The sequence below is a fragment of the Aedes albopictus genome, chromosome 3, assembly GCF_035046485.1.
Source record: "Aedes albopictus strain Foshan chromosome 3, AalbF5, whole genome shotgun sequence".
NCBI lineage: Eukaryota > Metazoa > Arthropoda > Insecta > Diptera > Culicidae > Aedes > Aedes albopictus.
Window position 1 is genome coordinate 243,329,443 of NC_085138.1, and position 72,089 is coordinate 243,401,531.

Below are 72,089 nucleotides of genomic sequence, written 5' to 3' on the forward strand. Positions count from 1 at the left end.
AAACACGTAAATGCTAGCAGAAGCTCAACGCATCCCGCAAAGGCTACGTGCCACAAGCCGAAATCTGCATGGATAAGGACGGGAGCCTCCTGACGGACAAACGTGAGGTGATCGAAAGGTGGAAGCAGTACTTCGACGAGCACCTGAATGGCAAATAGAATGTAAGCACGAGGGATCAAGGCAGTGGAGGAAATGACTATGCTGGTGCAGCAGAGGACGGGAACGCCGTGAATACAAGGTCCCATCGTACCACCTGTTCATTGGCTTCAAGCCGGCATACGACAGTATCGATTGCACAGAGCTATGGAAATTCATGGACGATAACAGCTTTCCCGGGAAGCTTGCCAGACTGATAAGAGCAACGATGGACGGTGTGCAGAACAGCGTAAGGATTTCGGGTGAACTATCCAGTTCATTCGAATCTCGACGGGGACTACGACAACGTGATGGACTTTCCTGCCTACTATTCAACATCGCCCTGGAAGGTGCTATGTGACGAGCCGGGTTCAACAGCCGGGGTACGATCTTCATGAAATCCGGCCAATTTGTCTTTTTTGCGGATGATATGGAAATTATTGCTAAAATATTTGGAACGGTGGCAGAACTGTACACCGTATCTATTCTTATCCGTAGCACATTGGCGTGGGGTCTCCAGTTAGCCTAGTGGTTAAGGCTATGGATCGCCAATCCGGAGACGGCGGGTTCGATTCCTGTTCCGGTCGGGAAAATTTTCTCGATTCCCTGGGCATAGTGTATCATTGTACTTGCCTCACAATATACAAATTCATGCAATGGCAGGCAAAGAAAGCCCTTTAATTAATAACTGTGGAAGGGCTCAAAGAACACTAAGTTGAAGCGAGGCAGGCCAAGTCCCAGTGGGGACGTCGTGCCATAAAGAAGAAGAAGAAGAAGAAGCACATTGGCGTGGCTAGGGGGGGGTTCCAGGGGTGCCTGGCACCCCCTAGAACAAATTTGGCACCCCCTAGAATTTTTCCTTGACAGTCACCTAAAATTTAAAACTTAATACTATATTATTAAATGGCACATTTGAACAATCCTTAAGCACACTTTGGCGTTTTGAATACATATTGGTAAAAACAATCAACAGACTTCTCCATGGATTCCTTCAGAAATACCTCTATCTATTCATACAGTGATTTCTCTAAGCTTGCTATATGGATTCCTCTCGATATTTCTTCAATAAACTTCCCTTAGGATTCTCCAGGCAGTCCAGATGGGGTTGCATAAACTAAAAATTGCTGCAAAGATTGGTCTAGCGATTTATCATAGGATTTGTTTGAAAATCCTTACTTTGATACTTGGGATTCCTTCAGGAAATACTGGTGGTATTATCCAGAAATTTCTCAAAGAATCCCTCCAGGAGCTTATATTGGCCTTTCTCCGGGAATTGTTGCTAGGATTCCTCAAGCAATTCCTGCTGTGATTCTTCCAGCAATTTCTTTTAGAACTCCTCCAACAATGCTCACTGTGGTACCTTCAGGTATTCTACTAGGGAAGTTCTTCCGGAAAATCTCCCCGGGATTTTTCCAAAAATCCCATCGGTGATTCCAGAGATTTCTTCAAGGATTTATCCAGGACTTCCTCCAAAGATTATTCCAAAAAATCCACAGGGGATTTCTCCAAAAACATCCATTGACCTTCCTCCATGAATTCCAGCTGGAATTCTTCAAGCAATTCTCACTAGGACTCCTTCAGAAATACTTCTAGGGATTTCTCCTGGCATACTTACTTACTGCAATACTTTCGAGAAATCTTCCTGAGATTTCTCCAAAAATCCCTCCTGCGATTCCATCAGGGATTCCTCCAGTATACTTCTACCGACTCTTTCAAGGAGAGCTGTACATATTACCCCGGCAATCCTGATTTTAGGATTCCTCTAGAAACAACTCCTCCTCCCGGAATTCTAGGAATTCCTCGAGATATTCCAGCTGGGATTCCCCAAGCAATTCCTGCGTTTATTCCAGTTATTCTTCTTCCACAAATTCAAACTTGGTACCTACTTCAAAAAATATGCAACGGATTCTTCTAGAGCTTTCTCCTGGCTTTTTGCTGCGATCTTTCTAGGCAAACATCCTAGAATTCTTGCAGAAATTCCTTTGATTGTTCTACCACGGATTTCTCCAAACACTCATCCAGGAATTCCTTTAGAGATTTTATCCAAAGATTCCTCCAGAAATTCCTTTTGGCTTTCCTCCATGAATACCTCAAACACCTTCTCCTGCGGTTCTTCCAGCAATTCCTACAGAAATTCTTACTATGATACGTACAGAAATTCTTCTAGTGATTCCTATACGAATTTATTCTACCATTGTGGCTGGAAGTCAACTGGAAGTCTTCCGGGAAATCTTCCTGAGGTTCCTTCAGAAATTCCTCCTGCGATTCCTTCAGGGCCTTCGCTATAGATGCTTCCGGAACACCTCTACCGGTTCTTGCAGGAACTTCTCTGGGTATTCCAAGGATTTTTTCTTTGGATTCTCCCAGGCATTCCTGATGGGGTTTCCCTAGAAATTCTTCTATAGTTTCCTCCAGCAATTCCTTCTAGGATTTCTGCTGAGATTTCTACAATGATACATCCCAGAATCCTTCTAATAATACCTTCTGATATTTTTCCAGTGATTTCTTCAGAAGCTCTCCGGTGGTTCCTCCAGGAATTTTTATAAAAAAATTTCTCATGGGAATCCTCCATGAATTTCTCGTGGTCTTTCTCCAGGAATTTCAACTGGATTTCTCAAGCTATTCCTGCCGTGGTTCTTCCAGCAATTTCTCCTAGGACTCCTTCGGAAATTTTTACTGTAATACCTCCCGAAATTCTTCTAGATACCTATTCTTCTAAGAATTTACTGGGATTATTCAGGACAATCTTCCTAGGAACCTTGCCTTCGATGTAGCCTCCTGGAAATCCTAAAGGATCCTGGGATTTCTCCAAATATTTATCATTGGATTCTTCCAGGAACTCCTCTTGGCTTCCATCCCGGAACTCCTCTTGGGATTCCATAAGCGGCTCCTGCTGCTTGTAATGCTTCAGCGATGCCTCCTGGGTCTCCACCTGAAATTCTTACTATGATACCTGCAGGAATACCTCTACAGTTTTTTCCTGCTATTCTAGCTGGGATTCTTCTAGGCATTTTTCCTAGGATATTTCCAGGAATGCTGTTGATTCTTCCAGAGATTTTTCTAAAGAATCATTCAGGAATTCCTCTAGAGTTTTTATTCATGGATTATTCTAGAAATTAATCATGGTATTACTCCCGAAACTCCTCTTGGCCTTCTTTAAGGAATTCCAGCTGTAGAAATCCCAACAGAAATCTCTGGAGGAATCCCTAAACGAGTTCCGGGAATAGTAGGAAATTCCAGAGAAATGCTAGGAGGTATTACTAGGGAAATCTCTAGTTAAATCGTATAGGAATATACGAAAAAAAACTTGTAATTAATTAGAAGGTGCACAATATTGTTAATTAACAAATTGGGAGATGAATTTAAAAAAAAATCGCGTTTTGGTGGTATTTGTACCCACGACTTCGTATTCGCTAGACCGCAGTATGGTCATTTATTTGAGGGTTCCTTTGGCATGGTTTTTATTTTAATTTCTGTGGTAGTTTTATTAGAATTTAATCATCAATTTCGATAATTTCAATGGCTATTCCTCTGAAATTATTTCAACAATTTCTTTTTCAGTTATTTTGCTAAATTCTCAGGCAATTTTATCGTGATTACTTTTGTATTTCTTTATGATTTAATTGTATTTATATTTATTGCTTACGAAAATAGCTTAATTAGAAATCCAGAAATTCTTAACTGGGCTTACTCGAAAAAAGTTCTGGAATTCCTGACAAATTCCCATAGAATTGTACGATAATTTTCCAATAAATTTACCCTAGAACATTCAAAGCAGTTGTTAAAAGAATTCACATAAGAATTATCAGTGGAATTCCTGAAGAAAATATTAAGGCTTTTTAAAGAAATTGGTCAAATCCATTCTAAAATAAATTGCCAAAATATCTTGTACCGATTTTTTCGAACCCTCTAAGCAGAATACCCTCTTCGAATGAGTGTAATCAGTTTCGTGCCTTTTAATTCCGCCCTAATTGTTTATCCTTTGACAGATACGCGTATTTCGACTACCACTTGTAATCTTCCTCAGTGTCAGTTATCCACTGGATAATACGCGTATCTGTCAAAGGATAAACAATTAGGGCGGAATTAAAAGGTACGAAACTGATAACACTCATTCGAAGATGCCAAAATATATTCTATAGAAATTTCCATAAACATTCACAAAACAAATTTCTAAGAAATTTCAAAGAATTTTCCGAAATCATCAAAAGATTTTCTGAATAAAATTTAGAAAGAATTTCAAAAGTAATTGGCGTGGTATCACAGTAACAGAAATTTTAAAGAACCACCGAAGATTTTTTTCTCAAATAAATTCTCGATGGAAATCTTTAAGAATTTTGCTGAAAAAAATTCCAAAGGAATTACCGAAGAAGTTCCCAAGGTAATAATCGAAGTTTCCAAAATTTGCAAAGGAATTGCTGATGAAATTCCAAAATGAATTTTCAATGCAAGTAACATCGGAATTTCCAAAAGTTATTCCTATAGGTATTGCTGCAGGAATTCCTTACATAATTACTCAAGAAATCTAGAAGAAATTGTCTAAATCATTTTCATTAAAATTATAAAAGCGCATTATAAAAGAATTACCGAAGGAGTTTTCGAAGGAATTCGTGAAAAAATAGCGAATAGCATAGATAATGAAAGTCCAAAAAATCGACAAAAATCCCAAAAAAAAAGTAGAATAAATTACCGAAGACATTTCCAAAAAAAATTGTGAAGAAATTCCCAGCGTCATTGTCGAATGAATTACTAAAGGCTTTATTAAAAATATTCGCAAAAGAATCGCCTGACGAGTAATTGTAGAATTTTCAAAAGCAAATATCAACAGAATTGCTGACATTAACAAAACAATGCTTAAAATACTACTAAAAATTGGCAAAGGAACTCCCGAGAAAACAGTAAAAAAGCCAAATAAACTCCTAAAGGGTCTCCAGTTAGCCTAGTGGTTAAGGCTATGGATCGCCAATCCGGAGACGGCGGGTTCGATTCCCGTTCCGGTCGGGAAAATTTTCTCGACTCCCTGGGCATAGTGTATCATTTTACTTGCCTCACAATATACAAATTCAAGTAATGGTAGGCAAAGAAAGCCCTTCAATTAATAACTGTGGAACACTAAGTTGAAGCGAAGCAGGCAAAGTCCCAGTGGGGACGTAGAGCCACAAAGAAGAAGAAGAAACTCCTTAAGGAATTGTCGAACAAATCTTCAAAGGGGTGTTTAGTATCAAATTCCAAACGTACATACATACATAAATTCTTAGAGAAACTGCCGAAGGGGATGCAAATAAATATATTACCGAAGATATTGCCAAATACAAATGAATTGCTGATAGATTTGCAAAAGAAGACATAAATGAAAGCTGTTGAACTCAGAGTTGGCCTCAAATCCTTCCCAACCTAGCTGAATTCTACGACCAAGTTTCAGGAAATTTTGCCAACAAAAACCTTATATGACGAAGAGAACAAACCTGCGGATAATACCTATTGTCACCCTACATATATCATACATGAAAGATATTAAGGGTGAATCGGTATTTCCTTTTACAAAAAAAGCAAAACAACCTGAAAGCCACTGAAACTGGCACCCCCAAGGCACCCCCTAGGAAAAAATCCTAGATACGCGAATGCCGTAGCATGTACTATTTTTTGTTCCTGACAACAATCCATCGCTGATTGACGTACATAATGCTGTACCTACACTGGCAAGAAGCAGCCGAGGCGTGAAAACGATCAATTAGTCAATTTACAAAGGGCAATATGCGTGCAATGTGCAATGAGTGGCCGCACCTCTTTCTCTTTCTCTCTCTCTCTCTCTCTCTCTCTCTCTCTCTCTCTCTCTCTCTCTCTCTCTCTCTCTCTCTCTCTCTCCATCTCCAAGGGAAATGTTGACGGACATGCTGTACCTTTCGCTGAATGCCGCCCTGTACACCATGTACACTGGCACAGGTTGCAAATTTGATCGCAAAGTGCATGCCGAACCCCCCTTTGGCAGCGCGCAGCGGCAGACGCATTTGCGCATCGCTTCGGTGCGATGATTTATGCCTTGGCAATGCGCCTCGCCCTAGAGACTATAAAGAGAAGTGATGCCCCTCACCCGCTGGCGTTGGCTGGTTACCTTCCTCGACGACTTACTATTTGCACATTCATTCATGGGCACCGTCAAAGCCGTGTAGTTAGTAGGTCACTACATGGCGACCACACCGGTAGGGGGAATCAGGGATAAAATTGTTTATGAAGTTATGTTATCTATATCTTCTGCTCATTTTCTTCTCCATTATTGCATAACGTCTCAACTGGGACAAAGCTTGTTTCTCTGATCAGTGTTCTATGAGGGATATTATTTCAGAACTTTTTCTGCCAACGACCATTTTGAATTTGTATATCGTATGGTAAACAAGAAGATACTCTGTACCCAACGAATGTAAAGAAATTTCCATCACGAAAAGTTCCTAGACCGATCGGGAATCGAACCCGTCACTCTCAACATGTTCGTACTGAATACCATAGAGTTTACCGCCACGACTATATGTATGAGTTTTGGCCGTTACGCTAATAAAACTTCAATAAAACTAAACAGCAATTGCATTGCCCGTTTGATGAGCACAAGCATTGAAGTTTTATCGTTCTAACAAATGTCTCCCTTTACTTTTATTTTGCAGAAGAGAAGTGTTTTGGTTTGACTTGTACTTAATAGCTCAAAGTGTGAACCAAGTAGTTCATACAAAATGCTAACCCCAATCTCCCCACGCAAATGAATAGCTTGAGGGACGATGTGCGTGCATTACCTGTGCAGGTGCTTCAAGGGGAGATATGAATTGACATTACGTAAAGAAAGTGAAATTTTAAATGATATGCATTGCGAATGTCAAGTAGGAGCATTTCCATCAATCTCCTCGTCGTCGTCGTCGCATTATTGGGGAGGGACATCGCGATGGCCGAGGGCCGAGGGCTGTTCGGTTGAAATAACTGTCGCACGCGTGCTGATGTCTGGCATACCACACCGCCGTGCCGGTATCATCATCATTATTATTATTGTTATTATTATTCGGAGCGTTATTTATCGATCCTCTGCCATTGCATAATTATCACTTTGCCAATGGACGAACGATGAATGGATAACATTTTTCTTTCTTTCCACTAGCTGTTTGCACTATGTATAACGCAATTTGGTTCGTTGCTGTTGTTAGCTGTTGTCGTAGGTGTAGAAATATGGGTTTTGCTGTGAAGGGCATCGGAAGTTGACGTAAGGCGGATCCCAGTTCAACCGTTTCTTGCCGGGTGGCTCGAGCATGTTGTTCCACAGCGCGGCGGCTGCCCGACTGGAAAGAGAGAAGAGTGGTTTCATATCAATGGTTATTAAGTTTCAAATGCAACACTTAATCTTGTTGCATTTATTAGTCTAAATAGATTAGTATAAAATCGATACAAATTGTAGCAAACAGCAGAATAAACTCCTGCGCCGCATTATATTGAAGATATGAGAAGAGGAAGAACCGCCTGCTAGTTGATTGGATGATGTTATTAATAACTTCGAAGATTCCAGCAGAAATTTCTTCGGGGATTTTTTGAGAAATTCCTTCTGGAATTCCAGCAATTCTCTCGTGGATTTCGTTAAGAACAACTTTGAGAATTTCGTCGAAGATTCCTCCAGAAATTTCGTCAAAGATTCTTCCAGAAATTTCGTCGTGGATTTCTCCAACATTTTTTTGGGGATTCTTCGGAATTCCTTCGCAGATTCTTTAAGCATTTCTTCCGGGAATTGCTTCTGTGATGCCTCCAGGAATTTCTTTTATCTGCGAATTTCTTCGAAGATTCTTCGCAGCAATACCATTGACAAATTTTGAGGATTCCACCAGGAATTCTTTCAGGGATTCCTCCAGAAATTCCTTCGCAGATTCCCCCGGAAATTCCAAGAACTCCTTCGGGAACTTCTTCCAAGAACTCCTTCGGGGGATTTCCCCGGGAATTACTTCGGCGATTCCCCCGGGAATTCATTCGGGGATTCCTTCAGAAATTCATGGGGAGATTCCTTAGGGAATTCCTCCAGGAAGTTCTTTTGCGGATTCCTCCAGGAATGGCTTTGGGGATACTTCCAGAAAATGTTTTGAGGATTCCTCCAGGAATTTCTTCGGAGATACTTCCAGGGAATCCTTCGAGAATTTCAGGAGAAAAAATATGGATTTGCGATTCCTTTGGAGGTACCTCCAGAAATTCGTTTCAGAACTCTTCCTAGAATTCTTTTGAGGATTCCTCCAGAAATTCTTTGAACGATTCTATCAAGAATTGAGAATTCCTCCAGGAATTCCGTTAGGGATTCCTCCAGGAATTCCTCAAAGTCTCCTTCAGGAGCTATACTTAAGGGGTTTTTTTTTTGAGATATTCCTAGGAATTCTCTGGGTTAATTTCTCTCAAAAATCACCGTTTAAATTCATGAATTAACCACTGCGTAAATTTCTTGAGAAGTCCATGAAGGAAATCCTTGTAAATGCTATGAGTGATTTCTTGAGGAAGCCCTGAAGAAATTTCTTGAGTAATCCTTGGGATTTTTTTTTTTCAAGCAATCCGTGTCAAAATTTCTTAATTAATCCCTGAGGAAATTCTTTGAGAATGCTCTGAGGTTATTTCTTAAGGAATCCTCGAGCAGATTTCTTGAGGATCCTTACTGAAATTTCATAAGTAATTCCATAGAGAATTCCTTAGTGAATTCTCGGAGGAAACTCCTTGAGGAATCCCTGAGCTATTTTTTGAGCAATCTCTGTGTATATTCCTTGAGCATTTTCTTGGGAAGTTTCTTGAGAGATTCCTAAAGTAATTTCTTGAGGATTCTGTGTGGAATTGGTGTGCGTCATCCCTGAGGGAAATTATTGATGATTCCCTGAGGGAGTTCCTTGAGGTTTCTCTGATGAAGTTTCTTTGGGAACATATTGGGGAGTTCTCGGAGTAATATATGGATGAATACTCGAAAGAATTTCCGTAGGAATTTTTGGACAAATTCCAGATGAAATTTCTGAGGAAATTTCTGGAGGAATTTCCATATGAATTCCCAGAGGAATTTCTAAAGGGATGTGTGAATAAGTGGCAGAAAAAATTTTGGATGAATTCCTTAATGAATTTCTTGAGGAATTCGCGGGAGAATTTTTGGAGGTGTTCCCGGAGAAATTCTGAGTGAATTCCAAAAGGAATTTCTAGAGAAACTCCCAGAGGAATTTTTAGAGGTTGTTTTGGGAAATTCCGGACGAATTTCTGGAATTTCTCAAAGAAGTTTCTGGAGGAATGCGCGAACAAATTTCTAAAGGAATTTACGGAGAAATTTTGGAAGAGTTTCTGGAGGAATCCCCAAAGGAATTTCTGGAGAGCTTTCTGGAGGAACTTCTGCAGCAATTCCTAGTAATTTTTAGAAGAGTAAAATGGGAAAATTTCTAGAGAAATTCCCGTAGGAATTGGTGGAGATTTTTCTGGTGTAATTCTTGGAGCAATTTCTGTAGTAATTCTTGGAGGAATTTCTAGAGGAATTCACGGAAAAATATCCAGAGGAATTTTCAAGGGATATTTTAATGAATTTTCGAAAAAAAAATCCCTGAATAAATTTTGAAGGAATTCCTGGAGCGATTCCTGTAGTAGTTTCTGGAAGAATTTCAGGGAAAATTTCTAAAAGAATTCACTGAGGAATTTCTGGGGGAGTTACCGGAGAAAATACTGGATGAGTTTCCGGATGAATTTCCGGAGTATCTTTTTTGAGAAGTTCTCGAAGGAGTTTATTGAGAAATTCCTATTGCAATATGCGGAAGAATTTCTGAAGGAATTCCTAGAAGAACTTCTGAAGAAGTTCCTGGAGTAATTTCTGGAAAAATTCTCGGCGGAGTTCTGGAGAAATTCCCGGAAAAAAAAATCTAGAGTAAGTTTCTATTGGAGGTACTGGGGGACCTCGCAGAGGGTTTTTTTGAGGGATTCCTGTCGGAACTTCTGGAGAATTACTCGGAGTAATTTCTTGATGAATTTCCAAGAGATAAATTCGCAAATGAATCTCTAGACAAATTTCCAGAGAAATTTCTGGAGGCTTTCCCGGAGGAATTTTTGGAGAGATTTCATGAAATGAATTTCCGAATGAATTCCCCACGGAATTTCTAGTTAAAATTCCAGTGGATTTTCTGAAGATCTCCCTGGAGTAATTTTCTAAGAATTTTCTGGAGGATTTCCCAGCGGTATTTCTGGTGGAAATTTTAGAATTTTCTGGAGGTATTCCCAGAGAAATTTCTGAAGAAATGCTCGGAATAATTTCTTCAGAATTTCCCGGAGAAATTTCTGGATAAATTCCTGGAAGAATTTCTGGAGGGAGCCCTCGAGCATTTTTCCTAGAGGACTTTCTAAAGGTATTGCCTGAGGAAATTCTGGAGAATTATTTCAGAAGAGAGAAATCTCCACAGCAATCAAATCTCCCCAGTCTCTCCTACACAGAGCATTCATAAAATAATGAACGTTATATGTGAATTGGAATAAACGATGATTTTAAAAACAAGTTGTTCAACCAATATTTTAATATTTGTTTGTATAATTTTGAATACTAGTGTTATTTTGGAACATCAAAACCATGTTTGCTACTTTTTGAACGACAATGTATTTTTTCCAAAGCGTTCGATAATCAAGCTTCTATTCAGTGAAAAAGAAAATACTTACGCATGGCCTTTCTGGCTCATATGGAAGCAATCGTAGGAGAGCAGCGTAAAATCCACTCCTTTATCATCGTTTAGCTGGAACGAAACAAATGATCCTCCATTCAGTAAATTTAATCGAAAACCCGATACAATCAATGGCGCAATCGTCTTACGGAAAGCCTCTTTGTCCACGGCTGGTGAACCACGGCAAATTCATCGAGTCCACGAAACTCGTCCATTTGAGGCACTTCTTCCTCAACCTTTTTGTACTGTTTCTGTATGCGAGCCCATCTGAGAAACAACCAATCAATTATAATTCGCTCATTACCCCCTTTCCTCTCCTATACCTTGATCTAGAAGAATCCGTTGAGTTGTGAATGGGCCCTACCCAGCAGGGACACTCGCCGTGGTGCAGAATCCAACAGATGGCAGGTTTGCCGGCGACCGACGCAACCTTTTCCACGTCCGGCATGGAAACGATATTGACGAACGTCCGCGGCAAGTTGTCCCTCAGGTAGCGCAGCGTCGTCAGCAGATTCCGGCGATGCTTCAGCGGCAGCGACTCCGGATTCTTCATCGTGCACACGTACGCGCAGATGTCGTTTCCTCCGATGGTCAAGGTGAGGATTTTCCAATCTTTTTTGAAGTTCACTCGCCGGTCGGACTTGATGCGCGTCACCATCTGGCGCGCCATGTGGGGAAGCTCTTTCGAGATGGCACCGATTTCTGCATTGTTGAACTGCGAGTCCCAGTGGAAACTGTACGAGTCGCGGTACGAATAACCTACTAACTGGAGGTGGATGTAAATTAATGGAATTAAAGATTCGTGCATTTTTTTCATTTACCTTAGGATTATAAACTTTTAAAATGTTAGGAAGCGTTGTGGCATTGCGCCAATTCCACTGACCACCGATGCACCAGGAGAGGCCTCGGTTTTCCGTGTATAGCTCTAAGAAACTAGTTGCGGATGCCCCACTTGCCGTGATCACCGAATCTCCGATGGCGGCAATCACGTTGACATCACCTGGAAAGAGTAAGAAACATGTTGTGAACGAAAAAAACCTTGATGCATTATGAATCATAAATAAATACTGCAGTGATGATTTAATTTCTATCTTGATAACCTAAAAGAATTACATTTCCGAGATTTGGTAATCTTTTGACTCATCTGTCTAATAGTGATATCGCAAAACTTCAAATAATCGATTGATCACTGATTGAATATGCCAAAGTCTTGTCGATTACCGGCTTTGATTAATAGGCTATAATTAAACGATTAGGCATAACAATCGATTTTATTTTCATTTTTTTTTCCAAAACTTTTCATGATATATCGCTAGTGCAACTAATAGCTATGCTTTATCTGCATTTACTTGATTACACTAGGACTTTTCGTAGGTTTACCGTAATTGATTACCCCAAGGATTTCATCGGATGTTTTTTCATGAACTTCGCCAAGAGATCTTCCAGATTCTTTACTTCTTTACTACAGTACTTCTTTTTTGACGCTTTCTTCATCAGTCTGGACTCTGTTGTTTTTCGTTTCAGGCTGCAGTGCAGCTCTGCCACCGTTCCAACTATTCTTGCAATAATGTCCATGCCATCCGTGAAACACACAAATTGACCGGATTTCGTGAAAATCGAACTCCGGTTGTTGAGCCCGGCTCGCCGCATGGCGATATTGAACAACAGACATGAAAGTTCATCACATTATCGCCGTCCCAGCGAGATTCGAACAAACTAGACGTATCATCCGAAACCCTTACTCAGTTTTTATACACCGTCCATCGTAGCTTTCGTCAGTCTAGTGAGCTTCCCGGAGAAGTCGCTCTCGTCCATGATTACCCATAGCTCTGTGCGGTCGATACTGTCGTACGCTGCCTTGAATTCGATGAACAGGTGGTGTGTTGGGACCTGGTATTCGCGGATTTTTGGAGGATATGCCGCTCGGTGAAAATCTAGTCCGTTGTCGAGTGGCCATCGACGAAGCCGGCTTGATTACTTCCCACAAACTCATTGACTTTAGGAGGAAGACGACGGAAGATGATCTGAGATAGCACTTTGTAGGTGGCATTCAGAATTGTTATCGCATGGAAGTTCTCACACTCCAACTTGTCACCCTTCTTGTAGATCGGGCATATGGCCCCTTTCTTCCACTCCTCCGGTTGCTGTTCGGTCTCCCAGATCCAGACTATTAGCCGGTGCAGGGAGGTGGCCATCTTGATGAGTTCCGCTCCGATACCATCCTTACCAGCAGACTTAGGGGCAAGTGGGGTAAGATGACATTTTTCAAACTTTCATTGTTTTCAATGACAAATAGCCTCATTTCTTAGACTTTCAAAGTGGTAACAGTTACTAAACAATATTTGCTTGATAATTCAGCAAAAATATTTACTAAACTAGTGCATTTCCTTCGATTTTTAGCGATTTTAAAAACTAGTTCGTAAAACGGAAGTGGTGCAAAAAGGCTGTCTGCCATGGAGTAAGATGCCACTTCATTAAAACATTCAAAAATTACGTTCACTATTTTTCGGGCATTTCCGACTCCTTTTCCCCCACTGTCCACTTCTATCGTATACTAAATATATGGAGTGAAACCCATCACCCGCGGAACGATGGTCGTCATAATTGAATGACCCCTAGCATGGATAGCGTAGACATCAATAACCATGCACCTCCAATTGGCTTCTTTAGCGGTGTTGAGATAATTCCATATTCTGAATCTGCTTTCGATGAGCCGAAATCCAAATTTTCATGAATTTTGGTGCCCGGGAACCTATTTAAAAATCAATTTGAAGTTTGTATGGGAGCGATTCGTCGAATCACCCCTCGTCGCATTTTGTACTGGGTGGAGCTGTCAAACAGTTACCCAGCTGTCAAAAGGTGATTTCAAGAAATCTCTTTGAAATTGATTTTAGGTACCAAAATAAAGTTCTAAAAATCTGAAAAAAAAATCATAGTGGCTCAGAAAAAGGTGCTCTTTCGTATAAAATAAAAAAATCGATACATTTTTCTTAATTTAAGAACCCAATTGTGTCTCAATCTTCTTGGAAACACATGGCAGGTAATAAAATCACAAAAAAAAACATAATTGCAAGCACGAAAAACCGGAAGTCGCCAGTTTTCATTGGGTAATCAAAACATTTTCCGTGGGTTTGGCGGCCGAACTTCTAGAAGAATGTTTGATGACAACATATCTGACACCATTCGCCTATAGTAAGGATCAAATCACATTCAGGAATGATTTTATGAGTTGGGCCATTTTACCCCATCTTGGCATTTTGGGCTTTGTTCCACTATTGTTCTTAAGCTGCTGGATAGCATCCTTAACTTCCTTCAGTGTGGAAGTTGGCTAGTTGTTGCTCCCTGCTGTACTGACTTTGTCATTTCTTCCACTGTCTCAGTCTTTCATGTCTGCGCTCCGCATACCATTTAGTTGTTCGTCGTAGTGCTGCTTCTAAAAGGTGATACGGTCAAAATTTGGTCAAACAATTTGTTTCATAACTTGAGACTGCGTACACAAAAACAGCTGATTTTTGGACCAGTATTGGTACATTATATGTAGCTTATACCATAAAATTTTCATCAAAATCTGTTCAGTATTTGCGGAGATATTGTGAATCCTGAAAACTGCAATTTTAAAATTTTGTACAAAGAGGATTAAAAAATAAGAACACATTTTTATTCTTTTTTTATAGAGCCAGAAATACTGAACCAATTTAAATGAAAATTTTTCTGTTTGTAAAGTATACATATCAAAATGTTGTGTAAAAATTTCATTCAATTTGATCCAGCCGTTACAAAGTTATATTTGTTTAGGTGGTCAAATTTTGGCAAATTTTGTCAAGTCAAGTCAAATTTTGGTCACACAATTTTTTTCATAACTTTAGATTGCGTTCACCAAAACAGCTGATTTTTGGATCAGTAATGGTACATTATATGTAGCTGGTACCATAAAATTTTCATCAAAATCGGTCGAGTATTTGCGGAGATATTGTTGAAACCTGAGATCCGCAATTTTTAAATGTTGTGCAAGGAGGATTCACACATTTTTACTGTTTTATTTATAGAGCCAGAGATACTTAACCGATTTCAATGAAAATTTTTCTGTATGTGAAGTATGCATATCAAAATGTTGTGTAAAAATTTCATTTAATTTTATCCAGCCGTTACAAAGTTATATTTGGTTAAATGCCACCTGGTCAGTTTTTTTCATATTCAAACTGCCACAACTTTGAAAGTATTCATACAAAATGGCTCAAAATTTTACTAAGAACGTATTTTCATAATAGTACTATACAGTAAAATTTTGATAAAAATCGGAGCAGTATTGGTAGTTCTATAATCAAAATTGTGCTTTATTGACTTTAAATTTCCGAAAATTTACTATGGAGCGCCTTTGTACAAAATTTTAAAAAGGTAGGTCGATGGTTTTGTCTATATATCAACCAATACTCAACCGATTTTGATGAAAATTTTATGGTATAAGCTACATATAATGTAGCATTGCTGGTCCAAAAATCAGCTGTTTTGGTGTACGCAGTCTGAAGTTATGAAAAAAAATGTGTGACCAAATTTTGACCGTATCACCCTTTACCTTTCAATCATCTCACGTCCGTCCGTCAAGATGTTGGCAAGATTTCACCTGGGGCACGAAGCTTTATGGATGCGTTGAGCATGTTTCTTGTGAACGGAACAGCACTCCACTCCTCCCAGGCGTCGCTTTTTCTCCTGGAAAATTCCGCCAAGCATTCCTCCAGGAATTTTAGCAGGGATTTCTCCTGAATTTTTCCAGGGTTTTTCAGTAGTTGCTCTGGCATCCCTAAACGATTTCATCCAGCGATGCCTCCAGGAATTTCTGTGAAGATTATTCCTGGTAGTCCACAAGAATTTTATCTGATTCTGAAATTTATCCAGAGACTTTTCAAGAATTTCTTCCTAAGATTTCACTAGTAATTCCTCCAGCGTTTACTCAAGAGATTCCTCCAGGAACTACTAAAGGAATTCATACCTGCAAAATTTCTTGGAGATGCTCTTGTAGAATTTTTAGGAGAAATCCTAGCAGGATTTTCTGGCAGAATCTCTAGCCAAATCCCTGCAGGAATCCCTTAAGGAATCCCTTAAGAAATCTCTGGAGAACTCCGTGGAGGAATTCCTAGAGGTATCCCCCTAGAAGAATCCCTGGAGGAGTCCCTGAAGATGTCTTTGAAAGAATCCATGGAGGTATTCTTGGAGGAATCCCTAGAGGAATCTCTGGATGGATCCTTGGAGAAATTTCCTGGATTAATTTCTGAAGCGATTATTGGAGGGATACATGAATGAATCCCTGAAGGAATCCCTAGATCGATGTTTGCAGGCCCTGGTGTGGTGGTTGGAACACAAGACTATCACGCCGAGGATCTGGGATCGAATCCCACTCCCTTTTGAATGCTGTGATTGACCACAATAGCGAGCATTTGAACTGATTTTAATTTTTTGTAGCAAATGGTAACAGTTTATTTGGCATAAATACTGTAAAAACCTATGGATTTGGATTATAAATTCAATTCACGATAACTTTTGATTCGATAGATGAAAAATTTCAGGGATGATAGCTGGATACTATATCATTCGAATGGTGGGTACCGCTTAGAAGGGTATTTTATGTTGTTAGTAACGGTTTTAGACACACCGTGGCTTAGTTTTCGGTATAGGGTGACAAAAAGTATTATCAGCAGGTTTGTTCTCTTCACCATGGGTTTTTTTTTTGTAGGCAAACTAGCCTGAAATTTGGGCAACTCATCTTGGTTGGGAAGGATTTGAGGCCAACTCTGAGTTTAACAGGTTTTGGAAAAAAACCTCCATGAGGAAGAGAACGAAACTGCCGAACATACGTAAGTTCCCCTATTAAATATTCAAGAACCGTTTGAATTAAAATGAAAAAAAAAATATATCGAATTTGGCTAGATTTTGAAGCTCTAGAACAAAAACTAACAGATGAATATATGTATCTCAAAAACATATGATTACAATCATATTTCAAAAACTATTGCACCATGTTCTTCTAATTATGTTTGTCTCGTGTTCATCAAAAATCGATGGTGCTCTTGAGCAACCATGGGAAGTAGAGGGTTAAAATTGATGATAAGAAAATATGTTATAAAGATTAATTTTCGATTATAAAAAAAAAAACATTTTACATGTATTTCAAACTTTCATCAATTTATTAGTGATTATTTTGTTACTGCTGCTCGAAATATATTTATAGGTACTTAAGTTAAAAGGAGATAGTATAAGTAAACTCAAATTATAATTCTGAAGTTTAGCACGATAATAAAATGTTGGCTTAATATTGTTTGTATTAGAAAATAATCCCATTGCTATAGCCTATTTTCTTTTTGAACAATTTTAAGTTTTTTTTTAATATGAACACGTTTCAATACATTCACTGAGCATTTCGCTCATTGAAGTAAACACAACAATAGACAACGGACTATCTGCACCGCCCAGTGGCACAGCTGGAAACTTTTCCTGACAAATGCAGCGGGAAGCGAACCCGCGTTTATCAGAACGATGCGATAAAATGCTTGGCGACACTAGCCACACGACCACGATGCCAAATTAAGTCAATGGTTCTCTAATGATCGTTATATGTGTCACAATTGTTAAATGAAATCATTCCATTCGGTTCAATGAATCTGGGGATACAACAATTTAAAAATTGCTATCGAATAATTATAGAGTAATCTCGAAACTCCTTTGAATTTGAAATTCACTGGAACGCCTCTGAGACCCCCTGGAGCCCCATCTATCACCCCTGAAAACCCTAGAGCGCTCCTGTAGCTCTCTGAAACACCCCTGGAATGCTCATAAAACATCCTGGAAAGCCTATGAAACACCCTGAGGCACTTCCCTGGCTCCCTGAAACGCCCCTGAAACCCCATGGAACACCTCTGAAGTGCTTCTAGGACCCCATTAAACTCCAGCTCCAAACTTGCGACCCCCTCGAACATCCCTAGAAAGCAAAGCCATTTCCCAGAATGAACCATTTGCCAAAAAACCGTTTGCCAGATGGACAGAATTCTAAATAATTCAATATTTGCTCTCATTTCTTAGCTTTTCTACTACCGACACAAAATGCAGAAACCGTAGCAATTATTTCTAGCGAATGTGTTATATTTTAGATGAACAACACTAAAGAAATGAGAGAGTTAAATACAACAAATGAAAATTTGATATCATGACGGCCAATGTTTGGGATAGGCAACTTTTTTCTGGAGCGGACCTTGTGTGATGGTTAGAACACTTGACTATCACGCCGAGGACCTGGGATCGAATCCCACTCCCGACAAACTCGCAAAATGTGAGTTCTTCCTTCGGAAAGGAAGTAAAGCGTGGGTCCCGAGATGAACTAGCCAAGGGCTAAATATCTCGTTAATACAGATAAAAAAAAATAATGCGGGGCAAAAGTTCGCAGTGGGTCTTTTTCTGAGCATGAGTTAAGAACCCAAACAAATCTGTATGGGTTCGACACATTATCAGGTCAATGAAATTGGGAACGATTTTGTTATGGTGTGGCAGAGTTATGCAAAAAAATGTGTTTCTAGGTGTTTTGATAGAATTTTTGAACCTTTTGGAATAAGAATTTGTAGTAACACGAAGAGAAAAATCTCATAACCTATTGATGTCAGAGAGTCGTTATTTCATAGTTGTTCGAGAGGTGCACTCGAGTAAACAATAAACTACTAGTGCTTCTTGCAGAAAGGGACATTGTTAAAACCTCGACAGTGGGGCAAAAGTTCGCACTAGATTTCTGAATCTGGTACATCAATATAATTACAGAATCTTTGATGCAGATATGATTTCGTATAGAAACTACTATTTATGTAGGGTGCCTGTACCAGTTATCGCACTACCTAAGAAAAACTACTTCCACAAAAATAAGAAGAAGACCGACGAATGTCGTCGATATGTCAAATGATAGATTTGTTTTCATACTTTACAGGAAAAATATAAAATCTGAGCCAAACCCACTTTTACTATTTATTACGGCGTGTGCCAATGATAGGAACCCTGTACCAGTTATGGACATACTTTTTAATTTCGGTTCCACTTCGCACTATTTACATGCATTCCTTATGGGATTTGCCATAACTGGTACACTATGGCGAAATAGGGTGCAAGGAAGCCGAAATTTTAAGGAAAATGATTTATTTTTATCATTATTTGAGCAAAATGTGAAATTTAAATGAGTGCAATCATCTTTTATGAACGTAATCTATTGTTCACATATTTTATCTTGATGATTTGCATCGTTAAAGGTTGAAAATCAACTATGGCGAATTTGAGGTACTATAGCCATAACTGGTACACTGAGCCTATAATATGTGTAGTATGCACCCTGAAATCGTTCCGGCAGAGGGTTTGATCTTCGTTTTTCTAAGAAGATCGATTGTAATGCAAACATTATGTTCATCCATTTAAATCAAGAAATGAAAAATGGCTAAAAAACATTTTAAAACATTTTCTTCGTCATCCACGTCGTGTCATTTCGTATGTTTCTAAAGGTATTATGTTCATCTACTTTAACGAGGTCTTTTATAGCCTAGTTTGTAAAATCACAGTTATAATTCATCACCATACTGACGGGGATAAAATTCGATTACAAACTACAAAAGGAACACGAAAAAAATTAGTACTACGTTTTGAAGGCAACATGATAGGGACCCGTTTAACGAAGAAAAACGCCTGTGTGAAGAATTAACATTAAGTTACAGAGAACAGACATCCAAGTCCAGTTCCGAAACTGTGTAAGGAATTTAACGGCCATTTGAAATCGGCAACACAAGTGGCAATAGCGTGGCGCTGCAATCAGTTAATTTCCCATACTAATTTAATTCACCACTTGAAATGTTTCAATTCACCACTGACTGTGGCAATATGGTGTTTGGTGGCGTTAGTGTTGTCATCGTGTATTGGTTTGCAACCTTACTCAAGTAAAGATTCAAATCCTTACACAACTTTCCGAATGAAATTTGTTCTAGCCTGAATGTCTGTTCTCTGTGATTAAGTTAAAATCCACAAAAACAAAGAAACTAAAAAAAAGAAGAAAAACGATATTATTATCTTTTCGTGTAAAAGTTAATTTGTAAAGTCTGTTAGGTGCGAACTTTTGCCCCGCATTACTACATTTCACTAGAATTAGTAGAACTTCATGTAGAGTAGCCCAGCCTAAATTTGGATCATAAATAGACTACTAATATATCGTCATTTTTAGGCATCTTTTCAGCTAAACGGTAAGTTAGGGGTCCTCAGTAATGATTATAAAACAATTCTACAAGCTATCAATGTCATCTAAATCCTATATAAACAAAATCTCCTAAATATATACAAGTGCGCACAACAAACGGGTAGTGTGCAACGGTAAACAAATTACCGTCTTACCCTGCTGGTTCGACTCCTTTTAATACGACACTGTTTAATTTGTACCCCGCTTATTCGGCATTTGTCGAATTGAAAAGTATTAAAATGTCACAGCGATGTACACTGTAAATGCAAAACGGTTTGATATTGCGCTTATACTAGCACACGCAGCAGCTCCTCTTGCAGCCGCTAATTCCGAAATTTCTAAGACCAAGGCCACCCGTGGGCTTAATACTACACACGCAACAGCACGTCGTTAACGATTTTTAATTTCGTTATCAACCCATTTTCGCACCGGTCGTTCGTTTCCATGTGAGTAAAATAATGATCGGTCGCCTTTGCACACCGGTGGTCTCTATTCTCTCCGTACCATCGGTTTTTTGCACTTCTATAAATCATCGCAATATTTTGTGTATTTCTATGGTGTTATTAAAAATCTTATTCAGTATAATAATCTGTGCTCATATTTTGAAAGAAGGGGTTTTGGATAAGACTGAAAACTGTTAGTAAAAAATTGAACTCAAATAAATAATTCCTATGGAGATTTGTACCAGTTTTGGTGCGTTTAAAGATATCATTTTCTCAATAATTTATAATTGTATTTAATCCCGGAATTCAAGCAATCTTTTTTTTAATTATATGTTTGTTGCTTACTGTATGACTTGTAGGTTGAATTTTTATCTAAAATAATATCCATCTCTTCAATATTCATGTTGCCTTTCTCGCAAGAAATTTATCTGAATTTGAGGTTATGAGCATCTTTTTTAATAATTAGGTTTATTGAATAATTACATCCCTTGCATTTCCAACACATTTATAACGTAGTTGTCTCCTTTACAACTTCGCGTAGGTCAAGATTCTTGAATCCTGGTCATAGTAGAAGCTGTCTTCTAACAGTCTGCGATAAGTTTGCGCAACCTTTTTTTCATTAACGTGTATTTTAACATCAGCTAATTCTATACTCAGTCATAACCTTTTAGTTACAAAGCATCACTCGCAAATCTTAATATATATTGCGATCTTTTGGATGCTGGTATATGAATATTTTGTTGGAAGCAGATTCTATGCGCTTGAAGTAGACTGCGTATTTGTCAAAGTACATAATGAGCCCACTCTCCTTTTTGGCACTTCATACAACAATTGTTGTATTTTAACATCCAACGCTTTGCTTTTTCTATAACGAGGAACCTACAATATGACAGTCCTGCACACCGCCTATTTTAATTGGTGAAACTTGGCAGCTCGACTACATTTTTTAAAGATTTTTATCGGTATGATTTAGTTTTTACAAAAAGAAATAACTGTAGTGTTTCTATGATATCTGAGTTGAGTTAGGTACAGTCAATGCATCTTTGAAAAATCGTAACTACTCTTATCTAATCTCATACATACGCGGAATCATCCTGGAAAGCAATCGTGTTACTTTTCTTGTCAATACTGATGCTTGCAGCATATCAGAGATATGACACATGCATCAAAGCGGCCTGGTCTACTGCGTTGTATTTACGCGCAAAGATGATTCTTTGAAATACTTGGAGTACAGAATATTTTATTTCGGCAAGGTACTTCTCGAATTTACAGGGGAGGAAGGATGCGTGGACGGTGAAGTTACCCATTTCGCACACTTTCTTCCTAATGTCTCGTTTATTTAATTTATATTTTTAAATTTATATTTAATAAACCACTTACTGACGACCACCATTTTCAAAAACAGCAATCAAACCAAAACTCTTTTGCCTTTTTGAAATATACACGACAAAACGAAACGCGAGGCACAGCTCTTTCAAAGCGGAGGATCTCAGCCCAGAAAGTAAAGAAAGGAAACCTTGTGGTCACTTATTACCGTCAAATAGTTCCTTTTCGGGTTAGAAAATACGCACATCTTCTCACCGGAATCTGCGTCGGATGACGATAATTTTGAAACTTGTCGGAACGAACTTCGCGAGTTATATATTTGGACATTTTTCCAAATGTGCGAAACTAAGCTTTACTTGCTGCGTAGAAAACCCGGCTAAAACATGTACGTGTTAAAACAGCAAAATTCATTGAATCACTATACATTTCTTCAAATATTAGTTTCGAAACGATCGGCCGAATCAAAAATAAAGGTGTGATTATGAGCAATCGTAACTATTTTTAAGAGAAAATCAATACATTTTTGATATGCATGATCCTAAAATTGGCGAAGAAGCGAAATTTTTATTCATAACATACTTAAGCAAAGCTTGTCAATTTAAACCTATTATTTTTCTGCGTTTGTATTGTCACTCTATCACAATTCTATGTCAGACAATTTGTTGTGTTATTCGTGTAACGATCTATGATATTGATTGGTTGAAAATTTCAAATATTTGATGCAAACTAAAATAAATTCCTACCTATACAAAACAGGAAAATCATTCTCTAGAAACTATATACCTGGCAACAAATCCATACTCATGTTCTTTCGTCTCCTCTTTACGCTACCCAGAGAGCTAAACGCGAGAGAGCACACGAGCCTACGGATAGAGACCGTACTTTGCGTGTCTCTATATTCTAAGCCCTGCTACGAACCGTACGTAAACTTTTCGCTTTCGAGCCCTACTTAGCAGCGACCGGTGCGGTTCGCTTCTTTGTTCGGGGCTCTACTTAACGTTAAAACGCTTGATTGAGCCCATGAGTGGACTTGGTCTAAGTGCGTGATATCCGACACTCAAACCGCCTGGGGACCAACCGGAATAAGCTGAGGATGGCAACAGTCGGTGTCGTATTAGCGGGGCAATACGGTACCCAACGTGGTACACACAAAACTGTGTTTTAAGAAAAAACAATTAATTTTTATATAAAAAGAACCAACAGCAGTTTCCCCGCACACAGTACTACCGGTGTTGGCTAAAACTTATCACTGACCCTTATTTACCATTTAGAAAACAGTGAAATATTTTTTACTGCTTTTGAATTGTTGATTATTATTGTTACTATTATTATTATTATTATTAATATTTATTAAAGACTCTTTACCACTTATGTGGCATTCGTGTCTGGTGGATTGTTGAAGGTTGAATAAGATTGAAAGCGATAATTTAAATTTTGAACATTCATGACTTTGAAAAATGTACTGCTCGTGCTGAAAAAATCAACTTTTTGCAACTCGTTACATAAATAACTATAAGCGATTTATGTTAGGTTCGATATTTCCCATACAAGTCACCCTCCAAAAGTTGCATGCAAGTTTACTTACTAACATAAAATGCTTAAATCTATCGACTGCTTCATAGCTAATGCTGAGTTCTCGCAACGGCCGCTCAACTGAGTGTGAACACGATATTCTAAAATATAAAAAATATATATTCACATAACGATAACACAAAACAATTAATTTGATCTGAACATATTAATAAATAAATACGAAGTATGTAAGAATTGTACTGTGTAACACTTTAAAGCAAAATAAGTAAAAAAATCGTGCATTTAAATTTGGAAAAGCAAAAATTAACATGTATCTTTTTTTTTGTCTGTATTACCCAAGCAACACACTTGGACATTAATAAGTTCCTGTAATTTGTATGCAACTATATTGAAAGTTATGCCTTTTGAACCAATCGTCTTATTAACGACTAAATTGCAACCAAAAAAGCGCAAGAGGTGGAGCCAATATAAAACATCCATTCGTGATATGAACGGTTTTAATACGCAATCGATTTATAACCGAGATACAACTTATAGTCGACTTAAAAAATGGTGACCGATTCGACAACTAGTCAGCTAGTCACCACATTCGTCACTGCCAGTAATAATGCATCAACAGTTTCTTTCATCTGATTGATAAATTGTGTGCATAAATATACCGCAAATAAGGCTGACTGAGAACGTCAATTTGTGTGCCGTTCCAGATTTATCGGTAAGTTACGCATTTTAGCTCCGTATTCTCAACGCGCTTCAGTCTACCTATCATTTTGCGAGTGAAAATTTAGGCATTTGTGGTAAAAATCAACTCGCCATATTGCTTTGACGGAGTGCATTTCAGTAGCTTATTTAATGCACCCATAAAATGCTGAATATTAATTTCAGAATTTAGAAAGATACTATTTGCTAAATCATGTCTATAGGAATCCGTATTGACAAAATACAACAATGCTGCACGCGGTACACGGAACCACCAAACTACCCAAAATTGGATGCTTATGACGCAATCCCATAGTTCGGCTTAATAAGTCAACATTTGAGTGAATCGGTTAAACTCACGCAAGGTAAATTGCCTTTACCTCCAGCTAAAAATATACTCAAGAGTAGGTAAATTCAACCCAAGACCACCTTCATTCAATTAAAATTTAGGTAAATCTACATTTACTCAAAATTGGCTTATTGGCCTCAAGGACTCCCGTTGGATAGACGCATCCCTGTTTATTTACGACAACATCTGTGGGGGAGAGAAGAAAAACAACCTAATTTTGGGAAACTAATCAATTTGATATACTCATTTTAGGGTAAAATCGCCCCAAAATAAGGTAGTTTGAATTTTCGGTGCAGGACATAAACAACCAAAAAAGCAGACAGTTGGATGTGTACTTCTCATTTACGTCGACAAGAGGCTGTCCATTTATTACGTAACGAAAATTTCACGTTTTTTTGTGAAAAATGTAAACCCATTGTAAAATTTTCGTGGAAAACTCCCAATATTTGTGTACGTTACGTAAGATTTCTTTAAACCTCATATATTCAAATCTTCCCAGTGGTAGATACCAGTCGTTCAGTACTGAGAAAATGAGGCAGAATTTTTTTTTATTTGGTCAATATTATACTTCTAATCAGATTTTTTTTCTATTTTACCACTTAAATTTTATAAAATTTGGAATATGTAGATAAATTTATGAAGAAAATGTTACATTTTATTTGTACATGATTTCGTTATTTTTGAAACATTTTGGTTTTTTAAAGTGCATTTTATATTTTTCATAGTCACAAAAACATTTTGCTGCACATTTTGGAACTTCTACCTCTCCTGTCAAAATTGTTCGTTATGTTCTAAATAAGTTCCAGGTGCAACATGTTTATAACAATCAGAATCAATGTTTTGGTTGATTTGGTTCGTAAACGGTTGTAACTAAGATTCGTTGAAACAATCAGATTATACTTCAGTTACAAATTGGTTTCGCAAGTTTCAACTAATGATGACGTTTGTTTTCATTTTGGTAGTTGTTATAAAACTGTTACACCTCAGTTTGGCATTAACAACGGGATTTTATTAGGTTTTAATTTTGTTTGTTTCATGAAAACTCAGTTGCAACATGTTTGCAACGGTGATCATTTCCATTTTAGTTGCAGGTGCTACTTGGGTATCGAGATTTTTAACCCTAGGCTAGTTCATCTCAAGACCCACGTTTTACTTCCCTTCCGAAGGAAGAACCCACATTTGTGACTGATGTCAGACAGAAAAAAGCTGAATGAAACTCAAATGTCTTTAGTCATTATGCTAACCGGCTGCTTGAATATGTATTGAATTTTTTTTCTTCGAACCAACAAGTCGTGTCGTGCATCTTGCACTTCGAATCTCTCGCTGTGTTATATCGCACGCGGAACCCTGTTGTGCCCTCATCGTGAGCATAACCTTGTTCAGGGCAATCAGGTTTCTAAACCATTAATATGTTTCTTCTGAGGTCAAGACCACGTCTATAAAATCCCTTGGTATATAAATGACATTTTAAAGGGAATTTTGTGATATGGTAAGATGTCTGGTTGAATAAGAATTAAATTGAATAAATTAACAGAGTCTACTAACCTGGTCTCAACTTGTGCACACTGGACGGTGGCTCGCGGCTTCTTCCCACCGAAGTATCACAGGGAAAAGGGACACTTTCCGGGACGGGAGTCTGCAGAAAGTTTCCCCTCGTTTTCAGCCCTGTACGACCGGCCATCATCATTGTGATGTTCCTGTACAGGTGGAAGAACAACCGCCACTCGGTGTTGTCGAAGATGGTCGGTCTGAACGCACTGAGCTGGGCATCCACCTTCCAGCGGTGAAATTTATTCTCTTGGCACATCAGCAACAGCAGGATCAGAAAGATATTCAACGACATCTGAGCGAACCACATTTTCATTTGGCTTTTCTTTATTCTTCTTTTTTCTTCGGCCCCTTAAAATGCTTCTACGATCGATGTAACACTAATTCACTGGTTCAGCATCACTGGCGAATCACTTGCACACACCTTATCGCAATATGAACTTGAAACATGCTTCGCTTCACATCATTCGGCCTGATCTTCGGTGCTTTCGGTTTAGCGGTCGGTGGTGGTTTTCGAATGCTCGAAGCAAAATTGCTGCAGGTCATGGAAGATTAAGAAAACATAATTGCGATTGTATTGTATACGTGATTATCGAGAAAAAACATTAAATTTATTATACTGCAGATCAACCTTTTACGCCACGTTGAGCTAGACCATTGTTTTCATTTTTTTGTTTTTATTTACTTTAAAGTATCTTGATTACTTTATGTATCTAACCTTTATGCTCGCGAGAAAACTTTTTTTAGTTGGCAACGTTGTTCTTATTCTTCTTGTCGTGATGTCCCTCTGGGACAAAACCTTCATATTATCTTAAAGTTCTATGGGCATTTCCACAATTATTAAGAGCTTCTCCTGCCAATGATCATTTTGCATGTGTGTATATCGTATGACAGGCAGTGGAGCGGACCTGGTGTGATGGTTAGAACACTTGACTATCACGCCGAGGACATGGGATCGAATCCCACTCCCTACAAACTCGCAAAATGTGGGTTCTTCCTTCGGAAGGGAAGTAAAGCGTGGGTCCCGAGATGAACTAGCCTAGGGCTAAAAATCTCGTTAATACAGAAAAAAAAATCGTATGACAGGCACGAAGATACTCTGTGCCCAAAATATTTAAGGAAATTTCTTTAAGAAAAGTTGGGTTTCAGACTTCCAGTACAAATGTTTTAATTATCTCTCTTACAAAATGTAATTTCGTCGGGGCCCGTGGCGTAGGTGGTCACACGTTCGCTTAACATGCGGATGGTCATGGGTTTGATTCGCAGCCCCGGCACATGCAATTTTTTGTCAGTTGCTCTTCACCGAGAGCGGCTGACACTGACCCTCTTCTGAACCCCATGGCTCAAACGGACCCGGATACCTGGATATCGGCGAACTGCTACTCATAATGGACCCCCAATAGAACTAAAAAGGAACAACGGCCATCCATCATCCTTGTGCTCATCATTCTACCACGTATAGAGTAGAAAAGTGAAAGCAGCAAAAAGGCAACCAGTTCGATAAAGTAAAATAGAGCACATCTAGGCGCTGTACAATACTGTAGATGCAGATGTCAATTGAAATCGCTCACGTAGTGCCCTAGTAGACAACAGAGCTGTAAATTAGGCCTAGTGATTAAGAATTGAAAAAAATGTAATTTAAAGGAATTCAAATTAAATGACACGAAATGACTGAGTTTTGATGACCAAAGGATATTTTTCAACTATGCATCTTGAAATAATTTACGGATCAATAAAACTATTCAAAAGTTTTCCAAACAGTCACCGTCAATACAGGGGACATTCCAAAAACGTGTCAAATGTTTTTAAACTGTTCTTTTGAGTGTAATTAAACAAGTTGTATAACATATCAGCATACGAAAAAAATGCTCTCACATTCCAGTGACCCCAGTGTCGAAACTTCACGGCACTTATGTCCGATTTAAGATAAAGATTGAGCAGGTTCTTTAAGACCCCAGCTGTGGACAGTTCAAGCACCCACACTTGAAATCTGACTTTGGATAAACTTTTTGACTCGAAACTCGATGCGCGAATGTAACCCACACTTGAGAGTAACCCGCGCAATATGGTATGTCAACCAGCCCGCCGAAACGAAGTGCCATTGCTGCTATCATCATTGTATAGTAGACACCGGGTACTAATGGTCCGAAACAAAATCATGATCGTAAGATAATTACCGTCGCCGCCGCACACATGGTTGGTTGGTCGGTGCTGGCATCTCTTTCGAAGTGAATTATGGCGCTCGAGAAGTAATTCGAATTGCTGGTCATACCAAAACAGCGAGAGGTGCTCTTGGCTGAGCAATTGGGATTAAATTTGAAAGCCGACAATTAACGCAGAGGTAAAGTGAACATGTTTGCAAAATACAATAGCACAATCTATAAGGTGAAGAGATACGCAATGCCATTCATTTGATATACGCTGCTTCAAGAGCCGTGTGAGCTGTGGTCAGAAAGTTTAATAAGAAAGCTATATCGATCTGTATAAAAATACTGCATTACATACATAATAAACTAGAATATAAGGTATGAGAAATGAAAAATATCTCAAAAATCCATATTATGCATAAACGCAATTTTTACTGGTTTGCTACTTCTGAATTATGCAGAAGCCAATACGTACAGTATGGCCCAGGAAAAAAAATAGAAAATCGATAAGGAGGTGATTACAAGATATGAATTTGCGTCAAAATATTTATTGGTTACGCATATGGGATCAAGTATCAGTAGGTAGGCTTCAGAGGCACGTATAAGGGATACCTAATAGTTGCCAACAATTTCTTTAATTAATCAATTTTACCTCGAATTTTCGGTGCGTATCGAATCGTGCATAAATATGTACTCCTAAGAACGCGCACGTTTGAAAATAATATCAGATGCTTAGCTATCTAAAACTAAAAAGTGGAACATTTCCGTATATAACTAAAATAGTTCATCAAATAGCCTCACACTGCAAACAGTGCACTGTTTGAAAAATTAAATTTTTTTCTTAGTAATAAAGGCTTACAAATCTACGGTTATAATTGAAACAAAAACGCAAAACTTAAATAGTTTGTTGCTTCAATTATATTTTTTTTCTATTTTTATCGCATACTATAATTTTTAAAATGTCCCATCATTTAAAAGATATCCAGATTTTCTTACTTGTCCAAATCATCATAGAATGCCTGAAGACCTTGGTTAGCTAAAAAAGTGCTATTTTTGATATAAAATTTCATTGAATGTGATTGAGGACAACAACCTTAAAAAACGGCACGTGGACGTTTTTGTCATCCCTATGTTCGACGTAACATTCTCGAAGTTTTATGAATTAAATCAGTCAATGTTCATATGACATTAAGCCCCCCACAATATTATTCAATGAATAAATGCGAGTTTTATCGAGGTTTATCGGTTTGAAAATGGTGTGCTTTATTTGATTTTTTTTTTCATTTTATTTTATGGAACATACTGTATAGGAGACGGGCTTGGTGGTTCAGTTGCTACCGCTTCTGATTTGTATGCAAAAGATTCCTATTCCAGGCTCGGTACACAATGGTATATTATAATACATACCCACAAGTTATGTAATTAGCGAACTGTATCATCAGAATAATCAACATACAATCTATCACCTTACGCCTGGTATCTACTCAGCAACGTCCATCCCCTGCCAAATAACCCAGACACACTCCGCAATCCTAGCATGAGCCTATGCAGACGCTGAGAACTTAACGTGTCGCAGGAAATCTGTAGCAACATCACTTCCTTTTCCTTCCCTACATTGTTGATCATCAATCTGACGTAGCAGGCGTCATTTTCACCTGAAAACAGAAAATCTTCAGCACTCATGCATTGAAGATGCCCGTTAGAATGATCTACACAGCAAATAATTTTGTAATATCCAGGCGCGTAATTTCTGGCGATGTATTCATTTTTGAACGTAATTTCATTGGCTTACATCGTTTTTCAACATTTATCACACTCACTATGTATACCCTGGTTGGCACTAGAAAGTGTCTACAAACCCATTTCAGCAAACACTCAGAAGCAGTATTATATTTATCAACTACCTCACAACTCTGTGAAATAGCCGAGAGGTAAGGGATAGGCCACACAATCAGCGGAACAGTGTACGAATCCATGCCAATATTTTACTTATATATGACTCATCCATCGTTCCGGTTCTAGCGATTGCTAAACCCACTTTCAATCTGCGGCGGCTGATTTGCTGCGTAGAACGGATGTAATTTGTACATCAATTTTACGACGCGACTGATGTGCATCGAACATGATGTGATGTTACAAGAATTTTTTTGCTGCGTAGTCTAGTTAATTTACATAGGTAATAAATACCCTTAGAGCCTGGTATCGGCAACGCCTATTCATATTCTTCAACTTCGGTATTTTAGACTGATGAAAGTCATCCTCCTTCCTATATTTGTCTCCAACCTAGAAAGGAGATGATTCCACAGAGCACTGATCCTTGGGCAGGCGGCGAGTGTGTGCTCTAGGTCCTCCTCCGTATTAGGGCACTAATGGCAGTATGGACTTGCAACTCGGTTTTGACGATGAAGTAGTTGCGCATGAGGAATCTTTCCATTCATGACCAAATAGTACACCGACCGTTTCAACGATGTCAGTTCCTTCACCCCAATGTTGCTCCATACTCTTTTCCAGGAAATATTGGCGTTTTCTTCCATGACTTTTGGTTTTTTCAGCTGCTCTCGGAAGTAGTTATGAAGAGATGAAGCAGATGGGCTTTCTTCTATCGTATTGAGATATACGGTAGAATTTTAGAGATGCTCTTCAAACACGGGTAGAGAGCAGGGATTGCAGCTGAATTCGGGGGATTTTCCAAATGCTGTCTCATATAATGAAAAACTTCTCTAAAAATTTCTCCAGAAACCTGCTTTATAAATTCTGTAACAAAAATTTCTAAATATTTATTCTGATTTTTTCAGGGTTCCCTTCGGAAACACCACAAGGAAATTCTCAAGAACTTTCACAAATAGTACTTGAATGGATTACTTAGGAAGTTCTTCAAGAGATTCCTTCAGATATTCTTGCAGAGATTTTACTACACGCTTTTCGCAGTATTTGTTTTTAAAGCCATCCAAGGTTTTCTTCAGAATTTCATTCACGAGTTTCCTGAAAAATTCCCCCGAAAAATATTTCATAAAGTTTTTCAATATTTTTTTGGAATATGAGCTCAAGATTTATCCGGGAATTCATCATACTATGCATTCCATTGCAAATTATTTTGTGGATTCCTTATGAATATTCTCCAGAAATTCATTTAGGACATTTTCGACATTTGCTCAGAAGTTCTCTCAGGAATCATTTAACAAAAACAAAAAAAAAAGAAATGCATTCGGTAATTTTCTCTATAGTGATTGCTCTACTAGGGGTACAATAAAAATGTTCTAGAAGGATTTTTTTAGAAAACCTTCCACGATAGCACCTTTATCCATGATAACAAGCTTCATCGGGATTTCCTTGAGAAAACTATCTAGAGATTCCTTCAAAAAAAATCAAAGTTCTTTAACGATTCCTTTTGAAATCAACAATCCAAAGTCCTGAGATTGAATCCCACTCCCGACATTCTCATAAAATGCGAGTTCCTTTTTCATAAGGAAGGTAAAACCGTGAGTCCCGAAATGAACTAGCCCAGGGTTAAAAAAAAACACAGACACGTAGAATGCTTCCAGTGAGCTATTCGCTCTTTGAAGGAAGCACGACACTAGACAACGGACTAGCATGCAACGCCCAATGGTACAGCCGAAAATTTTTCCTGACAACTGCGGCGGGAATTGCACGATGCGACCAAATGCTTGGTGACCTAGCCGCACAATCATGAACCTGCACAAGTCAAACATATTGACAATAAGGATAAAAAATCATGTAGAAAGTTTTCCCATTATTTCCTTGGTAATTCCTTAATAGGTTCCTTTGGAAAATCCTCCACGGATTCTTCCGGAAATTGCCCCGGCAATTTCCTCAAAAAGCCTTTAGAAATTTCTTTTAGGATGTTTTATTGCCTTCTCTTCGAATTTCTTCAAAATCTCTATTGGAGATTCCTTTACTGAAATCTTTCCTAGATTCCCTTATACATTCCACCAAAGCTACCTTTGAAAATATTATCGGAGATTCTTTGAGAAAACCCATCAGGGATTCCATAAGAAATTCCGCCAGGGTTTCTTTCACAAAATCTTCTAGGAATTCTTTAAGGACAGACTTGTAAGAATCCCAAAATGGCCGCCACAATGGCAGACTTTGGCACCTACTCACGATTTCGGGCGCACAAATCTCTTCGTAAACAAATCCAACGCACCTGATTTTTTTTATTTTAAGCTTTGTACAAGTGAGCAAGAACAGAATAATAAAATACACTGTTGTTTGAAGCTTGCTTTTTGAAATTTGTGCGTCTGAAGTTCTGTTGCATTTTTAAAGCGGGATTTCAAGATGTTTGTCCTTAAGAAATTCTTCCACAATGTCGTTCATAAATGTCTCGAGAAATTTCTTCAGGAGTTTCTCCATGGATTCCTGTACAAAACCAACAATGCACTTCTTCGGAAACTCCCTTGTGGGTTCCTTGTGGAAAACTACTCAATGACACCTGACAACAGACCATCATGCAACGCCCAGTGGCACCTATCCTGACAGCTATGGCGGCGGGAATCAAACCCGCGCATCCCCAGTATTTGCGATGCAACAAAAAGCATGGTGGCAGTAGCCGCACGACCATGAATCCACTGCATGAATGCTAATTCAAGGAAGGTAATAGCTTCATAGATCCACTTAGAAATTTTCTCAAGGGACTTTTTGAAAAAAATCTCCCATAGGCTCCTCTCCTTCATAAATTACTCCAGGAATTCTTTCATGTTTTTCTGAGCTTTTTTTGAGAAATTCCTCCAGCGATTTCTTCAGAAATTCTTTGAGAAATCATTAAGAAATTCCTCTAGGAAGTCTTTCATGGATTACTTGAGAAATACCTCCAGGAATTTCTTCAGAAAATCTACTATGAATTATTTAGATTTTTTTTTCGTTTTTTTTCACTTTTTTTAGGAAATTCTGTCCGCCGTTTCTTCAGAAAGTCTTTGGGGATCCGTTCAGTAATTTGGGAAGGTTCTTCTTCTTCTTCTTCAATATGGCTCTACGTCCCCACTGGGACTTGGCCTGCCTCGCTTCAACTTAGTGTTCTTTAAGCCCTTCCACAGTTATTAATTGAAGGGCTTTCTTTACCTGCCATTGCATGAATATGTATATTGTGAGGCAAGTGCAATGATACACTATGCCCAGGGAGTCGAGAAAATTTTCCCGACCGGAATGGGAATCGAACCCGTCGTCTCCAGATTGGCGATCCATAGCCTTAACCACTAGGCTAACTGGAGACCCCAGGGGCAGGCCCGGATTTAAGGGGAGGGGGGGCAAAGGGGGCAAATGCCCCGGGTCCCCCGATTAGGGGGGCCCCTCAAGAATCCTGAATATATTTTGTTCTACAAAATTATATAAAATGCACTTCAACAGACGATTAAATTTTATAGTCCTAGAGCTGTTATAAATGGGTTCTTTTAAGGCAATCAGATTATATCATAACCTAAATTTTCACTTGAAAAGTTACATAATTTTTGATTATTTTATATCAAAATCCTGTGTTTCATAATGTTTGGTGCAAACATATTTTGCTCTTTCGATTGTAGTAGGGTATGAGTGCCATCATTAATCCCACGCTCCCATACTTATCCTATTCGAAAACAAGCGATTACGGCACCGATTGATTCGGTTCTTTTTGTTTTCATGCGTACTCACTTCCAACAAAAAATACAAAAATAAGAAGCATAACAAACAGGATTGAATCCTTTGTTTTTCGTAGGATGAAAATGGGAGCTAATCAATCTCTGTTTTAATGTTCAATGATCTCTACCAACCTTATTTCCTGATTTTTTTTAATTTTTTTTTTTCGTTTTTGTCACTACTTTTACAAGACAGCGCTTGAAACTCAAGACAATCAACGTTTTCAAACCATAATATCATCAAATGTATGTGTTAATTTCAATAAAACTATAAGGCTGTGGATAAGTATGCCTTGGGTTTTCATCTCATTATATTTAAAAAATGTAGTATATGAGCACTTTTGTCTAATGACAATTGCGCGCAATTTATTGATTCTCACTTTTCCAACCTACATTATTACAAGTTAAAAATCAAATATATTTATTTTTATTTTTATAGTTGACATATTCAAAATTTTGTTTTAAGGGGCCCACTTTACAGAGTTTGCTCCAGGCCCCCCGAAGCCTAAATCCGGCACTGCCCAGGGGCATTGATTTGAAATATTGAAAAATCGAAAATTTTCGTGGTTCTTCGATAGCCACTACGGCTAAATACACTATACTTATTGAATAAACAAGAAAAGAAAGAAAAATATACCAGGGAGCGTTGGGAGTTGTGCAGCTTCCATAAAAAAATCACGAAGATTCTTTAAGCCATTCTCGAGAAACGGTGTTTTAGCGAAATGATGTTTTTATGATTTCATATATTGAACGCCAAGAACCCAACTAGCCTATTGCACTGTTACTGCTTGAACCATTCTGGCGTCATGGCGTCTTCATTGTAGTTTTTCCTTTGATAACACGCTTCTTTTGAACTATTGGGATAAATGATCAATCCCCCTCAAAGTGACAAAGAAAATTTAATTTTTAAAGTTTTCAAGATACAAGGTTGATGTTTTCACAAAAGTTTTAGAAAATGTTGTTCTAAATAAATTTGTACAAGTTGCGAACTTCGTTACTTTACTGTTTTTCAAGATACATAACGTTCTTATAACCGATGGTTCACACTGGCTTTACTGATATGGTGCATTTAACCGGAATAGTGATCGAAAACGTTCGAAAATTTTCAAAATTTCAGATCAATGCCACTCCCCTCTCCCAGAACGGGGAGGATCAAAAGTTTGATAAAAATAACAAGATTCTTGCAGGATATGGACAATTTCCTCCGAAATTCTTTCGGCAACTATGTAATTTAGATTTTTTTCACTTAAAATCCATTTGAAGACTTCTCCAGAGATTCGTTCAGAAATATCTCCAGAAACTTTTTCAATGTTCCGAGTATTTCAGCAGAAATTTTGCAGAAATGCTTCATCATGTTTTTTTTTTTTATTCATTTGTTTATTTGGTAGGCTCGGTCGTGTATCACACATTGCTGAGCCGAATACGTTATTATTGGTTTTACAATAGTACAATATTATTTGTATATTAAAAACTAAGGAAAAAAACAAAATCAATCATGATAGAAAACTATGTCATGTAACGGGACACCAGCGGCTACGGCTATCCTCTGCTTGTCTTCTGCAATCAGCAATCGTCGTTCGCTTTCATCTTCGATCCACTCGTACGTAGCGACTCTGTACCTAGCCTCGGTGGGTGATGCATCAGGAACAACGGTCATCGCACTACTACCGCCATCACTAGGCGAGGGTTGGTCTTTGCTTCGCTTCTTCTGTGCCTGGTTAGATACACACGCAGACTCCGGGTCTGAATCCAACGAACGCTGCCGCTTCGATTCCGTTTTGTTCGTTTTCTGTTCCTTCTTTTTACTTTTTTTCTCGAAACTATTGTCTGTCGCTTCAATCATTTTATCTGCTTGGATGTCTGCTTCTTCTTGCTCCATGCCAAGGTCATCCTGTGCTGCCGTAGGCGATCGCTGCTCATCATTTTTCTGACGCTGGAGTGGACATAACCTTTTCAGGTGTGTGTCTGACTTACAGATGAAACACTCTTGTTTCACCCCATCATAGTAAACTCTGCCTTTTCGGTTACGAAAAAGCAGAGTCTCGGGAATTTGCTGCTCGATGTCTATATAGACACCCCGAATTCCGGTAAACATGTTCAACTGGAACTCGGCCGGAAAGCGTTCGCGAACGGTACGCTTTACTGTTCCATATTTCGCAAACACTGATGTCAGATCGTTGTCGGAAATTTCTGGTGGCAGATCAAATACCCGGACATAGCGAGTATTCCCTGCCACTGACATTCGTACCATCACTTTCTTTCCGCTGCTGTAGTGGAAGGGCAACGACTTTGCATTGTTCGCCAACACGAAGTTCATTGCTTCCTCACTTTTGAAGCGAATGAACACTGATTTTTCGTCAGAGATCTTGTATGCCGTCTCCATCATAGTTTGGTCTCCCTTCAGCGTTCTGATAAAACACGCCATATAGGCCACATTGGGCTGATCGGCATCTCTGGGAAACAGGAATGACAATGTATTCTTCACTGCAACTTCACCCGCCATGACGCTTGGAATTCACACACACCGCGTACGACCAAAAAACACAACGAAAACAAGCCAGCGACCGAACAAAGCGTCTGTTCACATCGAGAGATGGTCATGAACTGTTCTTCATCATGTTAAAAGTTGGTAAAATGTACCCTCAAAATTTGAGGGTACATTTTAACCCCCATCCCTCGGAAATTTTTTATCGGAATTCGAAATTTTGAGGAGGAGGGCACTAATAAATTATTGAAGAAATTTAAAAATTTTCAAGTGGAATTAGTGTCGTCGAGAAAATTTCTTAACTAGGAGTTTGACGATTTTAAATAATTGTTTGGGTAATGTTCCATCAAATACATTTGTAATTTATCATCCCCCTCCCCCCTCCCCTCGACGAGTCAACAAGGAAAGTGACAAAAGAAGAAAATGAGATTTGTTCCGGCCTTATTTTCTAGGGGATATTCATATAAAGTAAAAACCTTGATATGTTATTCAGTTTCTTACATTCATCACCAGATTACAATGGGTATTCGAATTATGAGGAATATCATAAACTGGAAGAACAAGTAGAAAATCGACAACCCTTTGAATATGTATTTTCCCTGTTATAGTAGAAACCACCTGGTGAACATGTTTCACGAAACACTGTGTTGTGTAATATCTTCAACAGAAGGCACAAGCATGAAATGTCAAAGGCGTAGTTAAACAATGTATGCACCTCTAGTTGTGAAGATCTAAACTTAAAAGATTTAAAAGGATCGTTAAAGTAATGATCGATGGATATTTTGCCAGTGTTGCGTCTGTTTGTCTGTGTATGTGGAGAGTTACTTTTAATTCCTAAATACTAAGGTAATTTAGATTGTAGATTTTATTTAAAGCCTGTATCCGCAATAATCGGGACACAGAAGTACAGCTGTAGCTCTGTAATGAATCGGTAAAAATGGCCAAATAATTGACTGAGAACTCTTTGGTGCATGTTTATTATGTGTGCCAAATTTTATATAAATCGATGCATTACTTTTAATTGCGGATGAAAAACAAACAGACATGGTTTTAAGCATTTTGTACAATTATGACCAATTTTCATTCGCATAATAGATGGTTCTTTTGCGTTACAGTTCTTAGTTCTGTGATGTTAATTAAGAAATCTCGTTAGCAGTTATGATACTTATAAAGACACTTTCTTGCAAAATTTCATCAACTTTGATCAATTGGTTTGCAAAATACTGATGTTGATAGGGGTGAATCTTAGTGAAAATTTCTCGTGTTTTTCATGTGAAATATTTGTCTATTCATAACTTTTGAATTTCTCTGCCAATTTCCATGAAATTTTCATAGAAGGTAGTTAATTATGTGTACATTATGCCTGCAAAATTTGATGATTATTGGTATAGTACTTTCAAAAATGCAATCGAAACAATAAAGGTTGCTGACTAATTGCTGTCTGAGGGGCTAAAATCACGTTCAGTCCCAATACATGTTTCGACTATAGAATTGTCAATAGCGCATCGATTTTTTTGAAATTTTGCCTATGCAACAAATGTAGATTGAGAGATTTGTGTTCAAAATTTCAGCTATTTCTTTTGCCAAATTCAAAAGTCACAGCGCTGACTAGCAAAACTAGGGGCTGTACAAAATTCAATGGCGCACATTCTACTCTTTCATTGCTACAACAAAAAGTACTGCGCCGACTCAACTGAAATTTTGTAGGTGAAATGAACACATCTGAAGATGTTATTTGGCCAAATTTGAGCAATTTTAATGTATCTATTGCAGAGTTTCAGCTGTATTTCTGTGCCCCGATTATTGCGGATACAGGCTTTAAAGTGTATTAATGGCGGAGAGAGTGAGTGAACTTGACTAATGATTTCCACGGCTATTCGAACATTTAAATTCAATGAGATGGCGTGACATCGTACATATGTATCTAGGTGGTGCGAATAGAAACGGTTTTATTTTTCAAGCTAACTAACACACACCTACACGCTCCCGGCGCACAGCTTGTAAACACGCACGAGCGTTCAATTTTCTTGCAACCACCTCTCTCAGCGCGGTTGTCAAACACGCCGTCGCGACGCTGTTCGGAAATGGTAAACATGATCAATCCACCAACATTCCGATTTTGTTCTCGTGTTCAAAGTTTATTATTTTCCATTCGCGATGGAAATTTTGATGGATAGTTGTTACAAAATTAGCTAAAATAGGCTCAAAACAATGTTTATCCTTCTCCTCGCTTTCCAACGGCTTGACAGCGGCAAATGGAGATATCGTGACAACAGTTTTGATAATATCCGCAGCACCTAGATAACAATACTCTTCAATCAATCACACAGGTTCAACAAGGTTTAACATAACCTCTATCTTCAATGTTTGGCTCCCGATGTTTGGCTCCCGATGAGAGAGCATATTGAGTCAGTCCGCGACACTCAGATATGTATATACCTACATGGATCATATGTACGTTCGCTTTGTAACTGGATAGTCATGGGTTCAAATCCCAACCGCGCTACCAGCAACTATTTGTCAAATTGATTGACAGTTATTCTCTTCTGAGCAAGTGCTCTAATGACAGTAAACATGGCACCTGCAGTACATGAGTACACTGAAATACGGGTTGCGGTAATGATAAGCATAAAAATGATTTCAAATTTATCATGGCAAAACATGATCTTCGACCAACAAACGCTTCTTGTATGCATTTTGTTTTCTCCCATATCAACCGGTTCGATAGCCGAGTGGTAGCGTGCGAGCCTGGTGATCTCAAGGTTCTTGATTCGAATCCGGTTGCCAACAGAAAATTTTTTGAATTGTAAATCGGGACCATGGTAAAATTGAAAACATTAATCAGTCTGCACAAATTTAGTGGAGTTGTGTATTTAAATTGACCCTCAGAATAGTAATTTCAACCGCCAGCCATCTTTCAGTGTAGGCAAAATGCTGTAATTTTGGATAAGTAAATAAATAATGAAAGAAATCTTTTCTACGGAAGAACTATCGGACAATTGTGATATATAAGCGTAAGAATACCGCCATATATCGTATTTGTACTGTCGAAATGGCAATATTCAGTTCCATGGTCTTATTCTTGATATTTTCAGTACTTAGTAGGGTTCTGTAAATTTACACCAAACTTATGAAAACGTTGCCATGTCACATGGATTCTTCTTGATTTTACGATACTATTGAAGAGAAGTGATATAAAACGAAGTCATCATGCGACGATGTGTTTGCCACAAAAATGTTGAACTAATATACTTTTCACTTAATATTTTATATAACTGAGCTGTCTTTAGAAAATGAATACGTGCAATAATATCTAAGATAATCGATACATGCTCACAAAATTCTATTGCATAAGCCATTAAAGCGTCCAGCACGGCACACCGAGCCGTTCAGATGAATGAATTCGCAAAACCATTTATCGCGTTCGGTTTCGGCTTACATCCAGCATTTATACTTTATGCGATCGATATGACTTAAGTAAGCAATCGCGCGCAGTGATACCTAGGTACAGACGACGTGCTGAAGAGAGTAGCAAGAACCGCTTGGACCTAGCGCCATATTTGGAGAAGCATCATAGAGGCCTCAAGTGTGGCGGAGCTCCCGTTTGGTGGAGGCGTGTGCTAAGCAGCAGCAGCCGGTGGTGGCTGGCGGGTGGCGTTAGCAACTACTCTCGCTGAAACCATTTATTGGGCCACATTAGCAGACAAGATCTACTCTTGATACCCTAAAATGGGGTTGATTTGATGGTGCAGGTGGCAAAATGGTTTCATTGATAAATTAAGAAATGAAGCTGTTCTTTTGCTTCTTCTTCAGGTAAAAAAAATAGAAAAGCTTGGAAATGTCTTTCTCGAATTTCCAGATTCTGTAGCACAAATGAATCAAACCCAGCCACTCTCATGGTTATCTTGCTGAACAGCTACAATTTTACTACCTGAGTCATATTACTCTTCTTTACCCCTTTTCACGGTAGCCACACGCCAGAACACCAAACATCTAACCATCCAACACCCCACGACAGGTTGCGCGCTGTAATCTTTCTCCGAGCCGGTTCGATACTACTTTTCCTTTTTTTTCTCCCGCAAACCTATCAGACGTACCCGGGCCTCAACAAAGTGTCTCACCGGTCTCCACTCGATCCCAGCCAAACGGTAGTTGTAATACTGGTTTAGTAGATGAGACGCGAGCGAGCACGCCGCGCACACACGGTGGTGGCGGCGGCCGTTTGGATTACGTATGATGTAAAATTCTTACGCGCCGCCGCCGCGCGTTAACCGACCGGTCACAAAACACTCAATGAACACTTGCTTCACAGATAATTTGCTCCTCCACACATCATCATCACCTACGCGCTCGGGGGTTTATTGGTCAAATTTTGGACGAATTACACAATCCTGTCGCACACGAGTGCGTGTGAGGAGCGGCGGCAGTAGTAGCAGTGCGATGGCGCTCGCAATTGAATAGCGTTTACCTTGTGGCCAAATTCCCACACCCTTAAATGAAACAACACAGCACACGAGTAACTTTCACGCAGCGACCGAAAAGACAAAAGGATTTTCACGCAGATTTGTGTAACACCGGATCAGCACATTTTGTGTGTTGATCCAGTGTTACACAAATCTGCGTGAAAATTCTTTTGTCTTTTCGGTCGCTGCGTGAAAGTTACTCGTTGCGCTGTGTACATCGAGTTCTGCGTGCAGCTGTGACTTCCCACGCTCATCGCAGTTGCCTAGAGATTCGAGCAAGGGAAATTGCAGGAATTGAACAATTTGAACTAATAGCCGGCAGGGCTAGACCGAGTGTGTCATGCGGTTGTTTGGTGAACGATGCTGGTAAATCTTGGGCTTGTTTTTAAAGATTACATTTTATGAAATTTTTGAATGAGAAAATAATAAGTCAAAATAATAAACATTTATCGCAACTCAATGCTGGATTCATTCCCTTTCTCTCCGCTTCTACTAAATTAGGTAGTTTGTAGATGACGCTGATGATGAAATGCCTTAAGGGGCTGTTCATAAACCACGTAGACCAAATTTTGGCCGTCTCAACCCACCCCCTCCCCCCTCGTAGACTTTCGTCCATACAAAAATTTTAAAATTTGTATGGAGCGTAGACTTTTGCCAAACCTCCCCCCCCCCTCCCCCTAAAAAGTCTACGTGGTTTCTGAACGGCCCCTATGCGACTGTCAAATTATCCCTTGAAAAAAAATCTAAGGAACGCAAAAAAAACAGATAGGGCACCGATCCACTTGGGCAATCACTGGTGGTTTGGACACTATTCCGCTATAACTCATTCAATTTCAAACTATATGACTTGAATTTTCGTACACAGCTAGATTGCCGTGTGCAGCATAGTTGCCCCATGTTCTACGGGAATCCCTATTAACATGGGACCAAAGTGTACTGGAAGGCTATATGTTCACTCAAAAAACGAATTTTCGATAGAAGGCTCGGAGAGTCGAGTCACATATACAAATCAACTCAGTTCGACAAACAGCGATGATGTTCTGTATTTTTGTATGTACGTGTATAAAGAAGTTCATTCACTTTTAAGGCACTTCCCATTGGCCGATTTTATACACGGATTATAGTTGAATCGGACCAGAATTTTACTGCATTGTTTGCTATTGAAAATGGTGCAGATCGGTCAAGGCGTTCCGGAGTTATGGCCATATTAGTGATCCAGGCCAGCACCGGTGAACTGGTCATATATAAAACTGAACCAAATTATGTCATGCGACACATAAATTTGCGCCAAATTTTGTAAACTTTGGCATGGTTGCCAATTTTTCTGCGGAAGTCATCAATGGAATCCACAAAGCCACGATATCGGCCAAAAAAATCAAGATGGCGACCTCAAATCCAACATATGAACCAAACCCCAGATGAAGGTTTGCCGTTATTCTTATTGATTATGGATCGAATCGTTTGATCCCAAAAGAGAACAATTAGTTTGAGGTTAAACTAATCACAAAAATTCTCTGAAAACTACGTTTACCTTTTAAGTAGTAAGAATATCAAATCTGATAACTAGATTGTAAGAATTTCGCCTTTGATATGTACCGTCGATGGGGGTGACAATGGGTCTGGGGGGTGAGATTGGGTCAAAACGGAGAAACATAAAATTTGAAATAACTCATCAAATATCGCTAATTTATACTGAAAACTTTATATTATTTCAAAGAGGAAAGGTTTTTAAACGTCATGATGCAGAATAAGATGTTAAGCAATAATCATGTTTTGTTAAATTTGTGGCTATATGTGATGAAACTGCTAGTAAATCACTCTGAAAAAAATACTCCTTCGCAATGTTCCACACAAGCACCTAACCGTAAGTTTTCTTATAAGTAGTTAGCTGTAGTTATTACCTGGTTGATGCAATGAAAAAAGTGGGCTGTCAATGCACTTTTTATTTAAAAATTCAATATTTTCGACCCTATGTCTAAATATTAAGAATGGGGGTGAGATTGAGTCAAGCAAGTTATCGAGTGCACATAACCTTAACTAAAAATTCAACTTGTTATCCAGTCCCCATTTGACTTTAAAGTCGTGCCATGTTTACCGTATCTTCATAAAAACACGCTTTTTTTCGAAAATATGTCGAAGAAGTGTCAAGCAAGTGTGTTCATACGTTTAGTGCCTAAAATCATTTATAAAAATACACCCATGCGTATGGATAGCTCCTCTAATCATCATCTAGCCTTTAGTGTACTGCATATTCGTTTCAATGTTATTGCAAGAGAGGGTCTAATAGTGTGAAATGTTGTGTAACATAATATTTGAACGACCGTTTATCTTGAGAAGCCAATGATCATGTACATAAGAGTTTATAATAGAGGGTTTGAGATTTTAGCCCTAGGCTAGTTCATCTCGGGACCTACGCTTTACTTCCCTTCTGAAGGAAGAACTCACATTTTGCGAGTTTGTCGGGAGTGGGATTCGATCCCAGGTCCTCGGCGTGATGGTCAAGTGTTCTAACCATCACACCAGGTCCGCTCCACAAACATTTCTTATGCAGTATACTAAAAATATTATGTTTTTTTCAATCAATCTTCCAATGCGTCCCTCCCTCATTGTAATCTTTCCAGTCCTCTCTTGGAGGTTGAAACTTTAAATGAGGATGATTATGGTGGCTAAAAATGGCGATACAACATACAAACATTATTTTATCAAATTTCAACAGTTTTGCCTTTCTCGTACACCAAGGTGTACCGAAAGGCTATATGTTCACTCCAAAAATGAAATTTTGATAGAGCCCCCGGAGGGTCAAGTTTCATATACCAATCGACTCAGCTCGACGAGTTGAGATGATGTCTGTGTGTGTGTATGTGTGTGTGTGTGTATGTATGTGTGTGTGTATGTGTACAAAAAAAGGTCACCTCACTTTTTGATAGTGAATATCAACCGATTTTAATGATCGACGGCTCATTCGACGCGGAATCTGGTCCCATTGTTTCCTATTGAAAATGGTTCGGATCGGTCCATCCGTTCCGGAGTTATGGTCATATAGGTGTTCCGGACCGGCACCCCTGGAAGGGGTCGGACATGAAAATGCAACAAACCCATACATACGACACATAAAATTGCGGCATTTTCGATAACTTGATGAACGGTTATCATTAAAATAGTCTCAAACCATATCTGAACCGGTAGTGTTCCGGAACCAGTTCTGAGTGTCCCGCCGGAAGTGGCCAAATATAAAAGTGAACCAAACCCTTGTATGCGACATATCAAACCGCGGCTTTTTTGATAACCTGATGAATGGTTAGCAGAAAAATAGTATCAGACCATATCTGAGCCAGTAGTGTTCCGGAACCGGTTCAAGGTGTCCCAGCGGAAGTGGCCAAATATAAAAATAAACCAATCCCATGCATGTGACACATCAAAGCGTGGCTTTTTTGATAGCCTAATGAAAAGTTGGCAAGAAAATAGTCTCAGACCGTATCTGATCCGGTAGTGTTCCGGACCCGTTCCTGGTGTTCCGCCGGAAGTAACCAAATATAAAAGTGAGCCAAACCCATGCGTGCGACATATCAAACCGCGGTTTTTTTGATAACCCTAATGAATGGTTATCAAGAAAATAGTCTCAAACCATATCTGAACCGGTAGTGTTCCGGAACCGGTTCCGGGTGTCCCGCCGGAAGTGGTTAAATATAAAAGTGAACCAAACCCATGCATACGACATATCAAACCGCGGCTTTTTCGATAACCCAATGAATGGTGTTAACGCCAGTTTTAGACAAATGCGACTGTAATTTAGGCTCACAGTTCTATTCGAGTAGATAGAATCCAATTCTTATCAGTCCGGAATTCTAATAGGATGAACATAACAGGAAAATCATAGAACATGACCATTTTATGTTACTTCGGGAACATTTCGGGTTTCCCGCCAAATTGTATGACCTTTCAGACTATAAAAGCCTACAAGATGCCCCAGTAGAAAACAATTAGTTCGTAAATTAGCTAGTAACTTGACCGAAATATACTGTTTGTTAATATAAAGTGTTCAGTACATACCGCTTGACAATAAAATATGTGTTTCGTGTATTAAACTGACCTCGTTTTCTGTCCGCGTATCCGTGAAGACGTTACCCTGTGTACTTTGACCAACCTGTCCAGCATTCGTAGCAAGGAACCACCAGATTCACGGCATCGACCCTACAGACGTTGGAATGTGCGTCAACAAATTGTTAGCAAGAAAATAGTCTCAAACCATATCTGAACCGGAAGTGTTCCGGAACCGGTTCCGGGTATCCCGAGAGTGGCCAAATAAAATAGTGAACCAAACCCATGCATGCGACACCTCAGATTACGGCTTTTCAGATAACATGACAAATAGTTGGCAAGAAAATAGACTCAGACCATATCAGTGTGTTATGGAACCGATTCCGTGTATCCCGCCGGAAAAAGGTCAAATGTAAACCAATACATGTAACATATCAAAGAAAATAGCCTCAGACCATAATCAGGACAAGAGGTCGTGTCCTGGAACCGATGTTCCGTCGTAAGTGGTCAAATATAGAAGTGAACCGAACCTATGCATGCGACACATAAAATCGCGGCTTTTTCAATAACTTGCCGAACGGTTAGCAAGCAAACAGCCTCAGATCACATCAGAAACTACCGGCGAAAACTCTGTGCTCAATGTGGGTGCGGCTGGATGAGCCGCGCTCTTCTCATTGCGATTGAAATTTGAATGGAAAATTTTGTTTTTTTTTTTGCATTTTTCTCACAAGGAGGTAAATTTTTACATGAATCGTGTTACCAAGGATAATACAATATAGCTTAAAGTGTGCTAAAGAAAACTTTGTCGAAAATCGTAAAGTGATCTGTGGTTGTGCATAATGTTAAGCTGGTCAAGCAGTCAACTGAGAGGTCTGATATTGTTGAGCTCTGTTTTGTCGTTGAACATAACATCGGAATATATGCCATCAATAAGTTTCACAAATCGATGGGGGCTTTGTTAAAAAAAAATCTTTTCTTTATAAAGTGTTCCCAGGATTTCGAACATTTCGGCTAACGTCGAAGGAAAGACCATGAGTACATATTCAATGAGAAAGGCACTATCACCACTAGGTGGATTAATCTGGGTTTTTTCGGTTGTATTAACCCTTTTAGGTGGGTTTATCATCTTTTAAAATTACCTTAGTTTTTATTCGTCATGGTTACATTGTATTTTAAATATATTTACTAGATATGATCAATAAAATTAACTTATATTCTTAGATAGGCGACTTCGAATACTTTGACCCATTCTCACCCCCTCTAAGGGGTGAGATTGGGTCAATTTTTAATCATTTGTAGTTTAGTAAGTAATGCATATAATGTGATACTTTTTTGCTAAACTATCATTACCACATAGAAGAGTATACATACCAAATAAAAAGTTATTCCGAATTCAATTGCATTTGTTATTTAACAATTAATCTTTGAGTATCCTTTTTTGACCCATTCTCACCCCCAACGACGGTAGTGAGAATAATTTAATCTTATTTTTAATAGTTTAATAATCAATTTCAACGTTCGCTAATAGCGTAAAGGAGATATGTTGGACCCCTTTAGGAAGTGGATGAACAATTCAGCGAATAAATAAGGTTTTCACTATAAAACATGGATAATTTCAGTAGGCATTACCTAGAGCAACATGTGTTCTGTCGAAAAAGGCCAACCAGAACTCAAAATTGTTGTAGTAAATACGAGAAATATCAAAACTCCTGAAGGGGTTCTATTTTGGACCACCTGACTTTATTTTGGACCACCAAGTGAACATATTTTGGCCCACCTCATTAAATTTTAATTGGATGATGACATGAAGACACCTTAGCAAAACATTACACATAGTTAAACTACGTGAGTATTACAACTTTTTATTCACTTATTGAGGCAGGGAATGTTTAAAAATTACGTAACGCAAAATAATGAATAAATGTTGTTGAAATCGCCAGTTTTTACACATTGTAGTATGATGTTTCATAAAAAAATGTTATGCAAAACGTAAATTCATTAACTATTGCATGACTTCAGTCACCATGCATAAATTACGTAACGCTTCAAAGGAAGTGTGAAATTCTAGTGATTTTGTTATACATAAGGGCATTCTACACATATTGTAATGAGTGGGAAGGCCATCAAAAATTAATTAATTACAATGGTACGTAATTTGTCAAACATGCATAAGGATAACACATTGTCTCAGTCATCAACTAATTGCCAAGAAGGATAACTGTTCTAAATTGAATGGCTGAACACCTGAAATTTTTAACTTGTGGAAAAGCTGTTAGAACAAATTGAACCCATGACAATCTCATTATGAAATAAACGTATTACAACCCAGATCACGGTAGGTCCCAACTTATACTATTTATTTGTTTTCAGAGTACGCGTTGGCAAAAATGTTTTCTCCCTTTTAGAAGAAACTGGAGAAATGAATCTGACAGGTGGGCCAAAATATGTCCACATCTGATTATGTTGAACTTATTTTGACCATCCCTCAAACCACCCATTTCAGTAAATATTACCGCTCCACCAAGCTTAAGAACACTTTATTTTGAGTTCTTACAAGGCCATAACTACATTCACATGAAATAAATATGTATTTGTAAAATTAAATACCTCTTCGAAGCTGACTACAAATTTGTCACCTTCCTTGCTTTTGGTGTTTTTCTGTGCATTTTATTGGAAGTGAAAACATTTTCTATACTTTTCATTCTGAACAGCATATTTAACTGACATCCGAAGTATAGAATTAGCTTTAACTTAAAATAAAAAAAACGCAAAAATAAATTTACTGACATCCAAAATAAAGGTCACCACATAGTTGAATACTTTTCGTGTTCCAATAAAAATTTTCCAAGATTAAGTAGAGATTATATGATAAATATTATAAAACTTCCTATAAGTGGGCCAAAATATTTGCCCGGTCCAAAATACCTCCACTACCCTAATTGCATGCTAAAATAAGTTTGTACAACAATTCACTTCGTCATGATTTTGACATATCATCTCATTCTTCTTTCTTTCAGTTCGCGCTGCACCCGGACCTGCGATCAATCAATAGTCCACAGTTGAACTGTTGCAGCGGGTGACGTGAAACGGATATTCACATATAAAGTCCTTAGGGGCCGAGCAGAAAATTACGTAACGCTTTTATGAGATCGGGAGGGCTTACCCATACAAACAATGGTGAGGTCCCTTACAAAAAATATGACGTAGAGACAAGGTTTTTTGTGTTACATAATTTGTGTATCACCCCTTACAACAAAATTATATCGATTTCTGTTATTTTGAATGACTGTTGCCATAGTTTTGTTTGAATCTTGTTATAAGCTTCTGGATGGGATCGATAAAAACGGGTTACGGAGAGATTTAAATGAAGGAAGACAAGAAGGATTTAAGGAGAATTTAAGAGAAAAGGAAAGCTTATGGGATAGTCTCAATCAGGGATGCCTGTTGAGTTTTTGCTGTATCCCATACAATTTTTTGCTGAAAAATCTATATTCCATACAAAAATAACATAGCCCCTCTAGCTCAAAATTCTGCACTTCATATAAACTGAAATCTGTACGGATGCACAAAAAATTGTATAATAGAGATAAATCTGTATATATGGCATATAAGGTGACTTAAGGATGTTTTAGAGAGGTTTTGAGGAGGGTGGAACGGGATTACAGGAGGCTTCAATCAGGTTCAGTGGCTTGACTAAACGTGTGCGCCGCCGTCGCCGACGATTTTTCCGCGTCACCACCGCCAGTTAAATTGGCCCGGCGTGAAGCTGTTCATATTTTTACACGCCGTCGAACAGAATTTCTCACGTCGCTAACACTAAACGAACCACCAATTTGAACCTGATAGGAATAAAAGTGGTAATTCTTAAACAATTTCTATTTTTTTTTTTTTGAAGCTCTTCTTGTGAATCTTTTGTAACATTTTTTTGTGATTTTTTTTAAAGATTTTTTACAGCAATACTTTGAAAATCCTCACTTATTCTATTTTAAGTACTAAGCGAGTCTCTTTTGTAAACCATAACGGATCATCTACAAATTTTTTGGCAGTTTTCTAAATCGGTCCACAAACATATACTCCTACATATTCTTTTTATGTCTCTTGGAATATTTTCATGACAAATGAAGAATGACATTCTTGAAGGTACATATTCCATGAAATTTTCATGAATTCCTATAGAGGTCCAACTAGAAATTTTACCATGAATTCTTCTAAAAGAAAATCATGCCTAAAAAACTCCTCCATGGTTTATTTTAGATTTTCTTCCAGAGATTCTTTCAGAAAACCATCTATGGTTTGTTTTGCGTCATATTTTTAGCAAATGAAGAGTCTAGAATGCTTACAGAAACATCTCCAAGGGTTCTTAAAAAAATCGAATGTTCCTAAGGAAATATTTTTTAATGATGATTCAAGTTCCTCCATAAAATTTCCAAAGTATTTCTATGGAGAACCTCCTAAAATGGCTCCATTGATTTACTAGAAATGCCCCCTTTCCCTCCTAAGCAAGTTCTTCCATTATTTTGTGTAGTGATCCCAGTAGATATTTTTTCAGTGAATTCTGTAAAAAAATCATATAGTGATTCCTTTATGAGTACTGCTGGGTATTCCTCCATGCATTTCACCAGAAATTCTTCCTGAAACTCTTTCAAGGATAACATTGGGAATTTTCACTCGGATTCTTTAATAAATTCAGAAATATCTTCTGCAACCATTCCTAAAAAGTTTTACAGGTAGTTGGTCAATTCCCAGAAAAACAACCCCCAGAATGCCGTCCCCAAAATGCCATTCCCCAGAATGGGCATTCCCCAGAAAAGAAATCTCCAGAATGACCTAATCCCCAGAAAACCGTTCCCCAGAATAGGATATTCCCCGGAATTGTTCATGATCTTTTTTTTTAATATCGGAATCAAGTTTGAGAAAGATACATCGGAAATTATGGATATGGTGGTTTAATAGACTGTCAGTGTCTGGGAGGTAAATGAAATAGTTGATTTCTAATATTTGTGAATAACCATCATGAGGTGCTTCATATTTCCACCCTCGTTGATTCGAGCAGCGCTTTCAATCACTGTCTGACAAATTGAATAGTTTTTTTATTTGATATGTTTGAAACTAGAACTTGAAAAAATGATTGACATAATTGCAGAAATACACCCTTTTTCTGAGAAAAGGCTGCTGCACTATTTTTATTGATCCATTTTCGTTTGAAAATTTTCTCATTCAATTATATTTAATTTTTCAAGATATTTAAGTGATATATCCCACGCTAAAGTGTTGTGGTCTTCCACTGGTGTCTGTCGAATGACCTAGAGCTCTGAAAATTAACATTTCACCTTGAGTCCCATAGAAATATTGATTTTCATATATTTTCTGGGGAATGTCCTATTCTGGGAAATAGTTTTCTGGGGATCGGGTTATTCTGGGGAACGGCATTCTGGGGAATGTCGTTCTGGGGAATGAATTTCTTGGAAATGACACACAATCAGTTTTACATACATTCCCTTGGAAATTTTAAAGGACCTTTACAGAGATAAGAGTATTTCTGTAGTCGGGACCAGTGGCACGTTTACTTCATAAGCAGATGATCATGGGTTCGATCCCAGCCCCGGCACTTTCGCCAGTTGCTCTTTCCACCTGAGAGCAGCTGACACTGACCCTCTTCTGAGTAGGCTGACCATCCGTCCCGTATTTAACGGGACAACTCAATTTTCAAATAGTCGCCACTAGAACCATGCCAATGTTTTTGACTAATTTTTTATTCTTTCCAGCTAAAATAGCATTATCAACAACATATATTTATGTTTTATTTAAGACATTGCTGTTCTTTTTGTTGAGTTTCCAGCATGTGTAAACGGGACAAATCTGGTCTGGCTACTTCTGAGCCCATGGCTCAAACGGACCCAAATACATAGACATCGGCGTACGCAACTCATAATGGACCCCCAATCGGACTGGAAACAGGAACAACCAACAGCCACACATCAACATCCTCGTGCTCATCATCCTATCATGATCAGTGTTGGTAAAAACTCAAATTCTCAAATCTCATGCTTGAGTCGTTTCACGCGCGATTCTTGAATCGCCAAACTCACCACCGAAAAAATCATGCATGAGTTGACTCGCGATTTCACTCATTGTGTTATTTCTTGGTGTTCTTATTGATTACATCGAAGTTTTTAGGATTATATGACAGAACAAATGCAAACCTATCGTACAACAACATTGGATGTCGTTCAAATTGATTTGGATTCGTTTTACAAGCGAACGAGATTTCGGCGCTTGACTCGTGAGAGCGAGATTTTGCATGAAAATCTCACGCGTGAGAAAATGATTCAGAATCGCGCGCGAGTTTACTCACGCATGAGCGGTTCATGAGTGTGCTTTGAGTGTGATTTTACCAACACTGATCATGATAGGGTAGAAAATGAAAGCAGCGCAACGGCAACCAGTTCGATATAGTAGAATTAGAATAGAATACATTTAGGCGCTGTACAAAGTATAAGTACAGCTTCCAGTTGGAATCGCTCACGCAGTGCCCTACTGGACAAGAGAGGTGTAAACTAGGTTGAGTGATTGAAGAGTGAAAGAGTATTTCTCAAGACATTCTTTCAGGGATTCTTTTGAAAAATATTTTCATAATTTTCTCCGGGAAATATTTTTAAACATCCTTTATGAATTTTGGTAAGAGGTTTCTCTTGGAATTTATCTAAATAAATAATAGATAATCCTTGTGGGAATTCCATCATTGGTTTCTACAGGGGGACGACACTTCCTTTTCTAACCGAAAAATCTGCATATATCCGTTCCTAACTGTCGCCAACCGCTGCTAACCGAGCAGCAGTAAGACGCGGTTGACGACGGTTAGCAACGGTTAGATGCGGATTTTTTCGGTTAGCAAAGGAGAAGTCGTTCCCCTTGGGTTTCTACGGGAGAATTTCCAGATATTCTTTGAAAGCTCTTTCTAGAACCATTTCAGAAAGTTCCCTGGGATTCTTTCATATAATCCTGTACAGATTCGTTTTAGAGTTTTCCTCACGAATAAGATAAACAATTTATTTAAAAGAATCCTCAAAGGATCCTTTCAGAAATTTCTTTATGGATTGCATTAAAAACTTATAAAGGAATTCCTTCTGAAATATCACTAAAGACTCCTCCAGTAGTTTAAGGATTTTTTATGAGTGTCAGCAAGAGATTACCTCAAACATTTGTCCATGGATGTTTTTTTTTATTTTAATAATTTTCATTCATCAAGGAATTCATTGGAAAATTTAGTCAGAGGTTACCGAATAAATGCCTCGAAGAATTTTTATTAAACTCTCATGCGGTTCTTCCAGAAATGTTTCCAGGGATTCCTTTGGGCATTCCTTAGGGAATTCTTCTTCGAGAGTAATCTGAAGAATTTCTAAAAAATGCTTTAATCTTCCTGATGAGATTAAATTTTATTAAAACAATTTAAGAAACAATCGTTGGAGTAGCTTTCGAAAAGGTCCCTGGGGAACACCTGGAGGAACTACTGAGATTCACCACAAAAGTTCAGTTAATTCGACGTAAAGATTTGTTTCCCCAACAGAAGGGTAGAAAAAAAAACTCCTGAGATAGTTTTAAAGGAATTTCTAAAATAGTTTTATAAGATTTTTTTTTTTGAAAAATTAATGGCAAAAATCCTGGAGTTTCTGATAAAATCACTAAAGGCATTCTTAAAGAACATCCTTGAGGAATTTCTGAATTAAATCACGAAGAAGTTTCTGAAGGAATCTTTCAATAAAAATCTTCGAAAATCCGTGCATAAATTGCAGAAAAATGTGCAAGAGAATTCTCGAATAAGTCTTTTAATGAATTTTTGAACCCCGGAAGAACTTCCAGAGATACTTCTTAAATCTTGAAAAAAAAAAATCTTGCACAATATCTAAATACTATTAGTAGATAAAGTTCCCTGTCACAATTTTCCTAGAAGAACTTGTGAAGTATTCTTAAAGGAATCTCAAAAGGAAATTTCCCTGGAAAACTGGAGAATGCTGTGTAATAATTCCAAGAAGAGATAATCATGAGATTTTCCCGGAGAAACGCCAAGAAAATAATCCTGAAGTGAGTTCAATATAAACTTCCGTAATCTCCTAATGGATTTTTAGGGGCCGCAAGAAAAAATTCTGAAAGAATCCTTGAAGGAAGGTTTCTATAAATCTCTAGAGAAGTTCACGACCCGTGGAGGAATATATAAGGATCTTCTAGAAAGCTCCTTCGAGGAACTTCCAGAAGAATCTATTGAAAATTTTCTGGAGGAATTCCCGAAGAAACACCTGAAAGAAACCCTGGAGAAATTCCTGAAAAGAACCCTAACAGAACTCCAACAAAAACTTCAGATTTTACCATGACAGTACTGTTCCAAGCACTGGTCTCAAATGAGTTTTAGAAAAGAATATCCTTAGCAGAGAAATGTGAATTTCTATCTAGAAGACTTGTTTAAAAATTTCCTGATAAACGTCCACAAGGATTCTCTCTAAAATTTATAGCACAACACTTATGAAGATAATTTTTATCAAAACCTCTGATTTACACACGCTTAAACTTTCTACACGAACTTGTTGAAAATTGTACTAAGGTACAGGAAACGAATTATTCAGTATTGAGGTTTTCCCATATAGCCCATATAGCCGAGGCGGTAAACGCACGGGTATTCAGCATGACCATGCTGAGGGTGACGGGTTCGATTCCCGGTCGGTCCAGGATCTTTTCGTAAAGGAAATTTCCTTGACTTCCTTGGGCATAGAGTATCTTCGTGCCTGCCACACGATATACACATGCAAAATGGTCATTGGCAGAGGAAGCTCTCAGTTAATAACTGTGTAAGTGCTCATAGAACACTAAGCTGAGAAGCAGGCTTTGTCCCAATGAGGACGTTACGCCAAGAAGAGAGAGAGAGAGGTTTTCTGAATTACTAGATGTAGTACTCCACTAAAAAAATAATTAGGTCACGCCAATTATGCCGTCGCCTCCACTGTCGAAATATTTGGATTCTTCGCAATATATTTCGCATTTTCTGCCAAAAAAAAAATAGGTGTTGACCTTATTATCTAAGTTTCAGAAAAGTTTGGGTTGGACAAAGCACATCACAAAGATATCCACACCCGTCTATTGGATTTTGTGTAGTTTTGGATGCCAATACATTTACTGTATAACAAAGTTACACTGTGGTGCATAATTGATCGGACAAACGCCGATTTTCATACAAAATGGCCAAGTTTAAGATGCTGTAACTATGGTTTGCTTTGTTGGAATGAGCTCAATTTTTGACACGGAACTACAAATATGCTGAATTTTGTGTATACGAAGTATAAAATGTTTTCGTTCACAGGTCTGGGCGTGGCAAGGCGTTGAAAATATTGCAAAAATGTAATGAAAATCGGCGTTTGTCCGATCAATTATGCACCACAGTGTAGGTAAATATTCCACAAACAGATCTCCAAATTGATATATTAAAAGTTGATAAAAACAAATGAATAAACTGAACACTTTGAATGGTGGCTTGAAATTCACAAAACATCATCAGATGTGATTTACTCCAAAATGTAGTTTACATATAAAAAAAGTCATAAAAGGAACAATTAACTCGTTAAAGAAATTTGAGAAGCTCCTCAACATGTTGCAACAGACGCTTTTTTTTGTTTCCGAACACTGTCTAAATATAGCTCAGATCCTATGCAGGGGAAGGCAAAATGCATTTTTCATTTGGTTGAATATCGTTTGACAGCCATTCAGCCAAAACTAGGCCGCACACGTTTCGGTCGTTTCGTGTCAGCTTAAGTTATGCGCTTTTAAGATATTTAAGGCAAGATTGACCATTTCCGATAATTTATGCAAAAATATTAACCCATTTTTTTCATTTGTGTTGCAGTTTTGGGCCAGAACATTAGTTTACTCTTTATCAGTTTTCTGACATCTTTCAATATTAAGGAGTTTCAACCAATTTCAATTGAATTTTTATTTGATTCTGCTTCGTAGACTGGTTTCAAAACACACAATGTAGTTGAAAATTGAATACAAAGGTCCTATCCAGTGTTGATTTTCGTTTAGATTTGATTGTGGATATTTCACTTCACTTCCTTATTACAAAATGTTTCACATTTTCGCAGTTACACCACAATTTCCCAAACTACTCAATCGATTAAAATCAACTTTGCTCCAGATCCGTGCCAGTTTATTGGTAGTCTGCAGACCTCACAAATTGTTATCATTAGCCGTTTCTTTCCGCTCGGGACACGCACTCCAATTTTCCCAAGCCCCAGGAACCGAAAACACTTTTCACTTCCAATCCATAGGCCACAGGGCACGAACTATCCGTCTAGCAGCTAACTGCATGCCTGCCCAGCCCACTCAAGCCCACTCTTAATCTACTTCTCGCGGGGCTAACACGGGCGACAAGCGCCAATCGACACCTTCTTACCACTATCGAATCGAAAACCTACGAACGAGATGAAAAACACGCGCGCGCGTACACACGCTGAACCTCAACGGTCCCCCGGTCGGTGCTGCGTCCGTTTGGAATCAAATCGCGTTTGCGACTGAACAAAGTGCGCCAAAAGTACGCAAGACGATCGCGCTCGCGGACTTCGGGGCAAACGGCAGCAGGCGTGTATAGTCGCGCCGCTCGTGCAGCCGCTGCTGCAGCCTGGAAGTTGGTTTAGCATCAACCCGATCGATGGTGCATATAGCCACTTTGACCACAGTTTGGCCGTTGCCGCGCCGCCCGTCGTCGTGGGTTTACAGCTTGTACTCTCTCGCGTTGTTGCTAGCTGCATATGGTTTGGTTCGGTTTGGGGTGGCTTATGGAGGAGTCGGCGATTCTGTTTAGGCGATAGCTTGAGGCACGTTCTGAGAATGGTGGAGCGCTTGAAAATGCCGAATCGTTTCAATTGTTACTTAACATCAGGATAGGTTTGATTTATACTGCTTGAATGAGCACTATTTTCGATACAAAGCGGTCTTATCATTTATCAATAGGGCGCCTGTACCAGTTATCGCACTACCTAAGAAAAACTATTTCTACAAAAATAAGAAGAAGACCGACGAATGTAAACAATAAGTCAAATGATTGATTATTTTTCATACTTTACAGGAAAAATATAAAAACGGAACCAAAACCACTTTTAGTATTTATTACGGCGTGTGCCAATGATAGGAACCCTGTACCAGTTATGGACACATTTGTTAATTTGGGTTCCACTTCGCACTATTTACATGCATTCCTTATGGGATTTGCCATAACTGGTACACTATGGCGAAATAGGGTGCAAGGAGGCCGAAAAGTTAAGGAAAATGATTTATTTCTACCATAATTTAAGCAAATTGTGAAGTTTGAATGATTGCAATCATCTTTTGTGATCGTGATCTGTTGTTCACGAATTTTTTCTTATTGATTTGTATCTTTAAAGGTTGAAAATCAACTATGGCGAATTTGAGGTACTATAGCCATAACTGGTACACTCAGCCTAATGTATTAAATGTTCCATTAACAAAGATATAATTCTACTACATCATGCTCAAATCACAACTTCGTCTTGTAGTATTTTCATTTTTGAGTATTTCACTATCTCTGAATAGCATCTTGCACCACTGTCATTACATATCCACGATTGATATACATATCCACGAGATCCGTAGTGATAACCATCTTTAGAGGAATATTTTCTTACCTTCACCAAACTGGCGCCACAACGTATTTTCCCAACTTTTATCACATTCTAAATGCATATCCATAGAGTTCACATTGAGCTCCGATTTTTTTTATTCTACATTTCTGCCACACACTATTTTACCTAGTTCTAAGCAAGCACACTTGACTATCGAATCATGTATTTGTATTCCTCATCGATGTCCATCTTCTCCTACAACTTTTGCTCGTAGAAACAAGGTGATCTAATCTGAGTTTTGCATACGCTATATTTGGCACGGGGGTTTCCCACAGTTTCTTTTGAAACCCGCATTGATGGTGGACGCATAATTATCCCATGTGCCAAAACAGATAACCGCTTCATTCGCATCCTATGTTTAAAGAAGTTAATTGTCTCCAATGCAAAAAAATGTACCAAATCGTGCAGTAAAACCCAGAAAATTATGTTTTCAAATTCTCAACCGATTACAAATGGCAGTTCAGCCTTACATACACTTTGTACATCACCTGAAAGTGATCTACACATTCTACTATAATAAGATGATAGTTTTGTGCTGCTTTCACACCCTATTCTACCCATGGAAGAATGGTGAGAACGATGTTGATGTTTAATTGTTTCTTTCCAGTCCGATTGATGGCATGTTCTTCTTCTTTTTGGCGTAGCGTCCCAACTTGGGCGAAACCTGCTTGTCAAATTGGTGTCATATGAACACTTCCACAGTTATTAACTGAAAGCTTCCTGTGCCAATGAGCATTATGTATGTGTATCACCATTGCAATGGTGATCGTTTTCGAAGTAGGTTCTAAATTCCCGAGTGCCAATTTTCGGAACGGATTTCCCCCGATAGGGCATTCAATTTGGCTGCGATTGTGCGGGAAAATTCGAACCAAATCGACAGTTACAGGTTCTACCAAACCACACTGGACGAGAACACTGTAACTATTGAGTCCCTGAAGAAGGTCCCAAACGGGCCGAAACGTCGGACAAAATAAAATAAATAGTGTTTAATTTTTGTCAAGACATGTTTCGTAAAACAGTCGAACACACCAACGATTTCTGCTGGTAGGTACTCTTAGAAAAAAATCTTAAGGTTTCCTTGAAGAAATCTATAAATGAATCGCAAGCAGAATTTCTATAGAACACCTTGGAGATATCTCTGGAGGAGTCCTTGAAGGTATCACAGAAGGAATATGCATAAAAATATGTTTAAAACTCCTTGCCTCCAGGAATACCTGATGAGCTTCTCAGGGTGATTCCTGCGTGGATAGCTGAAGAAATAGCTTCAAGTGTTCCTTCAAGAATTCCTCCAGGGTTACATTAAGATTTTGATTTCAAAAATGCTTCAAGAATGTCTGCTGGGATTCCAACAGAAATTCTCATTGAAACATTTGAAGGGATGTCTCCATGGGCTCTCTCAAAAATTCCTCCTGTACTTCTTCCAGAGGTTTTGGCCAAGAATTCTTCCAGGAATTCCTCTTGGGATTCTTCCACAAATTTCTACACGGACTCACACAAGAATTGAGGGAGTTAGAAGCAAAGAGGTGTAAGTGACAAAAATCAACTTTCGAGTAAATAAGGCTTAAAATTTTTAACGAATTTTTCATCCCATGCAAAATCTATATAGTTTCAACATCAACCCATTTTTCTCCGATTTATTGTAATTCATCCTAAAAAAAAGTCTTGAAAAAATTCCTAAAAGCTTAAAATTATAAGAATTTTTTTGTATGTTCAACACAAAATCGACAAATGGTCACTTACACCTCTTTGTACCTAGACTCCTAAACTTGCATTACCAATAGAAATTTCTTGTTGGGACTGCTCCAGTAATTCCTGCTGTAATTTATTGGATTTCTTCAGAAATAAGTTATTCCCACTAGGAATCCTTTTGTGAATATATTAGGAACTACTACTGGAATTGTTCCAGGAATGCTTCTGGGTTTTTTTTTTCTAGACATTTAAGGTAGGTGTGCTCCTGAATTTCCTGCAATTTCTGCAGGACTTTAAGAGCAATATTTATATTTATTGGAGAATTCCATGAGAAATTCCAAAAGGCATTTTTTTGGAATCTCTGCTGTTTACTGGATTCTTGGAGAAGAATTCCAGGAGGAAATCCTGGAGGGATTCTTAGAGGGATCTTCAGAGGAACCCCAGCAGTCATTCCTACAGAAATTGCTGTAGAAATCTTCTGATAAATCTTCATAGAATTATTCCAGGAATACCTAATGAGATTGCTAGAAATTTCTTTAAAAATTATTCTTCAGTTTACCCACATCCTCTCGAAATATCTCCATGAATTCTTGCTGGGATTCCTTCAAGAACTCCTACTAGGATTTCTCCAAGCATTTTTGCTGGGATTTCCAGAGTATTTTCAGATGATATTTGCTGTAATTGCTCTTTAAAACCCTCCAGGAATTGCTGAATAATGTCCATCATAAAATGCTTGAAGAATTCCAGCAAGACTTCCAAGAGGTTTCCCACCACGAATTCCTCGAGAAATCTGAAGCAATTTCAACATAATTTCTCAAAGGAATCTGCAGAGGATTTCCAATAAGAAAACAAAGAGGAATTCCTGAAACAATCCATAGATACAATCTTCGAAGAAGTGCAAGAGAAATTCTGAAGGTATTTCTGAAAAAAAAAATATCCGAGTGAATTTCTGAAGAAACTCACAGAGAAGTTATAGTAGTGGGTGCTGGATGAAGCCTATCAATAAAAGTTCAATGAATCCCAACAAGAATGTCTAGAGGTAATCTCAGAAGAATTCTTGGATAAATTACAACTTGAGGAAATCGTGGATTAAACATAGCAGGCATTTTTAGGGAAATTTGAAGTGAAATTTGTAGAGGAATGTATTGAAAAAAACCGTGTAAAAATCGCAAGAGGTACTTTTGTAGAAGTTTATGTGGGCTGAGCATTCTAGAGTTTTTTTTTCGCAAAAGAGGGCCTGAAATAATTCCTGGAGAAATGCACAGAAAAATGCATAGAGTAAATTTTGGGAAAATCCAAGGAAAAGTCTTTTATAAAATCCTCTTGGAATTCCTCCACAAATTAATGATGGGATTTCTCTCACAATTCTCGCAAGGATTGCCCTAGAGGTTTCTCCAAAGATTCCTTTACATATGCTGCCTGTAATTCTTCCAAGGGTTCCTATGGGAATTTCATTTGTGGATTCTCCAAAGATTTTTCAAGGATAGGTACCTTTAGGAATTTCTCTTGCTACATCACCTGAAATTCTTGCTAGGATTCATTCAGATATTCCTACTTTTTTCAGAAATTCTTGCTGGAATTTCTCAAACAATATCAGCTGAGATTTCTTCAGTAATTGCTTTCAGGACTTCAACAAGGATTCCTGTAGATTGCCAGCAGAAACTGGGTGAGGAATTCCAACAAGACTTCCTGGTAGATTCTTTCAGAAATTCCTGAATGAATGCCAGAAGCATTCCCTGAGTAATCCTAGCAAAAATTCCTGAAGGAATATCTAGTGGATTTCCAGCATGAATTACAGGGTAAATACTAAAAAAAGTAGGAATCCTCGCGCACGGTGTACTGAAACATGATTATTATCGAACTTGCATGAACCTCATATATTTTTTTTCGTTAAAAGTTAGTATTAACAGTATAGAAATCGATGCTGAAGACTAGAAAATCTTTCATCGGGGAAAATTAAAATAAAATCGATTTGAGTATTTTAAGGTTTTTCCATACAAAATATGTTGAAAGGGAAAACAAACTTACTTTGTCTTTGATCAAAACTAGGGGTTTTCAGGAGTTGTTTCAGAAGCAATTATAAGAAAAAAGATCAAGAACTGAAAATGTATCACAAATCTGTATTTGGTGTGCATTCAATGTAACCAGCCCACTTTGGTATGCCGAATGTCATGCACGAAACCACATGGTGTCATTAGGAATATATCGTTCTCCTTACGGATTAAGAAACAAAGAATTTTGTTAACGAATAAAAACCGAGGGATATTTTGTGAATTTTCTATTTATTACTACATACTATTTATTGTTACATTATTTCAACATCTGTTTAAAATCGCATACAACACTCTCTCATACAATACATAGGCTATTGTACGAAACTACGTACGTAGTCTTGTAACTAGGTGACACATTAAAGGTTGATCAATTGAGCTAATAATTATTTAGGCAACCATTTTCAGTACAGTTTACGTTACCATGATAACATAAAATAATCAATCTAAGAAAAAAGGTTTGGTTGCACGCCCATTGTCTCCCAGTAACTTGATTGCAGCGGACATGAAGCTGGACCACGAAACCTGCCGCAATTTAGTTTGCGCCTTGTGTTTCGGTAAAACGAAATCTCCCAGAAAACTGTATGACAAACTAAAGCAAACCTTAGTGAAATTCTTTTTGCCTAATTACAATGATAATGAAGAAATTTACCCGAAAGCTTTGTGTGCCAAGTGCTACATAGTTGTCTACAGGCGGTCGGAAGGTAATAATAAACTTTTTAATTTAAATGATTATGCATAGAAATATGTTTTCTATACCAGGGCTACCACATAAAACTATAAAACTACATGATTAGTAAAGATGTGTCGTCGGTAGTCACGAGAGGACAAACGTCAACGAAACATACGTGCAATTTGTGTACGGTGGCCTGCCAAAATCCTTTGAGCAAACCGGTGAGCAAACCAAAGTCAAGGCCAAACAAAGCAAATCCAAAATCTAATTTCAACCTTAAGTTGTGCTCAAAGTGCTTATCAGAAGTTCATCGAGGGAAATCGCATCCTTGTTCAAAAGACACAAAAGAGAAAAATCTAGTGCACCTTGCTGGTAACGATACCGGTAAACTTCTGGCACAATCACTGAGATCCAGTAATGCTCCAAACGGCGATGTAGTTTTGAAGAATTCCAGAGGAAAGCCGACCAAAGTAAAGATTCTAGGAAGTGCGAAAAAAAATCCGGAAAAGCGGCGTCTGTCACACAACCAGATCTTGAAAATTCAAAATAAACTGGATCTGAGCACAAGAAAGGTTTGTGGGACTTGTTCTTAATTTTTTTTTTAATTTTTCATTGTTTTTCAGACTCGGAAACTTGCTCAAGCTCTTGGCGAATCGAAATCAGTGGAGATACAGCATAGTTTGCAGAGCTTTCTTACAAGTTCCGCACACGAACTTGATAATTTTTTTGAAGTTGAGTCAATGTTTTTTTCAACTTCAAGCGGCAACCTTAACAAGGAATATCTGATCTTCTGTCGAAGTATTCATAGCTTGATAGCATATGTAAAAAATCGTCGTAATATTCAGGACGCACGCATACTAATAGGGATTGACGGAGGACAAGGTTCGTTGAAGATAATCTTGAATATGGAAAACAATTATGAAGCCGGTCAGCCAGAGTTCAGGGATTCTGGAGTAAAACGGTGCTTCATTCTTGCATTGGTTGAAAATGTCCAAGAAAACTACGACAATGTTTCAAAAATCTGGAAAAAAAATTGGAACTTGGTACCCTGGATGCAGTTGTAACAGGTATGCATTCATCGTAAAATATAACAAATTATTCATCGTAAAATATAACAAATATGTCTTTTCAAGGCGACCTGAAGATTATCAACATTGTCGCAGGTGTGATAAGTTACAGTTCAACATACCCGTGCGCTTTCTGCACCGTGAATAAGAAAGATTTGAGTGAGAAATTTGGTACGCTACGCACGATCGACTCAATCCAGCATAATAGCTCTTTATGGAACGCCGAAGGGGGGATCAAGAACAATGCCAAGTTCTATTTGAACTGTGTGAATATACCTTTGTTTCACGGGGACGGTACCACCAATATTCTCGATGTCTGTGCACCTCCGTCATTACACCTGCTCTTGGGAATGGTTAATACAGTATATAATGGCATTGCTGAATGCAATGATGATATTGCACAATCCTGGACGGCAGTTTCAGGTGCAACACGACATGCCCAATTCGGGTTCACTGGAAGACATTTTCACAATCTTTTAGCGAAGCGAGAAATCTTAAACGACCAAGACCCAAACCTGAAGCAATATGTATATGTACTTAACGGATTACAGAAGGTAGTTGATGCTTGTTTCGGAGTCAAGCTGCAAGATGACTTCCAGCAACACATTATTGAGTTTTGTGAAGCTTGGAAATCGGCAAAGCTGCCAAGGACTCCAAAGTTCCACACAATACATCAACATGTTGGAGAGTTTTGTTCTAGCAAGCAAACTGGATTGGCAAAATTCTCGAAGCAAACAACCGAAGCCATACATGAAGATTTTGCAAAAAAATGGGAAAATTACAAAGTTCCCAAAACGAGTCTTCAATTTCCGAAGAAACTGCTAAACTGTGTAGTTTCGTACAATAGCCTTCATATTGTATGAAAGAGTGTTGTATGCGATTTTAAACAGATGTTGAAATATTGTAACAATAAATAGTATGTAGTAATAAATAGAAAATTCACAAAATATCCCTCGGTTTTTATTCGTTAACAAAATTCTTTGTTTCTTAATCCGTAAGGAGAACGATATATTCCTAACGACACCATGTGGTTTCGTGCATGACATTCGGCATACCAAAGTGGGCTGGTTACATTGTATGCACATCGAATACAGATTTGTGATAAATTTTCAGTTCTTGATCTTTTTTCTTATAATTGCTTCTGAAACAACTCCTGAAAACCCCTAGTTTTGATCAAAGACAAAGTAAGTTTGTTTTCCCTCTCAACATATTTTGTATGGAAAAACCTTAAAATACTCAAATCGATTTTATTTTAATTTTTCCCGATGAAAGATTTTCTAGTCTTCAGCATCGATTTCTATACTGTTAATACTAACTTTTAACGAAAAAAAATATGAGGTTCATGCAAGTTCGATAATAATCATGTTTCAGCACACCGTGCCTCGTAGAAATCACTGAAGGAATTACAGCAGGAAATTTTTAAAAAATGCCTAGAAAAAATCACAGCATTTTTTGTATATAGAAATCTCAGCTATAATTGCATGAGAGATTACAGTGATAATTTCAGGAAGAGTATTATAATCATTCCAAGTTGAGATGCATGCGCTGTTCCACTTGGAGCGTTATTCCAGTATGAAGAAAAAGGCAGAAGTAGGTGTATTCCATCACAAAGAAATATTTTATGGAACACTGGAAAATCCTTAAAACCTATAGAAAAAGTCATATCAGAAAACCCTAGAGAAAACTATTTCAAGGGGTCGTCTACAAAAAATGACGCATAACTCTTAAAATTGAGCAAATAATTTAATAGTTTGTTCGGCGAACTTTTCAATAATACCTTATTTTGCAACTTTGTATAGAAGACACCCAATACTCCATCTTCATTTTCGAGAAAAGTGAATTCCTATCGCACCTTTAGGTGGATTAATCATCGAAGCGAAAGTTCCAAAATAAAGAGTTAAGTATATAGAATAAACTCTTCTAAGACATCATATCTCTAAATTCAATATTTGAAGCCCCAAAAAGGATTATGAATGCGAACCCCAGTATACACTATGTAGCTGGTTCCTTCGGAGATTATGCCTGGAAATCTGAACGTCCGGAACTGGTTCCGTAGCGGTGGCATGCCCATAGCACATAACGATCATGTTATGGCCAAATACATTTTACAATACAAATTTCAGAACGAAAATATGTGTGAGATTCAATAAAATTTCCGAAAAATACCCTCGTGGCAAGGCATTTATCAATACCCAGAAAGGGGGGAGGGGTCAGGGGCCAGATATTGGAAAACCAACTAATCGCATTTAATTTGAAATTGGTTTCATATGTTTTGATTGTATGGTCTTTGAGTAGTAGCCGATTGAAAACAAGTGGTTCGTCTAGGGCTACGGTTCCCAACCTTGGCTCTCGCGACCCCCAGTCTGTCGTCACTGTGCTTTTTGTAAAACAATCGAAGCGTGCCTGCAAGCGGTTGGGGGGTCGCGAAACGATGGTTGGGAAGCTATGGTCTAGGGCTTTTAAGGGTTAAATTGATGGACCCCTCGTTTGCCAAGAGGCTGACAAGATGACAAAATGATGATATTTCATCAAATTCCGCCTAATTCATCGCATATTATCTCAAAAATTAATGTTGTAACATACACAATACTTCTCATTTCTATGAAGGAAAAGTATAGACCTTTCATTTGAAGTTGAAAAATTTTTGGCAGTCATCTTGGATTTGGCCGCCATTTCACCATCAAATCGCGATTTTCACTGTGTGGCCTGATGCCTGATGTCCTTTTCGTCTCGTTTCCACCTCTTCAAACTCCTTCTATAACTTCTCACTTTTCTATCTATCCTTTTTTTCAAATATCACCAACTTTTCCAATTCCAAACGTTCTCAAATTTTGAACTGTCTTGCTTGATCGACGGACTTCAGATAAGTGAGCCTGAAACATGGAGTCGTCAACCGCTTCGGGGTTCATGACCTAGTCATCGCCCCTAATCCCATTTTCTTTTTCTTAATGGTCCCATTACGCCACCCCTTATGGCCGCCCAAGGATGGTAACCGTCCATCTGGCGGTGGGTTTTGGTACTTTGGTGGGTGGATGATGGCGGCCATCTCGTAGGGTGGTGGAGTATGATCCTTACTAACCCTATGGCTGTCGTTAGTTTAGCTAGGCAAGCCTCTTACTAAACGAATTCATATTAAACGGACTCCTATTAAACCAGGGGTTCCCAACCTTTTTGAGGTGGCGACCCCCTTTAAGAATTATCGAAACATCTGGGGCCCAATGAAATTTTTTGGAAAAAAAAATTAATTAAATGATAGAAACCGAGTTTTTTTTTTGGTACAGTGACGTAGCTAGAAATTTACTGCGGGAGGGGGTTTCGACGATCAATGATACGTTTTTTTTTCGATTCGACACTCACATTTCGTAAACAATGATGTTCTTCTTCTTCTTCTTCTTCTTGGCGTAACGTCCTCACTGGGACAAAGCCTGCTTCTCAGCTTAGTGTTCAATGAGCACTTCCACAGTTTTTAACCGAGAGCTTCCTCTGCCAATGACCATTTTGCATGTGTATATCGTGTGGCAGGCACGAAGATACTCTATGCCCAAGGAAGTCAAGGAAATTTCCTTTACGAAAAGATCCTGGACCGACCGGGAATCGAACCCGTCACCCTCAGCATGGTCATGCTGAATACCCGTGCGTTTACCGCCTCGGCTATATGGGCCCTTACAAACAATGATGTTATGTACATTTAATTTGAGTTACAGTTGAAAAATAGCGGCGCAGCCGAAAAATTTTTCATCTGAAGGCGTTTTATTCTGAAAATTTGTTCCTAAAAATGTCGCTTTTGGGGGTGGCGGTGTACAAAATTAACAATTGGTATAATTTGCACAAAATAGAATAAAAATTTAACAAGTTTTTGGTAACATCGCGGCCCTCTTGGACTAGCTTCACGGCCCCCCAGGGGGCCGCGGATCACCGGTTGGGAACCCGTGTATTAAACGAACTCCTACTGGACAGGGGTGAGCGTTATAGGAGACTATGAGCTTATGGGATTTCGGCTTTTTGGGGATGTGGCCTATTATCTCGGGTGTGTTAAGAGTTAGCGCAATAATTTCTTCGGCAAAGTTCTAGGGCTTGATAAGATCTACCATTTAGAACTTTGGTTCATATGATTAGTTGGCAACTTGGCCGCTAGAGGGACCATCAACAGTTTGATGCTAAATTGCACTACAGGAACCATATTGACAACCTTCTTATCTTATCAAGCAAACGTTACGATATGCGATAGCTCAAGACCCTGATAATTTGTAAGGGTATTGTCTTCGGGAAAGTTGTTGGGTACCCCAATAACTTACTGACGATAAGTTGTAAAGTTCGAAATTCCTCCACTGGGCGGCGCTAGTGAGTAAGTAAATTTTCAAAACGTCATATCTCAGAATCCCGATAACTTAGAAAGTTGGTGTCTTCGGCAAAGTTGATCAGAATGACATAAACTTACATAAAAATTAACATTTGTTTCGCAATTCTACCACTAGGCGGCGCTAGTGAACATGCAAATTTTAGAAATCTCATAGCTCAGAATCCTGATAACTTAGAAAGTTGGTGTCTTCGGCAAAGTTGATCAGAATGACATAAACTTACATAAAAATTAACACTTGTTTCGCAATTCTGCCACTAGGCGGCGCTAGTGAACATGCAAATTTTAGAAATCTTATTGCTCAGAATCCTGATAACTTAGAAAGTTGGTGTCGGGATTCTGAGATATGACGTTTTGAAAATTTACTTGCTCACTAGAGCCGCCCAGTGGAGGAATTTCGAACTTCGCAACTCATCGTCATTAAGTTATTGGGGTACCCAACAACTTTCCCGAAGACACTATCCTTCCAAATTATCAGGGTCTTGGGTTATCACATATCGTAACGTTTGCTTGACCTGATATGGTTCCTGTAGTGCAATTTAGCATCAAACTGTTGATGGTCCATCTAGCGGCCAAGTTGCCAACTAATCATATGAACCAAAGTTCTAAATGGTAGATCTTATCAAGCCCTAAAACTTTGTCGAAGAAAGTATTGCGCTAACTCTTAACACACCCGAGATTATAAGCCACACCCCCAAAAAGCCGAAATCCCATAAGCTCTTAGTCTCCTATTAAGCGGATTCCTATTGCGCCCCCCGACCTTATAAGTGATCTTATAAGAGTCTCGACTGTACATCTAACGCGAATACTACCTACTACATTTAAACATTCACGGATCACACAAAATCACACAAACTTCCTGGTAGTACTTACGACACGAATTGTACAACACTTACAAGAGCGTGGGCAGACTCTTGAGAGGAACGACGAAGGCAAAAAAAAACCGCGAATATTTACGGGCTACATTCGTATCCTACACGATGTGTTACGTTGCCTCAATGGGACTAACATGAATGCTACGATACAAGTGAAAGACACGTCTGGACAGCTATTGACCGACCCGGCTGACCAGCTGCAACACTGCACAGTGACTGGACGCCGTACAAACCCTAAAGGAAGGGGGTTTCTGTCCGACCGTATGAGCCAGAAAATCAGCAACAGAATAATACGAACCGAGACCAATGCAACGACCCAAGCGAACAAAAAGGACTCGCGCGATTGGAAACTCGGTACGTGGAACTGCCGATCTCTCAATTTCATTGGGAGCACCCGCATACTCGCCGATCTACAGAAGGACTGCGGGTTTGGCATCGTAGGGCTGAAGGATGGTGCGAACGTTTAGAGGTAATCATACCATCTACCAGAGCTGCGACAACACACGCGAGCTGGGAACAGCTTTTATCGTAATGGGTGATATGCAGAAGCGCGTGATCGGTTGGTGGCCGATCGACGAAAGAGTGTACTAGGTTGAGGATCAAGGGCCGATTCTTCAACTTCAGCATAATAAACGTGCACAGCCCCACTCCGGAAGCACTAATGATGACAAGGACGCATTTTAAGCGCAGCTCGAACGCGACAGCTACCCACGCCACGATGTCAAGATCATCATAGGAGATCTGAACGCTCAAGTGGGCCAGGAGAAGGAATTCAGACCGACGATCTGTAAGCTTAGCGCCCACCAGCAGACGAACGAAAACGGCATACGACTCATTGATTTCGCCACCTCCAAAAATATGGCCATACGTAGCTCCTTTTTCCAACACAGCCTCCCTTATCGTTACACCTGAAGATCACCACAGCAGACGGAATCGCAAATCGACCACGTTCTGATTGATGGACGGCAATTCTCCGACATTATCGACGTCAGAACCTATCGTGGCGCAAACATCGACTGGTGATGGTTAAACTGCGCCCAAAACTTTCCATCATCAACAATGTAACGACCGCAATGGTACAACCTAGAGCGACTAAAACAACCGGGTGTCACCTCAGCATACGTGCAGAATCTCGAGGCCGCGTTGCCAGACGAGGGCGAGCTCAATGAGGCCCCTCTACAGGACTGCTAGAGTACAGTGAAAGCAGCCAGCAACGACGCAGCCGAGAGCACTATCGGATACGTGGAACGGAATCGACGGAACGAATGATTCGACGAAGAGTGCAGAATGGTTCTGGAGGAGAAGAACGCAGCGCAGGCGATAGTGCTGCAGCACGGGGCTCAACAGAACGTGGTACGGTTCAAACAGAAGCGGAAACAGCAGACCCGCCTTTTCGGGAGAAAAAGCTCCGCCTGGAAGAAGCGGAATGCGAAGAAATGAAACTGCTGTGCCGTTCCCAAGAAACACAGAAGCTCTACCAGATGCTCAACGCATCCCGCAACGGCTTCGTACCGCGTGCCAAAATGTGCAGGGATAAGGACGAAGGTCTCGTGACGGGCGGACGTGAGGTGATCGAAAGCTGTAAGCAGCACTTCGGTCAGCACCTGAAAGGCGTGGAGAGCGTTCTTATGAGAGACCACTGCAATGGAGGAAACGGTGACACTAGTGCAGCGGAGGGCGGAAATGAACCAACTCTCACGCTGTGGAAAAATATGGATCCCATTTATAAGCTCAAAACTAACAAAGCAGCTGGAATGTGATAACTTCAGAGCGATCACTATTTTTAATGCTGCCTACAAAGGGCTAATCCAGATCATCTTCCGTCGTTTGTCAACTAGAACGAATGAGTTCGTGGGAAATTATCCAGCCGGCTTCGTTGACGGTCGGTCGACAACGGAACGGACCAGATCTTCACCGTACGGCAAATCCTCCAGAAATGCCGTGAATACCAGGGCCCAACGTATCACCTCTTCATCGATTTCAATGCGGCATACGACAGTATCGACCACGCAAAGCAATGGAAAATCATGGACGAAAACGGCTTTCCTGGAAAGCTGACTACACTGATTACAGCAACGATGGTCGGTGTGCAAAACTGCGTAAAGATTTCGGGTAAACTATCCAGTTCATTCGAATCTCGCCGGGGACTGAGGCAAGGTGATGGACTCTCATGCCTACTCTTCCACATCGCTCCGGAAGGTGTGATGCGACGAGCCGGGGTCAACAGCAAGGGAACGATTTTCACAAAATCCGGTCAATTTGTGTGCTTTGCAGACGACGTGGACATTATGGCCAGAACATTTGGAACGGCGGCAGAACTGTACACCCGCTTGAAACGCGAAGCCAGCATCCAGGAGGTGGACAAAGCCGGAAGGATACGGTGGGCAGAGCATGTTGCAAGAATGCCGGACAACAACCCTGCAAAGTTGGTGTTCGCGACATATCCGGTTGGCACAAGAAGGCGTGGAGCGCAGAGAGCACGATGGGCCAAGTGAAGCGTGACTTGGCGAGCATCGGGCATCACCGAGGATGGAGAACGACAGCCACGAACAGTGTATTATGGAGAAATATGGTTGAATCAGTTTTATCTTGAATTTGATGTTATACTAAATAAATAAAATTTGTGTTTTGAACGAGAAAACTTTTTTAAAAATTTTAATGATGACGATGATTCAACCTTAACAGGCAATCGCTTGCTGTCCGAACTCGCTAACGCTCATCGGACTTTAAAAAGGTATAGACACATTCTACCGTGACGTTACAACGTTTTGACGCCTTTTCTGTCAGATTTTCCAATATGACTCGTAAATTTGACCGTAAACCCTCAAATATTTTTACAGTTAGTTTTCATTGGGAAGGTATGTTGAAAATGCGAATGAGTAGCGTGACGTTACAACGTTGTGGTGAATATCGCATTCTATTCCGAGCCGATCGCTCCTTTTGCTCTACCTTCTAGCAGTGATTGGCAAGGAATCAACAACCAAGAACGAAAAAACGAGATCACTCATTAATCGTTCCACAGCTGATAAGGCTATGAGGAACAATACCGTGCCATCAGAATGGCTGATTTTACTAGGCCTAAACAAAAGACTAGGAGTGGTGAACTTATGAAGCGAGGTCCCTTTCGGCGTTTTGTTCCCGGAAACTATTTTTTAAATGCATTTGAAGTTTACATGGGAAATTTATTCGGGGTGAGTGGTTTTAACAACTATAATTAAAACTGTTTTTATTATTGGCCCACTATTGTACTATATGTACTAGAAATGCTCTATCGATGAAGCTCTAGAAAATTACAATATTCACTAAGTAACACAATTCCGGTTGATTTTAATGCAGTATGTCTGTTTCTCAGAGTTGAATAATTTAGCGTTTAGTGTTTTATTTTCATAATTAACTACATATTTTTATTTACCTATTTTAAAAGAATTATATTTCTAGAGTACATTGGACAGACATGCATACACCAGCAGCGTAATATGTATGAACAATATTGCCCAAGCTTGTTTGGAAGTAGAAAATACCCGATTTCATGGGAATCCCCAGCTACTGATTCCTCTATACAAAGCAAAATTGAGAAGGACAAACCAGTGAGCAGCGTTTAAGGCTGAAAATCGGCTCTACCCCATTTGGCATAATGCCATTTGGCATAACGCCGTTTGGCATAATGCCATTTGGCATAAAAGCTTTTTGGCATAACGGCCATTTGACATAACAAATATTATGCACATTCTTACCAAGAAGGCTGTTCTTCGTGTTATGCCAAACGGCATTATGCCAAATAGCCATTATGCCAAATGACCATTAAGCCAAATGACATTATGCCAAACGGCGTTATGCAAAATGGCATTATGCCAAATGGGGTAGAGCCCTGAAAATCATATAATATCCAATATTTTTGGGTTAAAAATCCCATTCAACTAAATAGCATAAACTCAAACTATTGAATTGAAGCTTTTGACGTAGGACTACGTCTTTATTTTCTATACCAGGGTACACTTTGCAAAAACGAAAAATCGAGCATGTAACGAAATTATGAAAGATTTCAAACGTTAATAACTCAAAAAGTAATCGATGGATTTTTCGGATTATAGCTCGAATCGATAGGAAAACTGCACAACAATTTGCTACAATACTTGAAAGTTACTATTTTCAATCATAAACTATTGAAAAATTGAAAATTGTTGACCCATCTTTTCACTGACCAATCACGTGCAAGCAGAATTTTGGATTTTTCCTTGGGGTATAAAAGCATTCTGCTTCTTCTCATCTTCCATCAGTCTTCTTCGATGCCTCGAGGAGAACGCATCAGTGGAGCGCTCGTGGAGTATAAATTATAATCTTCTTCTCGCTTTCGCTCAGTGTTCTTCCGTGCGTCGTCGAGTGCGGAGGGTCGGCGAGAGCGCTTTTGCGTTTCGCTTGCCATTTTTCACCACACTCTCGAGCGTGGCAGACGGACGGACGCTGCCAACCGAGCAGTAGCGGCGGCGGTGAAATCAAATTTCCATCATCGGAGCGTGCGTCATTTGCACTTCCAGCATCGGAGCCAGCACCATCGTCGAAGCAAGTTATCTCCAAGATTTAAAGCAGATTTGATTTTGCGAAATCAAATTTAAACAGTCCTTCTAAGGGCTAGAAATCGAATTTTCCACAGGAGTTAATAACGATTTTTCAACAAGTGCCGACATTTTAACAAACAACTGCAAAAGCGCCGCTGGGCGCGGTAGACGCACCGCCGGCTACCGAGCAGGTGGCAGTGGCTCATTCGCCTTTTCCCAGTGCGGCAGCGGGAGGGTAAGACTGCAACTGGGAATAACTATTTACTTCATCGGAGCTAACCCGGTCCCGCGTGAGTCACAATTTCGACTGGAGCCAGCATCTTTGATGACCAAATTCCTTCTGAAAGTGGACCACATTTGAAATCAAATTTAAACAGTCCTTATAAGGGCTACAATTTTGAATTTTCTGCAAGAGTTGTTACCAGGGTCG

The 72,089-nt window shown here is 38.9% G+C and overlaps 1 protein-coding gene across 2 annotated transcripts; it reads right to left on the bottom strand.

Annotated features, from left to right (window-relative positions):
• Nucleotides 1–7,118: 7,118 nt before the first annotated feature.
• LOC109412618 (phospholipase B1, membrane-associated-like) lies at nucleotides 7,119–55,357 on the bottom strand. 2 transcript variants are annotated; one of them, XM_029868569.2, is made up of 7 exons: nucleotides 55,168–55,357; nucleotides 25,945–26,482; nucleotides 11,630–11,808; nucleotides 11,132–11,574; nucleotides 10,958–11,075; nucleotides 10,807–10,880; nucleotides 7,119–7,451 (listed from the first exon to the last, which is right to left on the bottom strand). In XM_029868569.2, exons 2-7 carry the CDS (start codon nucleotides 26,261–26,263, stop codon nucleotides 7,316–7,318), a joined length of 1,269 nt encoding a protein of 422 aa, XP_029724429.1. In that variant the 5' UTR covers nucleotides 26,264–26,482; nucleotides 55,168–55,357; the 3' UTR covers nucleotides 7,119–7,315. The 2 variants fall into 2 exon arrangements, with proteins under 2 accessions (XP_029724429.1, XP_029724428.1); XM_029868568.2 differs by having other exon boundaries at nucleotides 55,146–55,357.
• Nucleotides 55,358–72,089: the final 16,732 nt, after the last annotated feature.

Bases quoted from the DNA above. Each gene is read 5' to 3' on its own strand.
- LOC109412618 (XM_029868569.2), bottom strand. From the start codon at position 26,263: ATGAAAATGTGGTTCGCTCAGATGTCGTTGAATATCTTTCTGATCCTG. The intron at 11,809-25,944 runs GTTAGTAGACTC...TACTCTTTCCAG, and splicing joins TGTGCACAAGTTGAGACCAG to GTGATGTCAACGTGATTGCC. The intron at 7,452-10,806 runs GTAAGTATTTTC...CTCTCTTTCCAG, and splicing joins ATGAGCCAGAAAGGCCATGC to TCGGGCAGCCGCCGCGCTGT.